The following is a 72,089-nucleotide window of genomic DNA, read 5'->3' as shown; positions in this document are numbered from 1 at the left end:
ACAGCCTACAAAACTCCAATTGGAACCACACCTTTTAGACTTGTTTATGGAAAAGCATGTCATCTTCCAGTAGAAATTGAACACAAAGCATTTTGGGCTTTGAAGACATGTAATCTTGATTTACATGAAGCCGGACGTCTACGATTAAGTCAACTAAATGAATTAGAAGAATTAAGACATGAAGCATACGAAAATTCGTTAATCTATAAAGAAAGAACGAAGAAATGGCATGATAAAAGAATCAGAAGTTCAAAAGAATTTAAAGAAGGAGACAGAGTTCTTCTTTTCAATTCACGATTCAAGCTATTTCCTGGAAAATTGAAATCAAGATGGTCTGGACCATTCATAGTCAAAAGAGTTTTCCCATACGGAACGATAGAATTAATAAATTCAAATGGGATTAAATTTAAAGTTAATGGTCACAGAGTTAAACATTACATACATGGTCCGATGGAAGTCGACAACGAAGTTAATCACAATTTCGACACCACAGCTAACTAAGTGTGGGGAGAATCAAGTCTTTAAAGGATAATATGTATTTCTGTTAGAGTTAGATTGTCTGTTTTCGTGTAGTTCTCGAAAATGGAACCCGAATGGTCTTTCCCTAGCAGACCCTAAAGAACTAGTCTTCTCCCCCCATTCTGAATTTTTATTTTTTTAGGTTTTTACAAAACGAAGACTGCCTGTGAGCTAAACCATGGTCTAATGCTACACGCTTTGATCACTAAACGTAATAATGACATACTCCCGAGTGAAATAGTATCAGTAATCAGAGAAAGAATGGACGGAGTTAGAAAAGAATCCAGATGCGAAGATAATAAGTTACAATTTGGTAAAGGAAAATCAAAATCCGCAGCGAAAAGAAGAGCACGACACTTAGAACGATGTCACAAATGCGGAAAATGGTCACATGGAGGTAAATGTTCAAATAATCAAACCTATTCAAATACCGAATTTGTTACTTTATGCAGAGACGGACCGTTCATATGTTTAGAAGAAAAGACACTGAATGCTCGAGGTTACGCCTATGTAGCCATGGAAAATCAATTAAACCGACTATCTTATGAATGGGATAGATCATATAACTAAGAAATCTATTTCACAGGTATGTCTGTACAGTTTTTATTTTTATTTTTATTTTTAACCTTTTGATAATAAACGCTAATTTGTTCGCTAAAAAGTATTAAATTGGTATTGAATAAAATTAGGTTTGGCGACCGAAATTATTGATATCATTCAAAAATTTATTACATCACTGCGAAATTTAACGTTTATTCTTAAGGTATAAATATCTTTAATCAATCAAACCAAAATATTTCAAAAATTCGTCATGAGTTAAATTAGGTCTTGGAACCGAAATTACTTTACCGAAAAGAGGGGCGCATATTTTTGATAATATTTGATTGATTAAAGTGGGATAAAAAAAGAAAAAAAAAAATTTAATTTTATTTTTACCATATTTTTAAAATTAATATTTAAATCTTAAATTAATATTGTAAACTTTGTAAAAACAATATATTTAAAATTGTAAATATTTGAAAAATTAATATAAGTTTGATATGAATTTATAAATTTTTAAATTAAGTTTGGTGTGAATTTTTAATTTTTAAAATATAAATTTTTAATTTTATGCATTTCAAATTTTAAGTTTGATGTGAATTTTTAATATTAATTTTGAATTTCATATTTAAGTTGTGTGAATTTAAAAACAAAAATTTACTTTATCTCATTAAGTTAAAAATATGATTTTTAAAATTCGTCGTAAGTTGAAGACTAGGTCTTTGAACCGAAATTGCTTTACCCAAGGGAGGGACGAGAACTTTATTATCATTATTTTTAATCTTATTGATTTAAAGTATGCCAAAAACATTGAAAAAACCCAAAAATCTTAGCTTTTAAAACAATCGCTACAAAAGGACAAATTTTAAAATTTTGTCGAAGGACGGACTAGGACATCGATCCGAAACGACCTCGTCCTAAATAACAAGGGAAACAAAATTTTAAAATTAATTACTTAATTGTTTTAATAAGTTAATGATTATAAAAAAAAATATATATATATATATATACCAAACTCCGCGAGTCGCGGAGTTTGGAGGGTAAATCCCCGCGACTCGCGGAGGGACCAATTCCCAGAAAAAAAATAAAACGTAAAAAACAGAGCACTTCACTCCCCCACCCAAAAACACTGCGAAGAACAGCGAACAAAAACCCGAAAAATACACCCCAAAATCCCAATTTTTAACCGTTAATCACCAAATTTTTTGCTAAAATCATGTTGAGAAGGATGCTATCTAAGAATTACTCAAGAAAAACGGTAAATTTCTACACCTAAACACCATTTAATTCGAAATTTGATGTTCTTGAGCAATTTTGTCCCCAATTTGATTTTGATGCTTTTTAGTGTAATTAGGCTTAAATTGTTTATGTATTATGCTTGTATAACCTAGATTAATGCTGTTTAACATGATTAGAAGCCTTAAACTTCAAATTTTGAATAATCTAGGGTTTGTGTTCTTGAGCAATTTGAGGCTTTTTGATATAAACGGGTTATGGCCGATTTTTGTCATGAATTGTTGCTAAATTGAGTAGTGTAACATGTCTAGGTAGTTAAATGATCCAAACTTTGAGCCTAAACATGATTTTGAGAATTAAAGTGGACTTTTTCAAGTCTAAAATTCATGAACTTGATTTTTGAAAGATAATGCCATTTGAGACTTGTTTAATTGCTAGTAATGATTATTTTGACATGTTATTTGAGTTGAATGCTTATGAACTTGGCGAACATTTTCGTATATGCTTATTTGAAAAAGTGTAGATTTGATAAAAATATGAAAATAAGCTTAAGTTTAATATAAATTGATAATGTCATTGTAATTATTTTGATTGATGATTTTGCTGACACTAATGCATATTTGGATGCACAAAAATTGTGTTTGATATGTTTTGCAGAATGAAAGGGGTGAATCTTCATCCCAAGCCCGCAATGCTCCTGCTGAGAATTTAGAACAACAGGAGGTGGATAACTACTACAAGCAGGATGTACCTCATCCAGTCATGACCTTTTCCGATATGCACTTGGAAGAGTTGCACCCGAACCTGAGATTTGACAGACTTTGGATAGATTATCCAAAATATCAACGGGGTTTGCATACTCTTCATTCCAAGGTTGTTGAGGTACCAAGGGTCATAGAATGGGGACCCTTAGAAGCTGTAGAATTGGCCGGGCCAATTAGGGAATTACTTGTACAGAGGTATGGTAATTCTTCTTTTAATGACTGGATATGTTTATTCACCATACGTAGACCTGTATATAAAGTATGGTGTGAAGAATTGTTATGTAGTATAGAGTTGAATGATCGGGTAGCTAGTTTAACCGATCGTTCTTTTATTAGATTTTTGTTAGGCGGTTCGATGCGCCACATGTCTTTACTGGACATGGCTCAGGCTTTACGTATATATACGCCTGAGGAGTTAGCGTCTGCCGATTGTAGAGGATTGATACTAAACGGTAGAAAGATAGATGAGAATTTTGATACACACGGTGTGTGGAGTCAAATGACAAGCCATCACCGTTTCAAAGGGGGAAATTACTCTTATTTGGATATAGATAGAGCCGAATTAAGAGTGATACATAGATTTTTAGCTAATTCGATTACACAAAGGGGTAAGAACAAAGAAAAAGTAAATGAACAGGATTTGTTTTACCATATGTGTATTCGAGACCCACAAAGCGTTGTAAGTATACCATATTGTGTGGGTTATTATTTATCAGCTATGGTTCGGGGGATGCGACCACATAGCATAATAGGAGGTGGAATTTTTATTACTTTGATTGGTGAATATCTCGGTGTGGATATAAGTCGGGGGGGATTATTACTAGAAGAGCCGGAACCCCGCGATACTATAGGTTTAAATGTATACCATGGTGCGAAAGTTTTGAAGAGGCGAAATAACGCCGCAGTACGATACCATGGTAGACATCCACAGGTGGAGAGAAACCAGCAACAAGGTAATGTAGGAGGGGGGAATGAGATGCAAGAAATGCATAGGTTTATAGCTTCTCAGGAATACGAAAATGCTAGACAGAGAGCATTTGAAGATTGGCAAGTTCATCAGAACCAGATCATAGCTCATTGCCAACATATAGGTAGAAACTATATTCCTACACCGAAACCCATCTTCCCTCCTTGGTCTATAGAGATGCAGCCACCATATCCTACGTATGACCCTACCGAAGCATTCTATAGCACTTATGGTTATGCCTGGAACCCCTATTGGTACCAATATCATCCTTAGTTTACTTGTTATTTTTTTTTATTTTGTAATTTGTAATTATTGATACGTTTAATACTTTTGTTAATATTGTAATCATTTTTATAATTTTCTAACTTTTATTCTTAGATTTTAATAATTTTTGAATGTGGGGTAATATACCAAACTTCAAAAATATGTATATATGTTTGCAGTTTATCTTATGTACACAACAGGGTAAAACAACGCATTTTCAAAGACTGGCATTAAGTTCAGCAAAAGCAACTAATTTTGACGACAAGATGCAAAATATATGTGAAATAACAACAAGACGGAATGAACAAATGATGTGCACCATTTATCATTCAGCAAACAAACGCCAATATATTTGGAAACTTTGGTAAAATTTAATCATTTTCACACTAATCACCCTCAATAATTTAAATTGTTACTGATTTCTTGCAAATGAGGGCATTGCAAGATCTTAAGTGTGGGAAGGGGTTAAATTCTTTCGGATTTTAAAAATTTTTACTTTATACACTTGGTTACCATTAAAAATACTAGTAAAGCAGTAGTTGTATTAGAATCTAGTGCTCTCTGATAAAAAAGAACAGCCCTAGTCTTATATACTGACTACCCAATTCTAGTAAAATTTTTCAAAATTTTCAATTAAATGAATTCAAAATCATGTTTATACATATTTATGAACGATAAAACTAGGTTTTAACACCGAAATTATTGTTACCTCGGAAAGGACATAAATTGAGAAACAAACTAAAATGTTAAAATTCATTTAAAATGGAATAGAGGACGATAAAAAGGAAAATAAAAGCCAAGTGTGGAAAAATTTACCAAGTTATCTTAACATATGTCACATATATCTGTAACAAATAAAAATACTTTTGCTTTGAACTAAAATAAACTGTTTTTACCCGATGAAAGAAAAGAAGAGATGGATCTACACGATGAATCAATTCCATCATTAAAAGGAAGTAAAGTCTTCCGAAAAAGACACGCGCTTCTTGATTTAGGTCATGAAGTTGTCGTCCAGACCAGCTGTAGGTTGACGAAAAATCTAGAAAAGTCATCACTAAAATCAGCAGGAAATCCACGGACCTCAGCATTAAACAGGGTCGCCAAGTGGTCAGATTTATCCTAACCATGAGAAGGATTTATCTCGTACAATGGGGGGGCACCGTGCAAATTAGCTTGATAAGACTAATGAATCAGATCCCCAGAAAGGATAATCTCCTTAAAGATTAAAAATCAGCTTTTAAGACTGATATTACTCAATCCTAGAGATTGACCTTAAAGATTGAGAATTACAAACTCATGGAATTCGATGATATCTAAACTCGAGCTTAAACGAGAAAATATTTTGATCAAAATTACAAACCGATTTGTTTTCTGAAAACCCTATTTTCAATGCGTTCATTACCATTGAACGTAAAATCCTAGGAATTCACCTGGAATTCATTAGGTCACCTGAACTAAATCGGGTGTCAACCGTAAGAACGGTGGTTGCATAGTGGTCAAAGACAGGACCTTGTGCCAGACCGAAAAATTATAAGGGTGAGCTTTACTATTGCTCCTACCAAGGATAGTAATTGCGTCCGACACGTTATAGACCATAATCAAAAGCATGTCACGGGACATTGCCTTAACAGTTGCTTGTTCAACGCTTTCCTTTGCAACCGGACGGTAGTTTGCCGAAAGGTAATATACGGAACAAGTAAACTGGACGTGTTGCTTTCCTAATACAAGGTTAGCAAGTGGGTGACACAAAACCATAAGTTTTGAGCTAAAATTTTCAAATCTGAAACCCACCAAATCCACAAAAATATTTTGCAAACACCGGTAAAGGGTTATCCCGGAAAACTTATCTAGGGTAAAAACTAGATTTAATTTTCAAAAGATCAAATGTTTTCATAAAGATCCAATTTCCTTAATGGATCTAAATTTTTATAGTCATGTGGGACTGTAAACCATATCGTTACTACCATTGTTTATACCGCCGTATAGAAATCACTGATGTACAAAGTGTGAAGAATAAAGAAGTGATTCTTGTATTTCAAGACGATATTGCTTGAGGACAAGCAACGCTCAAGTGTGGGAATATTTGATAATGCTAAAAATGAACATATATTTCATAGCATTATTCCTCAAGAAAGACAAGCTTTTAGTTGCAATTGTTCTATTTACAAGTGATATTCGTTTAAATAATAAAAGGTGAAGACAAAAGACAGATTCGACGAATTGAAGACGCAAACGACCAAAAAGCTCAAAAGTACAAAAGACAATCAAAAAGGTTCCAATTATTGATAAGAAACGTCTCGAAATTACAAGAGTACAAGATTCAAAACGCAAAGTACAAAATATAAAATTGTACGCAAGGACGTTCAAAAATCCGGAACCGGGACCAGAGACAACTCTTAACGCTCGACGCAACGGACTAAAAATTACAAGTTAACTATGTATATAAATATAATATAATATATAATTAATTATATTAATTATATATATATTATAAAACCGTCGGCAGAGAAAGACTCCAAGGGTGTGAGCTGTAAATTCATTCTCCGCGACTCGCGGAGTTTGAAGAGGATTTTACCGCGAGTCGCGGAGCCCCAAAAAACGAAAATCCCTATAAAGCCAACCGAATTCTGATCACAATTCAAAAAATCTATATTCTCTCTTCTCTCATATATACGTAAAATATATATATATAATTTATATTTTAATTTTAATTTTAATTATAATTCTAATAATAAGGGTATGTTAGCGAATGTTGTAAGGGTGTAAGTCGAAATTCTGTCCGTGTAACGCTACGCTATTTTTAATCATTGTAAGTTATGTTCAACCTTTTTATATTAATGTCTCGTAGCTAAGTTATTATTATGCTTATTTAAAACGAAGTAATCATGATGTTGGGCTAATTACTAAAATTGGGTAATTGGGCTTTGTACCATAATTGGGGTTTGGACAAAAGAACGACACTTGTGGAAATTAGACTATGGGCTATTAATGGGCTTTATATTTGTTTAACTAAATGATAGTTTGTTAATGTTAATATAAAGATTTACAATTGGGCGTCCCTATAAATTACCATATACACTCGATCGGACACGATGGGCGGGGTATTTATATGTACGAATAATCGTTCATTTAACCGGACACGGGAATGGATTAATAGCCACTAGAATAATTAAAACAGGGGTGAAATTACATTCAAGGGTAATTGGTGTAATTGTTAACAAAGTAGTAAAACCTTGGTTTACACGCAGTCGATAACCTGGTGTATTCATTAAACAAAGTATTAAAACCTTGTTACAATTCGAATCCCCAATTAGTTGGAATATTTAACTTCGGGTATAATAATAATTTGACGAGGACACTCGCACTTTATATTTATGACTGATGGACTGTTATGGACAAAAACCAGACGGACATATTAAATAATCCAGGACAAAGGACAATTAACCCATGGGCATAAAACTAAAATCAACAGGTCAAACATCATGATTACGGAAGTTTAAATAAGCATAATTCTTTTATTTCATATTTAATTTCCTTTATTTTATATTTAATTGCACTTCTAATTATCGCATTTTTTATTATTATTATATTTAATTGCATTTTTAATTATCGTACTTTTTAATTATCGCAAGTTTATTTTATCGCACTTTTATTATTCGCAATTTCATTATCGTTATTTACTTTACGCTTTAAATTAAGTCTTTTATTTATTTAATATTTTACATTAGGTTTTAACTGCGACTAAAGTTTTAAAATCGACAAACCGGTCATTAAACGGTAAAAACCCCCCTTTATAATAATAATATTACTTATATATATGTTTGTATTTTTATAAAAGTAAACCAATATAGCGTTACGCTTTGTTTAAAGATTCCCTGTGGAACGAACCGGACTTACTAAAAACTACACTACTGTACGATTAGGTACACTGCCTATAAGTGTTGTAGCAAGGTTTAAGTATATCCATTCTATAAATAAATAAATATCTTGTGTAAAATTGTATCGTATTTAATAGTTTTTCCTTGTAAAAATTAATAGTATTTTATACCCCTCTGCTTTGACATCAATGACGTTTGACGTTTTGATTTTAATTAATTGTTACCCGGGTTAATTGTCCTTTGTCCTGGTTTATTTGATACCTATCTGGTTATTGTCCATAATAGTTCATCGGTCATAATTATAAAATGCTCGTCAAATTAACCTTATTCTCGAAGTCAAATATTACAACTAATTAGGGATTCGAACTGTAACAAGGTTCTAATACTTTATTTAATAATTACACCAGGTTATCGATTGCGTGCAATTCAAGGTTTTAATACTTTGTTAACAATTACACCAATTATCCTTGTATGTAATCCACTCCTGTTTTAATTAGTCCATGATACATTAATTTATTCACTTTCGCCATAATGAATAATCAATTACTCAATCCAATTGATTAATTAAATGATTGTAAACGATGTCGTATAAACGTCACTAAATAGGACATTCGTAATCATTTAATAATTATTAGATTAACTAATTTGAAGATAGGTTTGACAGGTTCCAATGAATTGTCATTCAATTAGACAATACCCCCCACCTATTAATAGTCAATAGTCCAATGTTCACAAGTGTCGGTCTTTTGTCCAAACCCGAATTATGGTACAAAATCCAATAACCCTATCTTTAATATTTAGCCCAACATCACAATTACTTCGGCTCAAATAAGCATAAAAATAACTTAGTTACGAGATATTAATTTAAAAGGGAAGAACATAGCTTACAGTGATTATTTATCGCGTAGCATTACCCGGACAGAGTTCCGACTTTAAAACCCGTAAAACATTTCTTACAATAACTCAACTAAACCATAACTTTATTATTAAAATTAACTTAAATTATAATATATATATATATATATATATATATATATATATATATATATATATATATATATATATATATATATATATATTAAGTTTACAGAGGAAGAAAGAAAAAATGGTGTACATAATTCGCTGAAAACGTCGCCTTTTATAGCACTTGGCCAGGTTCTGATCTCCATGCGATCGCATGGATTTTGTGCCTTATGGCCATGGGATCGCATGGCCCTCTGATCCAGCTCATATGCTTTTGTTTTCTAGTTTGCCGACGTTTTATTTAAATATATATATAATAAATATAATTTATATTAATTATATATATATTATATTATATTCTTGTGCATAGTTGACTTGTAATTTTAGCTTCGTTGACTCGCGCATTGATTCTCGGTTCATGTCTCGGTTCCGGATTTTCGAACGTCCTTTCGTACGCGTAGATATCGTGTACTTTGCGTTCTGCGGCTCGTACTCTTGTCATTTTTAGATGTTTCTTATCAATAAATGGAACCACTTGAATTATATCTTGTTCATTTGAGCTTTTTGGTCATTTGCATCTTTAAATCGTTGTTTTCTTCTTTTGTCTTCGCACTTATTTATTTAAACGAATATTACATAAAAATAGAACAATTGCAACTAAAAGCTTTACATATTGGAAGGATATTGTGCATAAATATATGTTCATTTGGAGCACTATCAACAAGCTTTTAGTTGCAATTGTTCTAGTTACAAGTGATATTCGTTTAAATAATAAAAGGTGAAGACAAAAGACAGATTCGACGATTTGAAGATGCAAACGACCAAAAAGCTAAAAAGTACAAAGTACAATCCAAGTGGTTCAATTTATTGATGAGAAACGTCTCAAAATTACAAGAGTACAAGCCGCAAAATGCAAAGTACAAGATATTAAATCGTACGAAAGGACGTTCGAAAATCCAAAACCGGGACATGAACCAATTATCAACGCGCAACGCAACGGGCCTAAAATTACAAGTCAACTATGCACATGAATATAATATAATATATATATAATTATATAAAATTATATATATTATATTATATTATTAAAAACCGTCGGCAAACAAGAAGACAAGTGATTATGAGCTGGATCAGGAGGCCATGCGATCGCATGGCCTGGCTGCCTTATCTCCATGCAATCGCATGGCAGTGAAATGGTGGTCAGGTACTATATATAGCCAACGAAATGGACGAGTTCAACACACCATATTTCTCAATTACTCTCTATCTCTCAATATATATTTATATTTATAATTATAATTTTAATATTAACTTAATAATAATAAGGTTATAGTGGCGAATGTTTTAAGTTTGTAAGTCAAAATTCTGTCCGTGTAACACTACGCAATTAATACTCATTGCAAGTTATGTTCAACCTTTTTAAATTAATGTCTCGTAGCTACGTTATTATTATGCTTATTTAAACCGAAGTAATTGTGATGTTGGACTAAATATTAAAGACGGGGTTATTGGGCTTTGCACCATAATTGGGGTTTGGACAAAAGACCGACACTTGTGGAAATTGGACTATGGGCTATTAATGGGCTTTATATTAATTAAATGATATCTCATTGATTTAATATAGAGATTTATAATTTGACATGTTTATATATAACCACATACGCTTGACTGGGTACGGTGGGCGGGATATCTATAAATACTAATAATTATTCATTTGACCGGACACGGGGATGAATTAATAGTCACTGGACTCATTAAAACAGGGGTGGATTACATTCAAGGGTAATTGGTGTAATTGTTGACAAAGTATTAAAACCTTAGATTACACGCAGTCGATAACCTGGTGTATTCATTAAACAAAGTATTAAGACCTTATTACAGTTTGAATCCCCAATTAGTTAGAATATTTGACTTCGGGTATAAGGTTAATTTGGCGAAGACTCTCGCACTTTATAATTATGACCGATGGACTATTATGGACAAAACCAGATGGACATATCGAATAATCCAGGACAAAGGACAATTAACCCATGGTAATAAATTAAAATCAACACGTCAAACATCATGATTACGGAAGTTTAAATAAGCATAATTCCTTTAATTTATATCTCATCGTACTTTTATTTACCGTCATTTTATTTATCGTTATTTTATTTATCATACTTTAAATTATTGCACTTTTATTTATCGCACTTTTATTTATCGTCATTTACTTTACGCTTTAAATTAAGTCATTTTTATATTTAATATTTTACATTAGGTTTTAATTGTGATTTAAGTTTTAAAATTGACAAACCGGTCATTAAACGGTAAAACCCCCCTTTATAATAATAATACTACTTATATATATATTTATATACAAATATAGTTTAAAATATAATATAGCGTTAAACTTAGCTAGATCACTGTGGAACGAACCGGACTTACTAAAAACTACACTACTCTACGATTAGGTACACTGCCTATAAGTGTTGTAGCAAGGTTTAGGTATATTCCATTCAATAAATAAATAAATAACTTGTGTAAAATTGTAGCGTATTTAATAGTATTTCGTAGTAAAATATAATCTATTTCGTACTACACCTCGCACATCAGTTACTAGTTAGACATGAATCTGTACTAACAAGACTCACTTAATAATTGAACATAAATATGTTATCAAATTTGAAAGAATGCAAGAATAAGCCTCAAAGTCCAAAGTACGAAAATGACCGATCAATTTGGCTAACATGAATCGAAGGGTTTATAATCTAACGGTATTCGATAAATTTTTATTATTATTATTATTATTATTATTATTATTATTATTATTATTATTATTATTATTATTATTATTATTATTATTATTATTATTATCGAAAGTGATTAGGAGTTCAAGCTCTTTGTGGACATATTGATGGATTAATAAAAGTGTTGAGTGTGTGAGTTGTTATTCTTTATTTTCCCTAACATGACGAATTTAATTAAAGCTAATAGAGAATAAATAAATTAATATTAAAAATGATTTTGTTGATCCTTATGAAAGGAGGCATTTGAGTTGCTGGTGAAACGTAAAAAGAAAGCTCAAATTGTTCATCATGTGTTTAAATCAAATTGAGATTTCATTATAATGCTTGGCGTGCCAATTCTTTATTTAAATATGTGAAATTTGTGTTTAGCATGTTTGGTAAACCATTTGTTTAATTGTTTTCTGTTTTTAATCTTTAAGAAAAATAAAAGTAAAAGAAAGGAATGTGAAACGTTTTCTGATACGGAGGGAGTAACATATATTTTGAAGAAAAATTGTACGGAATAATATCTAAACTTTCAAAGAATAGTGCATTAGTACTCCATTCATTCTTATTTTATTATTCAGTATTTCATTTCATGATATTCTAATTTAATTGTTTACTTTGTGAATAGAAAACAATAATAAAATATAATTCAATTACACATTTAATGTACGTAGATAAGATTAAATGAAAGAAAAAGTAATGGTAAAACTAAAAAGTAAATCACTAATAAATCAATCAAATAATAATGTATCTATATTCGTTTCAAAAAAATGATGTATATATATGTCTGATTTTGTTTTTTTTAATGACAATTTTAAATTAAATTGGAACAAGTACTATGCCAACATTGCAAAATGAAATAGTTAAAAAAAGAGATTATTAATTATTACGGAGTATTAGATTAAAAGAATAGGGGTGCATTTGATTCGTGGAATTTTGAAGGACTTCGAGAGATTTGCATTTTAAATCTCGTAAATATCTATGTTTGGTTGGAGAATTTCAAATGACCAGAGATTTTAAAATCCCATGGGTATGGAATCTCAAAATCCTTTGCATATATGAGAGATTTCGAAATCATATGTCTCTCATCTTTCACATTTACGTTTTACGATTTACGTTCAAATCTCATGCGCTTTACGTTTATGGTTTAAACGTGCTACTTTTTACATTTTACGTTAATGTTTTATAAATCCCGGTAATTCAAAAGCCCGTACCAAACACATTTAGGATTTCAAAAAGTAAGTTTATAACGTTTTGTTCCTTGTCAAACTTTTAAGCTTTTTTAAACGATATTTTTCTAGTTGTCGTTAATATGTTTAAAAGTATTGTAGATCGCACTCTAACAATAATAGTTACTCATAACGGTTGTGTATACCACTTTATAATGACGATTTAGAAAATTTCAAATTTTAATAGCGACACTCCTTGTAGAGATTATATTAAGATTCTAATAATAATAATAATAATAATAATAATAATAATAATAATAATAATAATAATAATAATAATAATAATAATAATAATAATAATAATAATAATAATAGATTAACGATAAATTTAGAATACAATGAGTCGTGATACTGGGTTCGGTGTTTAATTTCAGTGTTTAGGTAGATACTGAAATTTAACGCTGAAGACAAAATGAGATAATGATTCAGTGTCTAATTTAGTAGGGAGTGACCAGTGGGTAAGTAGTGGTGCAAATTCAAAGCCGTAGAGACGATATTGATGGGCGACGGGTAGCGATGGTTGTTTAATGCCAGAAGAGGTGGTTGTTTAACGTCGGAAGGGAGTCGCTAACGCTGATGGCTTGACATCAGATTTGAAAAACGGCGAAAAAAAGTTATCGATTTCGTGTGCTCTTAAACAACATATCTTCTAATCTACCTTTTTTCTTTTAAGGGAATTATCATGGAAGAAAGAACATAAAACAAAAGTACACGTGGCTACAGTTCCATAATGGCAATAATGTGGTCCAGCGTGTAAGAAAGCGATATACACTTTTGTTTGCCAATCTACGTGTAAATATTGCAATTATTTATGTCATGCCAAAACCCCATAACTCTATTAATTATCATATGATTTATTATTTATTTATATATATTATAACATACTAATATAAATTATATATTTACATATTCAAACCGGGCCCATCCCCGTCATGCACATGTTCGCCCCATGTGCATCAACTCATGTGACAACTTCATTAATATTTTTGTGTAATTTAGAGATTTTGTTAAAGTTACATACTTACATGCGGTCGCGGAGCTTGAACGTTGCGGTTGGAAGGGCTAAATTTTATCTAATATGTGATATGTTTTTAGCAAGAAAAAACGCATATTTTATACTCATTTTATGTGACAATACCGATTCTAATTGTACATTATCTAAGTTAACTTCTTAAACTTTAGCTTTAGAATTTATATCAAGGTAAAAATGCTCAAGAGATATGAAAGAATGAAGTAGATTGTTGATAAAAACAAACTGCGCGCCTTCACCATTTTCGTCATATCTTTTTCATATGGACTCCGATTTAGTTGATTCAAAAGCTCAAACGTTCGTATCTCAAAGGGCTACAAAATACCATTACTTACTGAAACTTTTAGAGGGGCGAGGGCCCCCTCTTGCCCCTAGTAAGCTCCGCCCCTACTTACATGGTATATTTTGGTTAATGAATTTTTCTAACCAGTGCATTTAGGGTTATCGATGTACATATGATGATTTAAAATTGCAGTTGTTAAACTATACAAATTATTTATTCACGTTAATGTCAATTTTAAAAGTATCATTAGAAAAATTCGTAATTCACGTATACTTCTGACACCAATAATCATAATTATTCACATAGAAAAAGATAAATACTAAGTAGATTAGAGTAAATAATATCAAGTGTAAACACTTAAACACGTATAAGAAATATTTTGACTTATATAAATATACCTTTGATGTGTGTCACATGACCAAACATTTAGTAATTTAGTAAAGGATGTTGATAAATTCAACATTAGAATTTGATAGATCCATCATCTTTATGCATTTATAAGTTGTATCGTATAACCTATCAAAATTTAAAGACAGTGTATTTATCAATTTTAATATTGAATTTATTATTATCCTTTAGTTTGTAACTAGTTGTGGCGCCTCGCGATGCGGCGGAAGAACGTTAGCTAAATTCGATTATGAAAAGTAAAAATAAAAATAAAAATAGAAGCAAATGACATAAACTGAAACGGGTAAAAAAACTCAAAGTAAAAAAAAATCAAATAATAACAATAACAATTATATTAATAGTAACAACATTAACGATTTGTAATAAGTGAAAAATTATGTGGTTGATTCTTAGTAAATGGAATGTTATGTGTTTGATTTCTAATAAACGTAAAGTTAAACTATAATAATGGTTGTGGTTGAATTACGGAAGATTGAGAGTTTGTTGTAAAATTATAGAAACCATAAAGTTCACTATTTATAAGGTCTTACATTTTAGTATATAGGTATAATTATGTGGTCGATTTATAATGAATGAGAGGTTTATGATTAAATTACAAAATGTGAAAATTTTGTGGTAAGTTTATAAAAGCTATAAAGTTAACTATTATAAAGGGTGTGGTTGAATTAAAAAAAAAATTGTTGTAAGTTTGTGAACCTTATGAAGTTCACTATTCATTTCTCTTATGTTTTTTAGTTATATAGAGTAATAATAATAATAATAATAATAATAATAATAATAATAATAATAATAATAATAATAATAATAATAATAATGAATGGTTATTAGATAGGAAAAATTATGTGGTCGATTTATAATGAATAAGAAGTTTAATGGTTAACATATAAAATGAGAAAAGTTTGTGGTAAGTTTATAAAACTATAAAGTTAAATATTAGAAAGAGTGTGTATGAGTTATAAAAAAGTAAAAAGTTTGGGGTAGGTTTGTGAAAATTTTAAAAGCAACTATTCATTTCCAAGATGTCTTTTAGATATATAGATATAATTAAAATAACACGGCCGCATTAAACTTTTTTTACTAGAAAACATGTTGAAAAAGGTAGCAATGTAGTTTGAAATTATTATGAAATATGAATACGTCTTTAAATCTATACTATACATTAAAAGAAAAAAAAATTGAGATATACTTTTTTAGCATTATTGAATCTGGACCCTTAGATTAAAAAAATGACCTCCATTGCCCTTGCTTGATAACCATTGGATCAACCTATAACCTTATAATTATTTGCATTCTCACAATACGTACCGTAATACCCTTGATTATTTAAAATTACGGGAGAAAATCATCTGAATAGGGGTCACGCTATTATCATTTACTTAAGCCATACATCCCATTTTCAGGAACCCTAATCTTTTCCTACAAGAACATAGATTAATCGTTTCCTAATCCGATAATGCTAAAAACGAACATATATTTCATAGCATTATTCCTCAAGAAAGACAAGCTTTTAGTTGCAATTGTTCTATTTACAAGTGATATTCGTTTAAATAATAAAAGGTGAAGACAAAAGACAGATTCGACGAATTGAAGACGCAAACGACCAAAAAGCTCAAAAGTACAAAATACAATCAAAGAGGTTCCAATTATTGATAAGAAACGTCTCGAAATTACAAGAGTACAAGATTCAAAATGCAAAGTACAAGATATTAAATTATACGCAAGGGCGTTCGAAAATCCGGAACCGGGACCAGAGTCAACTCTCAACGCTCGACGCAACGGACTAAAAATTACAAGTCAACTATGCACATAAATATAATATAATATTTAAATAATTCTTATAATTATTTAATATATTATATTATTTATAAAACCGTCGGCAGAAGAAAACAACCAAAAATGAGCCTCCCCAGCTGGCCATGCGATCGCATGGCCTGGAAGGCATAAATCCATGCGATCGCATGAGCCCCAGTTCCAGCCCACATGCCTATAAAAATCGAGCTTTGGTGAACCAAAAAAATCCATCTCTCCTTCTCTTCTCTCATATATACGTAAAATATATATATATATATATTTATAATTTATATTTTAATTTTAATTATAATTCTAATAATAAGGGTATGTTAGCGAATATTGTAAGGGTGTAAGTCGAAATTCTGTCCGTGTAACGCTACGCTATTTTTAATCATTGTAAGTTATGTTCAACCTTTTTACATTAATGTCTCGTAGCTAAGTTATTATTATGCTTATTTAATCCGAAGTAATCATGATGTTGGGCTAATTACTAAAGTTGGGTAATTGGGCTTTGTACCATAATTGGGGTTTGGACAAAAGAACGACACTTGTGAAAATTAGACTATGGGCTATTAATGGGCTTTATATTTGTTTAACTAAATGATAGTTTGTTAATGTTAATATAAAGATTTACAATTGGGCGTCCCTATAAATTACCATATACACTCAATCGGACACGATGGGCGGGGTATTTATATGTACGAATAATCGTTCATTTAACCGGACACGGGAATGGATTAATAGCCACTAGAATAATTAAAACAGGGGTGAAATTATGTAAAAGGACACTTGGTATAATTGATAACAAAATATTAAAACCTTGGGTTACACTCAGTCGACATCCTGGTGTAATTATTAAATAAAGTATTAAAATCTTGTTACAGTTTAAGTCCTCAATTAGTTGGAATATTTAACTTCGGGTATAAGGATAATTTGACGAGGACACTCGCACTTTATATTTATGACTGATGGACTGTTATGGACAAAAACCAGACGGACATATTAAATAATCCAGGACAAAGGACAATTAACCATGGGCATAAAACTAAAATCAACACGTCAAACATCATGATTACGGAAGTTTAAATAAGCATAATTCTTTTATTTCATATTTAATTTCCTTTATTTTATATTTAATTGCACTTCTAATTATCGCATTTTTATTGTTATTTTATTTAAATTGCACTTTTAATTATCGTACTCTTTAATTATCGCAAGTTTATTTTATCGCACTTTTATTATTCGCAATTTCATTATCGTTATTTACTTTACGCTTTAATTTAAGTCTTGTATTTATTTTTAATATTTTACATTTGGTTTTAACTGCGACTAAAGTTTTAAAATCGACAAACCGGTCATTAAACGGTAAAAACCCCCCTTTATAATAATAATATTACTTATATATATATTTGTATTTTTATAAAAGTAAACTAATATAGCGTTAAGCTTTGTTTAAAGATTTCCCTGTGGAACGAACCGGACTTACTAAAAACTACACTACTGTACGATTAGGTACACTGCCTATAAGTGTTGTAGCAAGGTTTAAGTATATCCATTCTCTAAATAAATAAATATCTTGTGTAAAATTGTATCGTATTTAATAGTATTTCCTGCTAAAATTAATAACTATTTTATATACACCCCGCTGAACATCAAGTATTTTTGGCGCCGCTGCCGGGGAAAGTCTTAAAAGCCGGAAGCGCAACGCTAATATAAAAAAAAAAGATTTTTAGTTTACTTTTATTAAAATTCATTTTTGTAAAAATACGTTTTAAATATTCGAAAATATAAAAAGAAAAACAAAAATATAAATATTTTTAGGAGTTTGATAAATATTTAAGTTTTATAAAGTTTCTTTATTTCCATATTTTTTTAGTTTGTAAAAATATAAGTTTTATTTAATTAATAAATATATTTTATATTTTACAGCAAAAAAAAAAAAAATTAATTCGGCCCGAACACTGTAGCAGCCCAGCTTTTGGCCCGAAACCCTAGCCCATGCGATCGCATGGCTGGGAAACTGAGGACTCATGCGATCGCATGAGCCCTGCTGACACGCCAACTGTAGCCCTGAATCAGCATTAATTACGGGTATTATTTATTATTATAATTATAAAACCCTATTTAGTTTTATATTTAATATTAATTAAGTTTAGTTTTATTATTTAATTTATATATTTAGTTTATTTAGTTTAATTAAATTATAAAATTAATATTTTTATAAAATAAATAATATAAAAATAATATTTTTATAAAAATTATACTTTTTACAATTTTTAGTATATTTTTATATTTTGTACACTTTTAGCGTAATTTTTGTATTTTTCGCTCGTATTTAGTTTTAAGTCATAGTTTTTGCCATATTTATTTTTATTTCTAGATTTTTAGGATTTGCCGTAAAATCCCTTAAGTGCTTTTTCTTTAGACTAAGATTTAAGTGCTTTAGAATTTTGCGACGCCTTTTTAAGTTTTAGTTTCTTTTTAAGTTAATTCCATTTGGGATTTAATTTTTCCTGTAAGCTTTAATATTTTTAGGCACCTTTTACTATGTATCAATTATCATTCCAATTAGTAATCTCAATTTGCGATTATAATTTTAAGTTGGTTGTAGTAATAAGGTTAGGTTAGTCAAGTATTTTTAAGTTTTTATAAGTTTCTTTTATTTTTCCGTCACCTTTTATTTTTCAACCATATTTTTTTTTTTCGACCTTTTTTGACGAACTCTTTTTCTTTCTTATTTCTCGCTATTCTAGTTTTTAGGACATAGATTTTTATTCTACTTCTTATCTAAATTTCTTAAAATTACGAAAATTTATTTTGAGTGGTTAAATTAATAGACATCAAAATTTTCTGGTTCGTAGTAATAGTTGGATTTGTACGTGGACCGGGTTATTGGAGCCAAACAGTCCTCAATTATATTGAGACCAAACGAATCCTGCCCCTCTGCTGCATCTTTTAGCTATTCGAAACGTGGGCAAAATCAGAAAAGTCTATTGATTGGATAACTTATTATAATTTTTCTTTCCTTTTTAAAACTAATAGGATATTCAGTGAATGCACCGAGCAAGACGTTCACCACCTTTTGTACGTTCACCACCTGTAACTAGATCAAGACATTTAGCAAATATAACCGCCGTTGATTTTTCTTTAGAATCGTCATCCAGTCGACCAAGTACTTCAGTTCAAATTTCCGATAATCCATTTTTTGAACCCGACCTCACAATTGAGAATCCGGAGAATATTCAGGAACGGTTCGTAGATCCTGAACCACTAAACTTTCCTCCGGAGCCACCAATCATTCAAACAGAGATTGTTGAGGAACGAACCATTAAATCAGAATCATCTAGTGATACCGATTCAACAAATTCAATTATGGAGAATCTGGAACCTTTAAGTATGGAAGACCGAATGAGAGCTAAACGCACTGGCCAAGGTCACGCAATTACTCATCCAGACATTAATGCGCCAGATTATGAAATCAAAGGACAAATTCTACACATGGTGACTAATCAATGCCAATTTAGTGGTGCGCCGAAGGAAGATCCAAATGAACATCTACGTACCTTTAATAGGATCTGCACACTATTTAAAATCCGAGAAGTGGAGGATGAACAGATATATCTCATGTTATTTCCCTGGACTTTAAAGGGAGAAGCCAAAGATTGGTTGGAATCGTTACCTGAAGGGGCGATTGATACATGGGACGTTTTAGTTGAAAAATTTCTTAAACAATTCTTTCCTGCATCTAAAGCCGTAAGACTTCAAGCAGAAATTGTTACGTTCACACAGAAACCGAATGAAACTCTATATGAGGCGTGGACAAGATATGGAAAGTTGTTAAGAGGATGTCCGCAACATGGTTTAGACACCTGTCAAATAGTACAAATATTCTACCAAGGATGCGACATCACTACAAGAAAAGACATAGATATAGCAGCTGGTGGTTCTATTATGAAGAAAACCGAAACTGATGCTTATAAAATCATTGATAACACTGCTTCCCACTCACATGAGTGGCATCAAGAAAAAGATATCGTTAGATCATCTAAAGCAGCTAGAGCCGATTCTAGTCATGACTTAGATTCCATTTCCGCAAAGATAGATGCTTTCGAAAGACGAATGGAAAAGATGACTAAAGATATTCACGCTATACGAATTAGTTGTGAGCAGTGTGGAGGACCACATTTGACAAAAGATTGTCTCAGTATTGAATTAACAATGGAACAAAGAGAGAATATTTCATACATAAACCAAAGGCCTGGAAATAATTATCAGAATAATTATCAACCGCCAAGACCGATTTACAATCAAAACCAGAATTATAACCGAAATATTCCATACAACAACCAACAAGGTCCTACCAATCAACAAGTATCCAATAATACTTACAATCAGCAACGACCTAATTTTCAAAACAAACCATCACAACAAACTGATGATAAAAAGCCAAATTTAGAAGATATGATGACAAAGCTAGTTGAAACTCAAACGCAGTTTTTCACATCTCAAAAACAAACCAATGAACAAAATGCTCAAGCATTTAGAAATCAACAAGCTTCTATTCAAAATCTGGAACAAGAAGTAAGTAACCTAGCAAGATTAATAGGTGAAAGAAAACCGGGAAGTCTACCTAGTAATACAAATGCTAATCCCCGAAATGAAACAGCTAAAGCCATTACCACAAGAAGTGGTACAACACTTAAACCACCTGAAATACCTGTAACTTCTGATGAAGCTATTCCTACTCCACAAGAACCACAACCTGATCAAGATAAGGAAAAAGAACCGGTAGTTGAGAAGGTTAATGAAGATAACAAAGTTAAGGATAAACCTTATGTTAAACCATACCAACCACCACTTCCTTATCCGAGTAAAATGAAGAAAGAGAAACTTGAAGCCTAGCAATCCAAATTCTTGGATATGTTTAAACAGATAAATGTAAATCTTCCTTTCATTGATGTGATTTCAGGAATGCCTAGATATGCTAAATTCTTGAAAGATCTGATCACGAATAGAAAGAAAATGGAAGAACTCTCGGCTGTTACTATGAATGCTAATTGTTCAGCAGTACTGTTGAATAAGATACTAGTAAAACTATCTGATCCAGGAAGTTTCACAATTCCATGTTTTCTGGGTAGTCTTAGTTCAATAGAAGCATTAGCAGATTTAGGTGCTAGTATAAATTTAATGCCGTATTCACTATACGCTAAACTAGACCTTGGAGAATTGAAACCAACAAGAATAAGCATACAACTAGCCGATCGATCAATAAAATATCCTAGAGGGATAATGGAGAACATGCTAGTTAAAGTTGGTACTTTAGTATTTCCAGTAGATTTTGTTGTTTTGGACATGGAAGAAGATTCTCAAGTTCCTCTCATATTAGGAAGACCATTCTTAAACACGGCTAAAGCAATGATAGACGTGTTCGGTAAGAAATTGACCCTAAGTATAGAGGATGAGAGTGTAACCTTTTCAGTTGATAGAGCAATGCAACAATCACAATCTGCAGATGATACATGTTATTATATTCAAACTATAGATGCACATGCAGAATTATTAGAAGAATTTCCAGAATTACAAGGAACAGGAGAATGTTCTTTAGGAGAAGGTAATGAACCAATTGATGAAGCTGAAATGTTAGCTACACTTATAGCTAATGGATATGAACCAACAACAGAAGAAATTCAAATGCTAAAAGAAGAAGACAGATATCGATACAAATCATCGATAGAAGAACCTCCGAAATTAGAGTTAAAGCCACTTCCAAACCATTTGGAATACGCTTATTTACATGGTGAATCTGAATTACCTGTAATAATATCGTCTTCTCTTACTGAAAATGAGAAATCACAACTCATTTCTGTGTTGAAAGCTCATAAACCAGCCATTGCATGGAAGATTCATGATATTAAAGGAATAAGTCCTTTGTATTGCACACATAAAATCCTTATGGAAGAAGGTCATAAAACGTATGTGCAACGCCAACGAAGACTAAATCCTAATATGCAAGATGTAGTTAAGAAAGAGATTATTAAACTGCTAGATGCAGGTCTAATTTATCCAATTTCTGATAGTCCATGGGTAAGCCCAGTTCAATGCGTACCTAAGAAGGGTGGCATGACTGTCATTACAAATGAGAAAAATGAGCTTATTCCTACTAGGACTGTAACAGGATGGCGTGTATGTATTGATTATAGAAAATTAAATGACGCCACCAGAAAAGATCACTTTCCCTTACCTTTCATAGATCAAATGTTGAAAAGATTAGCCGGAAATAGTTACTATTGTTTTCTAGATGGATTTTCCGGATATTTTCAAATTCCAATAGCACCCGAGGACCAAGAGAAAACCACATTCACGTGCCCTTATGGTACTTTTGCTTACAAACGCATGCCATTTGGACTTTGTAACGCCCCTGCAACCTTTCAAAGGTGTATGATGGCGATTTTTCATGACATGATAGAAGAATGCATGGAAGTTTTCATGGATGACTTTTCAGTCTTCGGTGATACATTTGAATCATGTCTAGTTAATCTGGAACGAATGCTTCTTAGATGCGAACAATCAAATCTAGTACTTAATTGGGAGAAATGCCATTTCATGGTTAAAGAAGGCATCGTTCTTGGACATAAAATTTCAAAAGAAGGAATTGAAGTGGATAGAGCTAAAGTAGATGTAATTGCTAAACTTCCACATCCCACCAATGTTAGAGGAGTTAGGAGTTTTCTAGGGCATGCCGGTTTTTACCGACGTTTCATAAAAGATTTTTCTAAAATTGCCACTCCTATGAATAAACTCCTAGAAAAGGATGCTCCATTCATCTTTTCAGATGAGTGTATCAAATCTTTTAATATTCTTAAAGAGAAACTCACTAATGCACCGATCATGATAACACCAAATTGGAATCTACCATTTGAACTAATGTGCGATGCAAGTGATTTTGCAATGGGAGCCGTTTTAGGACAAAGGATTGAAAAACGATTTCAACCTATATATTATGCTAGTAATACGTTACAAGGAGCACAAACGAACTATACAACTACTGAAAAAGAACTCCTTGCTATTGTCTTTGCTTTTGACAAATTTCGATCATATCTCGTTCTAGCAAAAACAATAGTCTATACCGATCATTCTGCTCTTAGATACCTATTTTCGAAACAAGATGCCAAACCACGATTAATTCGTTGGATCTTACTCTTACAAGAGTTTGATATTGAAATCCGAGATAAAAGAGGAGCAGAAAATCTCGCCGCTGATCATCTTTCTCGTCTTGAAAATCCTGAATTAGAAGTTCTAAATGAATCGGCCATACAAGACAACTTTCCTGATGAATATCTATTGAAGATAGATTATAAAGAAATTCCATGGTTTGCAGACTATGCAAACTACTTAGTTTGTGGATTCCTTGAAAAAGGATTATCGTACCAAAGACGAAAGAAATTCTTCAGTGATATAAAACACTATTTCTGGGAAGATCCACATCTGTTTAAAAGTTGTCCCGATGGAATAATACGCCGATGTGTATTTGGAGATGAAGCTAGTAAAATTTTAAACCATTGTCACACAGGACCAACAGGAGGGCATTATGGGCTTCAACTAATAGCAAGAAAAGTTTATGAAGCTGGATTCTATTGGCCTACAATTTACAAAGACGCACACCTTCTTTGCAAATCCTGTGATGCTTGTCAAAGGGCCGGAAAAATAAGTCAACGTGATGAAATGCCACAAAATGTCATCCAAGTATGTGAAGTATTTGACATTTGGGGTATTGACTTTATGGGTCCATTTCCAAAATCTCATAATAATCTATATATACTCGTAGCCATTGATTATGTATCTAAATGGGCGGAAGCACAAGCTCTCCCAACTAACGATGCACGAGTTGTAGTCAACTTTTTAAAACGTCTTTTTGCAAGGTTTGAAACACTGAAAGCTTTAATAAGTGATCGGGGTACTCATTTCTGTAATAATCAACTTGAGAAAGTTCTTAAAAGATATGGAGTAACTCATAAAATCTCCACCGCATATCATCCACAAACAAGTGGACAAGTTGAAAATACCAACCGAGCTTTAAAACGTATTCTAGAGAAAACCGTAGGATCAAATCCGAAGGAATGGTCCATTAAATTGGAGGATGCACTCTGGGCTTTTAGAACATCCTACAAAACTCCAATTGGAACCACACCTTTTAGACTTGTTTATGGAAAAGCATGTCATCTTCCAGTAGAAATTGAACACAAAGCATTTTGGGCTTTGAAAACATGTAATCTTGATTTACATGAAGCCGGACGTCTACGATTAAGTCAACTAAACGAATTAGAAGAATTAAGACATGAAGCATACGAAAATTCGTTAATCTATAAAGAAAGAACGAAGAATTGGCATGATAAAAGAATCAGAAGTTCAAAAGAATTTAAAGAAGGAGACAGAGTTCTTCTTTTCAATTCACGATTCAAGCTATTTCCAGGAAAATTGAAATCAAGATGGTCTGGACCATTCATAATCAAAAGAGTTTTCCCATACGGAACGATAGAATTAATAAATTCAAATGGGATTGAATTTAAAGTTAATGGTCACAGAGTTAAACATTACATACATGGTCCGATGGAAGTCGACAACGAAGTTAATCACAATTTCGACACAACAGCTAACTAAGTGTGGGGAGAATCAAGTCTTTAAAGGATAATATGTATTTCTGTTAGAGTTAGATTGTCTGTTTTCGTGTAGTTCTCGAAAATGGAACCCGAATGGTCTTTCCCTAGCAGACCCTAAAGAACTAGTCTTCTCCCCCCATTCTGAATTTTTATTTTTTTTAGGTTTTTACAAAATGAAGACTGCCTGTGAACTAAACCATGGTCTAATGCTACACGCTTTGATCACTAAACGTAATAATGACATACTACCTAGTGAAATAGTATCAGTAATCAGAGAAAGAATGGACGGAGTTAGAAAAGAATCCAGATGCGAAGATAATAAGTTACAATTTGGTAAAGGAAAATCAAAATCCGCAGCGAAAAGAAGAGCACGACACCTAGAAAGATGTCACAAATGCGGAAAATGGTCACATGGAGGTAAATGTTCAAATAATCAAACCTATTCAAACACTGAATTTGTTACTTTATGCAGAGATGGACCGTTCATATGTTTAGAAGAAAAGACACTGAATGCTCGAGGTTACGCCTATGTAGCCATGGAAAACCAATTAAACCGACTATCTTATGAATGGGATAGATCATATAACTAAGAAATCTATTTCACAGGTATGTCTGTACAGTTTTTATTTTTATTTTTATTTTTAACCTTTTGATAATAAACGCTAATTTGTTCGCTAAAAAGTATTAAATTGGTATTGAATAAAATTAGGTTTGGCGACCGAAATTATTGATATCATTCAAAAATTTATTACATCACTGCGAAATTTAACGTTTATTCTTAAGGTATAAATATCTTTAATCAATCAACCCAAAATATTTCAAAAATTCGTCATGAGTTAAATTAGGTTTTGGAACCGAAATTACTTTACCGAAAAGAGGGGCGCATATTTTTGATAATATTTGATTGATTAAAGTGGGATAAAAAGACAAAAAGATTTTAAATTTTATTTTTACCATGTTTTTAAAATTAATATTTAAATCTTAAATTAATATTGTAAACTTTGTAAAAACAATATATTTAAAATTGTAAATATTTGAAAAATTAATATAAGTTTGGTGTGAATTTATAATATGAATTTTTAAATTAAGTTTGGTGTGAATTTATAATATGAATTTTTAAATTAAGTTTGGTGTGAATTTTTAAAATATAAATTTTTAATTTTATGCATTTTAAATTTTAAGTTTAGTGTGAATTTTTAATAAAAATTTTGAATTTCATATTTAAGTTGTGTGAATTTAAAAACAAAAATTTACTTTATCTCATTAAGTTAAAAATATGATTTTTAAAATTCGTCGTAAGTTGAAGACTAGGTCTTTGAACCGAAATTGCTTTACCCGAGGGAGGGACGAGAACTTTTATTATCATTATTTTTAATCTTATTGAATTAAAGTATACCAAAAATATTAAAAAACCCAAAAATCTTTACTTTTAAAAAAATCGCGCTTTGATTTGACAAATTTTAAAAATTTTGTCGAGAGACAGACTAGGACAACGATCCGAAACGCCCTCGCTCCTAAAGGAAAACAAAATTTTTAAAATTTAATTAATTATAAGTTTTATAAAGCATAAGGTTTCAAAAAAAAAAAAAAAAAAAAAAAAAAAGCTGAAAATACTGTAGCCGGCACCCCATGCGATCGCATGGGGTTTGCACTTGGAACCCATGCGATCGCATGGGGACCAAATGCAGTTCAGAAACAAAAACAGCAGCGGGTATGCTCTTCAACCACAACACACACACATACACCTGAAACTCACCCAAAAATTCACAAATTTTCGCCATTTTTCCACCGTAATTCGTCATTTTTCTTGCTCTAATCATGCCTAGATTCTCATTCCTCAGCAAATTGGTAAAAATTACACCCCTAAACTCTACAAATTCCTAGTTTTTGTGATAATTACCAATTTTTTTACCTAATGCAATTTTGTTAATTTCTAGTGTAATTAGTGCTAAATTGTTAGTATTTTATGCATGTATAACCTAGATTGATGCTATTTAACATGATTTGAAGCCAAAAACTTCAAAAATTTTAGAAATCTAGGGTTTGTGTTCTTGAGCAATTTGGGGCTTTTTGATATAAACAGGTTATGACCGATTTTTGTCATGAATTATTGCTAAATTGAGTAGTGTAACATGTTTAGATAGTTAAATGATCCAAACAATGATCCTAAACATGATTTTTGGAGATTATAGTGGACTTTTTAAGTCCAAAATTCATGAACTTGATTTATTTGATATATTTGACATTTGAGACTTGTTTAATTATTAGTAATGAATATTTTGACATGTTATTTGAGTTAAATGCTTATGAATTTTGTATACATTTTCATATGTGCTTATTTGAAAAGTGTAGAATTGTGAAAAATTGTGAAAATGTGTATAAGTTTAATTTTGATTTAACATGATATAGTGATTGTTTTAAGTTGTTATTTTACTAACACTAATGCATATTTGGATGCACAATTTTTGTGTTTAATGTGTTTTACAGAGAGCCGATACTGGAGGTTCAGGAGCATCATCATCTAGACGACCAGCACCAGCACAAGAACCACAGCCAGAAATGCAACACGAACAAGAACCACAACAGGAACAACAACAGCCTGATCAGCACATACCTTATTATGATCCAGTACAGTTTGTTGATGAATTCATAGTATTCCCAATGAGGCCGCCAGTAGAATTCCCAACGATTCCTGAGCACACTCTACATCCTAATCTGAGATTTGATAGAAGATGGAGAGATTACGAGACATATCAAAGGAACAAATTCAAATTGGTAACAAAAAATGTAGAGGTGCCAAGGGTAATTGATTGGGCCCCTTTGGAAACGGTCCATCTAGCTGACCGTGTTAGACAGCTTTTAGTTCAAAGGTATGGCAGTTCTTCTTTTACAGATTGGGAACGTCTTTTCACCATTCGTAGACCTGTATATAAGGAATGGTGTGTTGAGTTGATGAGTACTGTATCACTTGATACAAATATAGTTAGGATAGATGATAGAAGATTTCTTAGGTTTATCCTTGGCGGTAGGATGTACAGAATGTCCATGCTGGACATGGCCAGGGCCTTACAGATATATACTCCTGGTGAGTTGCTATTACCCGATTGTACAAACCTGATTCATTATGGTGAACGGGTAGATAGTAACTTTGACGCTGACGCCATTTGGAGGCGTATGTCACATTTTGATGTTTTTACACGAGCAGGAGGACACTCCTATACACATATTGACAGAGCCGAGCTTCGTATTATTCATAGATTTTTGGCTAACTCGATTACACAAAGAGGTCATAATAAAGAAAAAATTACCTTATATGATTTATTCTACCTAAAGTGTATTCGGGATCCTAGAAGCTTTGTCAATATCCCTTACTGTGTTGCTTTTTATTTATCTAAAATGGTAGAGGGATTGCAGGACGGGAGTATAATATGAGGAGGTATTTTTGTTACTCTCATTGGAGAGTATTTAGGTGTTGATAGGAACCAAGGGGGTCCATTACAGATTTGTAGAGAACAGGTTGAGCCCTTAGGATTGAAAGTTTATGTGGGTGCTAAGGTATTGAAAAGTAGACGTAACCAGGCAGTACCCTATGAGGGATCTCATCCTCAGGTAGAGAGAGGCTCAGACGAGGAAATGGAGGAGGCGGAAGACATTAGGGATGTCTTTCGAGATGCTATTCTTGACGTCCACGTTCGTATAGATGAGGAAGCAATGACGAACTCGGCAAGACATAGTATGTATGAGCAGTGGAACTCCGAGCGAGTATACGAGGATTATAGGCGACGCCAACACGATAGCTGGTTAGTTCATCAGCACCAAATCATGAGCCAGCTATCATATCAGGTACCAAATAACTATGTACCTACTCGACCTGCTCATTTTCCGCCATATAGCCCCGATATCCGACCACCCTTTAACCGGTATGACTATGACCAAGCCTATCAGAACACCTATAACCAACAATGGAACCCACCCGATGAGATGAACTGGAACCCCTATCCAGACTGATTTAGTTCCATTTGGTTATTTTTATGATTTTTATGTTTTTATCTTTTGACTTTTTCATGTTTAAACTTATGTTATTGGATATATTTGTGTAATTTTTATTATTATTGTGTACTAATATTTCATATTTAGAATTTGAAAGTGGGATATTAAGTCCCATTTCAAATTGCCATGCATGATTATACTTGTATGTATGTATATTGTCGATTGTTCAAAACAGGGTAAAACAGCGCATTTTCAAAGACTGGCATTAAGTTCAGCAAAAGCTACTAATTTTGACGACAAGATGACAAATAAATGTGATGTAACAATAAACGAAATGAACAAATGCTATGCACCATTTATCATTCAGCAAACAAACGCCAATATATTTAGAAACTTTGGTAAAATTTAATCATTTCTACGCTAATCACCCTCAATAATTTAAATTGTACTGATTTCTTGCAAATGAGGGCATTGCAAGATCTTAAGTGTGGGAAGGGGTTAAATTCTTTCAGATTTTTAAAATTTTTATCTTTATACACTTGGTTACCATTAAAAATACTAGTAACGTAGTAGTTGTATTAGAATCTAGTGCTCTCTGATAATAAAGAACAGCCCTAGTCTTATATACTGACTACCCAATTCTAGTAAAAAAAATTTAAAATTTTCAATTAAATGAACTCAAAATCATGTTTATACATATTTATGAACGATAAAACTAGGTTTTAACACCGAAATTATTGTTACCTCGGAAAGGACATAAATTGAGAAACAAACCAAAATGTTGAAATTCATTTAAAATGGAATAGAGGACGATAAAAAGGAAAATAAAAGCCAAGTGTGGGAAAATTTACCAAGTTATCTTAAACATATGTCACATATATCTGTAACAAATAACTGAAAATACTTTTGCTCTGGACTAAACTAAACCATTTTACCCGATGAAAGAAAAGAAGAGATGGATCTACACGATGAATCAATTCCATCATTAAAAGGAAGTAAAGTCTTCCGAAAAAGACACGCGCTTCTTGATTTAGGTCAAGAAGTTGTCGTCCAGACCAGCTGTAGGTTGACAAAAAATCTAGAAAAGTCATCTCTAAAATCAGCAGGAAATCCACGGACCTCAGCATCAAACAGGGTCGCCAAGTGGTCAGATTTATCCTAACCATGAGAAGGATTTATCTCGTACAATGGGGGGGCACCATGCAAATTAGCTGGATAAGACTAATGAATCAGATCCCCAGAAAGGATAATCTCCTTAAAGATTAAAAATCAGCTTTTAAGACTGATATTACTCAATCCTAGAGATTGACCTTAAAGATTGAGAATTACAAACTCATGGAATTCAATGATATCTAAACTCGAGCTTGAACGAGAAAATATTTTGATCAAAATTACAAACCGATTTGTTTTCTGAAAACCCTATTCTTAATGCGTTCATTACCATTGAACGTAAAATCCTAGAAATTCACCTGGAATTCATTAGGTCACCTGAACTAAATCGGGTGTCAACCGTAAGAACGGTGGTTGCATAGCATGGTCAAAGACAGGACCTTGTGCCAGACCGAAAAATCATAAGGGTGAGCTTTACTATTGCTCCTACCAAGGATAGTAATTGCATCCGACATGTTATAGACCATAATTAAAAGCATGTCAGGGGGCATTGCCTTAACAGTTGCTTGTTCAACGCTTTCCTTTACAACCGGACGGTAGTTTATCGAAAGGTAATATACGGGACAAGTAAACTGGACGTGTTGCTTTTCAAATACAAGGTTAGCAAGTGGGTGACACAAAACCGCAAGTTTTGAGCTAAAATTTTCAAATCTGAAACCCACCAAAACCACAAAAATATTTTGCAAACACCGGTGAAGGGTTATTCCGGAAAACTTATCTAGGGTAAAAGCTAGATTGAATTTTTAAAAGATCAAATATTTTCATAAAGATCCAATTTCCTTAAGGATCTACATTTTCATAGTCATGTGGGACTGTAAACCGCCTTTCAAATGTGCACTTTGCTTTGAAAACCGAAAGTAAATCGGCTATTTGATTGCAAGTGTCGTTGACCTAAACCCGAGGCAACTGTGGATGACACACCCACCTTTAACCATGGTTCTATCGTTACTATCATTGTTTATACCGCCGTATAGAAATCACTGATGTACAAAGTGTGAAGAATAAAGAAGTGATTCTAGTATTTCAAGACGATATTGCTTGAGGACAAGCAACGCTCAAGTGTGGGAATATTTGATAATGCTAAAAATGAACATATATTTCATAGCATTATTCCTCAAGAAAGAAAAGCTTTTAGTTGCAATTGTTCTATTTACAAGTGATATTCGTTTAAATAATAAAAGGTGAAGACAAAAGACAGATTCGACGAATTGAAGACGCAAACGACCAAAAAGCTCAAAAGTACAAAATACAATCAAAGAGGTTCCAATTATTGATAAGAAACGTCTCGAAATTACAAGAGTACAAGATTCAAAACGCAAAGTACAAGATATTAAATTATACGCAAGGACGTTCGAAAATCCGGAACCGGGACCAGAGTCAACTCTCAACGCTCGACGCAACGGACTAAAAATTACAAGTCAACTATGCACATAAATATAATATAATATTTAAATAATTCTTATAATTATTTAATATATTATATTATTTATAAAACCGTCGGCAGAAGAAAACAACCAAAAATGAGCCTCCCCAGCTGGCCATGCGATCATATGGCCTAGAAGGCATAAATCCATGCGATCGCATGAGCCCCAGTTCCAGCCCACATGCCTATAAAAATCGAGCTTTGGTGAACCAAAAAAATCCATCTCTCCTTCTCTTCTCTCATATATACGTAAAATATATATATATATATATATATATATTTATAATTTATATTTTAATTTTAATTATAATTCTAATAATAAGGGTATGTTAGCGAATATTGTAAGGGTGTAAGTCGAAATTCTGTCCGTGTAACGCTACGCTATTTTTAATCATTGTAAGTTATGTTCAACCTTTTTACATTAATGTCTCGTAGCTAAGTTATTATTATGCTTATTTAATCCGAAGTAATCATGATGTTGGGCTAATTACTAAAATTAGGTAATTGGGCTTTGTACCATAATTGGGGTTTGGACAAAAGAACGACACTTGTGGAAATTAGACTATGGGCTATTAATGGGCTTTATATTTGTTTAACTAAATGATAGTTTGTTAATGTTAATATAAAGATTTACAATTGGGCGTCCCTATAAATTACCATATACACTCAATCGGACACGATGGGCGGGGTATTTATATGTACGAATAATCGTTCATTTAACCGGACACTAGAATGGATTAATAGCCACTAGAATAATTAAAACAGGGGTGAAATTATGTAAAAGGACACTTGGTATAATTGATAACAAAATATTAAAACCTTGGGTTACACTCAGTCGACATCCTGGTGTAATTATTAAACAAAGTATTAAAATCTTGTTACAGTTTAAGTCCTCAATTAGTTGGAATATTTAACTTCGGGTATAAGGATAATTTGACGAGGACACTCGCACTTTATATTTATGACTGATGGACTGTTATGGACAAAAACCAGACGGACATATTAAATAATCCAGGACAAAGGACAATTAACCATGGGCATAAAACTAAAATCAACACGTCAAACATCATGATTACGGAAGTTTAAATAAGCATAATTCTTTTATTTCATATTTAATTTCCTTTATTTTATATTTAATTGCACTTCTAATTATCGCATTTTTATTGTTATTTTATTTAAATTGCACTTTTAATTATCGTACTCTTTAATTATCGCAAGTTTATTTTATCGCACTTTTATTATTCGCAATTTCATTATCGTTATTTACTTTACGCTTTAATTTAAGTCTTGTATTTATTTTTAATATTTTACATTTGGTTTTAACTGCGACTAAAGTTTTAAAATCGACAAACCGGTCATTAAACGGTAAAAACCCCCCTTTATAATAATAATATTACTTATATATATATTTGTATTTTTATAAAAGTAAACTAATATAGCGTTAAGCTTTGTTTAAAGATTTCCCTGTGGAACGAATCGAACTTACTAAAAACTACACTACTGTACGATTAGGTACACTGCCTATAAGTGTTGTAGCAAGGTTTAAGTATATCCATTCTCTAAATAAATAAATATCTTGTGTAAAATTGTATCGTATTTAATAGTATTTCCTGCTAAAATTAATAACTATTTTATATACACTCCGCTGAACATCATAATCTCAGTTTTTTTCTCTCTTCAAATTGCTAAAGAACGAATATTGCAGATCATGTGCTTGTCGTTTAAGTCCAATCAATTGAGAACGGAGATCTATTAAAGAAGAAACACCATTAAAGGCGGCCTTCAATTGGATCCAAATAAAACCATCGCGGGTGAGTTATCCTGACTTTATGCTTCGATCAATAGCGTTTTAGTGTATCAGATGTTTTGTTTTTTGTTTCAAAGATCAATTTCATGTACTTAGGTTTAAAATTGAAGTTTAAAATCGTTAAATTTTATGTCCGGATATTGTTGTTATGATTTGTTGATTAATTTTGTATGTATTATCGTTGTGAGTTTCTAATTAATTTTGCAGGTATTATCAATTCATGTTATTCAAGAATTCAACATGTATTGTTACAATTATGAATATAAATGATTTATCAGTTCTTTTACATTAGGGTTCGTAATAGTCTGGGAATGATACAATAATGAAGGCATTAGGGTTAATCAGTTAGAGCACAGGTTGGTTCGATGCAGCACTAAATGATATGATACAATAATAACCGATTCATTCTCTAATGAAGGCATCTCAATTTAGGTAATTACATGAATATCCCCAATATTGCGATTTCTGTTTTATTGCTACTGAAAAAATCATGTATATAATCACAATATTGTGATTGCTATTTTATTGCTACGAAAGTAAGAAAAATGCATGTATATAATCTCATAAAACATGTAAATTGTTTTATATACAATTTGATTAAATTTGTGTCCTTATACAATTTCATTTGCTGATCGTGTTTTATTAATTGATGAATCAACAGGAAGCATCAAATTGTATGTTACCAATTGGATCAAATCTTTATTTGCTTAAAAGCTAGGTATTTGCTGAAACTTTTATCTTTTAAATTAACAATAAAGATTGAATTGTTTTTACCGTATAGTGCAAGAAATTAAGGTCATCATGAAGATGAATTATTGTTTACAGCTGATAACACTAGCAACAATCATATGCAATATGGAGGTTCCATTATGTTCATGGGAGATGAACACAATATGAGATCTATTGAAGTTGGTTGTGCCGATGAACAGCTCGGAAATGGTCGGATAGTTAAGAATTTAAGATGGGTTGGCATGTCTAACAGAGATCTTGATATGGCAACTACCATTTTTTTTTATTAAAATACTAGCTCTTAATAATTGAAGTTGTAATCTATAAAGCACACATGTTCATCATGGTTATTCTCACAATGTCCTGAAAAAAGTATTTGAGAATGGCACTTTTTAAGTTGCTAAACTTTGGATATGTGTTATATTAAGCAGAAAAAAACGATGAAGGTTTGTGTTCAATGATCAGTGGGAGAAGGAGCACTTGCAGGCATGCCATGGGGAACTTCATAAACATAAGTTTTATAGGTACTCTTAAAAGGTTGATTGTTAGTGCCTTAAATAGTTAAGTACGAAGTATTAATGTGGAACTGTATGTTAGTGGCTCCTCAAAATGCTATGGGAAATTGTATCATTGACATAAAAATCTTACGAAAAATTGACTAGAGGGACAAAATGGGTGGGTTGGGCTGTGGATCAAATGAGTAATTTCTATACCTGTTTTAGCGGATTGAGTGAGGCCGGCTTGTCACAAAACACTTTTGTCCAAGTTAAATTATTTTGTTAGTGTAAAGTATGATCACAAAACTTATATTTTATAAGTAATAAAATGATTTAGGAGGTGTTATAAAAATCTATCCGTTTGATATGTTTGACAGAAAACATAGATCAAATTGAACCATTTATAAAACGACTATGAAATAACCTCTACGAATATTGAATAAATGTGCGAATAAATTACTAATTGATGGGTCACCATGTATGTTGGATGATGCAGGATCTAAGTGCGATGACTGATGCTAATGACAAGGTTAGAATTTTATCTTTTTTTTTCTTTACCCATGTACATTTTAGATTGTAACAACCAGGTGTTATTTTTTTCAATGAACTTCATTTACTGCAATGCTAAAGAGTTCGACTGCGGGTATAAGCATACCCTACTTATATATCTGGTCCAACCGAAATCATAAATTTACGGCTAGATTCTCTTATTGGTATAAAACCATCAAATGGGTTGCTTAAGCGATATTATTAGTGTTCTAAATGGTATTTGGGTCATGACCTTTTTTGGCTGGTTTCAAAAAGATTTGAATGAGTATCCGACATGTCTGAATTACAATTTGGTAATACATAATGACCAATTATAAATGACCTTTTATTTATAACTTCTTTAAATAAGGATTAGATAAGGTAGTCAAATGGTTAGTCTTTTAGTGGGGTTAAATAAGGTGTCATAATGGGTAGTCTATTAGGTAGGGTTAAATAAGGTGTCAAAATGAGTAGTCTTTTAGGTAGGATTAAATAAGGTGTCAAAATGGATGGTCTTTTAGTAGGGTTAAATTAGGTGGTCAGTGTAGTCTTTTAGTAGGGTTAAATAAAGTGACATACTGGGTAGTCATTTGTTGTTTATGTGTTAAATAAGCTAGACAAATTAAGATATTCAAATAAGGTGGTTTGTGGTTTATGGCTTGTTGTTTTAATTATCCTTTAACACGATGTGGTGTATACTCCGTTAAGGTCTTACTTTACGTCATTAGTTGACCTGTTCAGTCAACGGTCAAACTTGAGTTTGACCACATCCATTTATGGGCTGCCATTTTTTTTTGACAGAAGGGAAGTTCTGGTGTAATGTAAGATATTTTGAGGGCGGGGTTTGTTGTTTTTATCTATATAAATTAGATCATTTAAAATCTGCTAAAATATATCGAAAATGCATCAGATCTTCACTTCATTGACTTGACTACGGATTATTAGCTCCTATATTGGGCTAATGGTATGGTATCCTTTATAAGGTACTTCACATGCTCTACTGTTCCACATATTTGAACCATTGAAAGATCTAATTGTATGGTAACCTTTAAATGGTGCAAGACAACAATTAAACATCTAATTCAAAAGTTAATTTATTATATTTAATCTTATGTTTAATCAGATTGTTACTTGTGCAGACCGATAACCAAAATACAGCAAGAAGCAACCTTCGAAAGATCGTGCCAAACTTTTGCACAATTGACCGTTATAAAGTTCGTACGGCACTGCATCTAAAGGTTTCTCATGCGTGAATCTATCTGATGCTGGTATGTATTAGGTAAATGTTTTAACTTCTCTGTATATGTTATATTGATTTCTGTGGGTCTTATATTAATATATTATTTTATGTTCTACTGATTTCTAATGATTGTAGGGATTGCAGCCGAAAGAGACGGGACTCTATACGTGCTACCTGGATGCCACAAGGTACAGGTCAAATTCGTGTGAGATTGGGTTGACCCGGAAGTAGTTCTTTCGAGATTTTCTACAAATAATTAGTTTGTTAAATATGATGACATAGTTAAATATTATTTTCAATTCTAATATATCTTTATAGTTGTGTGACGATCGCTCCAAATCCATATGGACGAACACGTCATTCATCGATTTCATTGCGAGGTATTTGACCTCTATATGATACGTTTTGTAAACATTGCATTCTTTTGAAAAGGCACACCATAAATGAATATTTAAATCAAAGGTTTTCGACATCTGATGATTTTTACATATAGACAATCACCGTAAATAAGTTTACAATAGTACTTCCATTGACAATGCAGTTAAAATAAGATACATGGTGATGATTTGGTGAATGCAACGTTTTCTTGATAAATATGCCATGTAAGACTCCATGCACATAGCTTGTCTAACATATAAGCAAACAGCGGAAGACTTCTAGGAAACCTGAGAATAAACATGCTAACAAGTGTTAACACAAAGGTTGGTGAGTTCATAGTTTTAATGTTTCGTATAATCTGTATATAAAGGTGGATCACAAGATTTCAGTTGTTTCATCCAGAAACGTTTATCAAAATATTCTACAAGATTGAGCACCCTGGTAACTAAACTTTAACGTTATAATAAGTACCCCTGTTTTAACATACATGCAACCAACATGTACAATACACGCAAACCAACGTGTACTAAACTCAAATAGCATACGTCTGTTTAATAGTTCAGGCTAGGATTTCTAAACCTGGAACAGACGGGGATGTCAAGCCCTATGGATCCATATACTACTACTCGCGCCCACCAGTTCTTATAACCAACAGTTACTAGTTACCAAAGCTAAGGGATTTTCAGTTCAAACTCAGTATAGAATTTAGTATGTACTTGTGTCCATTGTGTTTAAAATAAAGTGCATGTATTCTCAGCCCAAAAATATATATTGTAAAAGCAATTAAAAAGGGAGCAAATGAAACTCACCTTATCAGCATATAAAGTCGTTCATCGTAATGTGATCGAAACTCAGAGTATCAAATAACCATAGATCTCAACGTATCAATATTGAGATTTAATATTGTAAAAAAGTACGTAGACGTAATGGAGATGATAAATACTAGGTTTGATTCACAAATATACCCCCGAACATTACCCATAACCTCCTTGGCAATATCCCATAATTTCCTTAACTCTAGCTTGCTCGTAAACTTGTTTTGAAATCGTTTGGACATAACCTCGTCGTAGTATTTTATGTATAATACTAATAATATTACTAATAAAAATAATAAGATTAATAATAATAATAATATTAATCTTAATAATATATATATATATATATATATATATATATATATATATATATATATATATATATATATATATATATATATATATATATATATTTGAGAGACAGAGAGATTTTGAGAAAAAAAGTAAATATATTCGAACAAAACTTGCGAGCTTTATAGACCTGGCCTGATTTCCACTGCCATGCGATCGCATGGCTGGGCAGTGTAATTCCCATGCGATCGCATGGGAAACTTTTCCAGCTCACAATGTTTTGGCAACTAGCTCGTCGACATATTTTTATAATATATGTAATATATAATTTAAATTAATTAATTATATATTATATTTTATTCTCGTGCATAGTTGATTTGTAATTTTTGTTTCGATAAGTCGTACGTCGTCACTCGACTTATGTCCCGGTTCCGGTTTTTCGAATGTCCCTTCGTGCGCTGAGAAAACTTGTACATTACATTTTGGGACACGTACCTTAGTCAAAATATAGCCTTAAATTATCCCTAAATTATATCACTCAAAATATAACTTATACATTTGAGTGTTTTGGTCATTTACATCTATAAATCATCGTCTCGCTATTTGTTAAAATACATTTTAAAATAGTGAGTACTGTAGTGTAGCAAAGTTAGTGTAGCAAAGTCATTTTTTACTGTAGCAATTCACTGTAGCAAAGTCAATTTCACTGTAGCAAGTAGTGATTTTCGAAAACACTGTAGCATTTTGAGTACTGTAGCAATTTGAAAATACTGTAGCAAATTAGTGTTTTACTGGTTCATGTTAAATGCTTTAGTTAACTTATCTAAATATCAATCGAATCAATAAACGAATGTTACTATCGTTTACTAAATAACTTGAAATTATATATATGTATATATCTTTTTAATATACATAAATCAGTTTTTAAATACACATTGGAAGTTATTTATAAATAAATTTTAATAATAAATATTCCAACTTATCATATATTTCAAATAGATATTTAAACCAATAAGTTTAATGTACGGTCTCAAACAATTAATACATTGTTACCTTTTCAAATTATAGTATATGTGTATCTATTTATATATAATTGTTCGCGAATCGTCGAAAACAACCGAAGGGTATTTAAATATATAAAAGTAGTTCAAAAATTTTGAGATTCAGTTTTACAGACTTTGCTTATCGTGTCGGAAATGTTAATCATACAAAGATTAAGTTTAATTTGGTCAGAAATTTCCGGGTCATCACAAGTTGCTAAAGTTTTATGCGTTAAAAATAGACATACCCCGAATCGACCCGTTTGTAACTGGGTCAAAATCACCACTTTCATGTTTTCTAATTCTTTAATGTCTACCAGATGTGTGATATGTATGAAAACGATTCAATATTTAACGAGTCTGTATGTGATCTGAATGGAGATGGACAACAGGTTACAAGCGGGCTCATACAGATCTGACTCAAAAGTGGTTTATTTTTTTTTCATGTGCCGGGCAAGGCGGGTGACGGGTCAATAATAAGAGTAACATGCATGATTTGTTTTGGAGGTATTAGGTGAATGAACATTATATAAAAATTTTATGCATGGGAATTAATTTCTTTGAATTTGACCTTTTTTTTTTTAATTAGGTCAGTCCCTCACAATTCAAAGCTCTTGCGGGTTGGGCTTCATGGTGCAAGCCGTAAGTGCCCTTGAGTCGCCAATTATGGGTTGTTGCATGAGTTACGGTTTCTTTAAACAATCAGACATTATTTGTATGCACTTTTGTAAAAGTACCGGTTAATCCCCGATGAATCCCTGATTTAATCGCTTTTTAGAAACACACCGATTAGTTTTTAAATGGGTCAAAATTGCCTCTTTAACTAATATTGGTTTATGTGTGATTAATATATTTGGTTTAGATGCAAAAAAACCCCGAGTTAGATTGAACAAAGGACAATCAAGAAATATATGTTGTACAGAGTATAACACAATTTTTATCGATTACATTGATGTGCTCACACATAATATATTACATTTGTAATTTTTGTTGTCGATAATATAATCAATTGAAATTGAATAGTCAAGTACTAAATTTTATTATGTTGCTTATGTAGGCAGATAAGTTGCAAGAGAAGAGTTTAACGAAATTGCGAATAATATTGAAAGAAAATCAACAAGTTGCTTCAGTCTTGACCATAAATGACTACTTCAAATGCTTTTTGTATTTAAGAATGTTTGGGAAAGTCTTCAGATACATACTTAGCTCCAAATATAATTTCTGCTACAGTAAAATAATTGGTCAAAAATATTTCCAACTAGGTGTTAACAATTGATAAAAAAAATTTTTAGCCATTTCAACTATGTTTATGTTTCATTTAATGTTTGCATATTTCTTATTTACATATAATATTTTGTTTAACTACATTATTGTTCTTCATTTGTTTTTTTATAAATCATTGGTGGTTTATCTCTTAAATAAATAACATATAAGCAATTTTTTTTATAAATTTAATTGTCGAAACCCGCGAATCCGCGGGTCTTAAGCTAGTGGGGAAGAAAAAGAAAAAAAGAACTACAAATTCTCGTGGCCATATCTTCAGCACATATTCACATTTAACAATCAGAGTTGATTATCTGACTACATTTGGGCTCACATACTATAACAAAAGTAAGGCCCAATATGACAGGAGAAGCCCTGCCCAGGATCATGATATGTGCCAACTATAACCAATCACCCTGTGTATGTATCATCCGAGGTTAAGTAGCCTGTAGCTACGTAGTAGTAGCTACCAAAAAGTCTGAACTATTAGTAGAACGCATAAGTCTATTCAATACCTTGTATACTTTGTGCACTTTTCAGCTTATTCTTGTTGAAGAGATGATACCTGTTATCTCTAAACACAAGTGTGAATGAGAAGGGTAAATGAGAGTGATTTATATTCTTGTTGGCGATTCTCCGAAGGTAACAAGATAACTTGCTTTACGCCACGAAGATATGATAGGACATTTGTGATGTGTGTGTGCTTGTTAGCGATTCCCCGAAGGTAGTAAGAATGTATCTTACTTTACGCTACAAAAATACGAATGTACAACATAGAGAGTTGTATAATGACTTGAGAGTATGAGTGATGGATAGTATGAGAGCCTCCCCTTCCAGGGGTTATGCCTCCTTATTTATAGATGGAGAATGACTGCTTTTAGTGTCTGGTCAATTTAGTATCTCTGTCATCAGAACCCAAGGCAATCCTAGAAAGATGCTCTGTATTCAGTTCCCAAGGCAGTCAAAGATGCTTTGTATTCAATTCTCAATGCTCTGTAGCATCAGTTCCTAAAGCTCTGTAAAAAGAGCATTGACTTTTGAAAAATGTCTATTACACTTTTGAAAAACAATAATGTTTCTTTCCTTTGAATCAAGTCGTGACTGAGGTTATCGAGGCACTAGATTACTTCGTTGCTGGACTTAGCTTCTTTGATGGACTTAGTTTCGTTGTTGGAGTTAGCTTCGTTGTTGGACTTAGCTTCGTTGATGGACTTAGCTTCGTTGCTGGACCTTAGCTTTGTAACCCCCATGTTCGATATTTTCTTCATAAGTGATCGTGAACGAAACGGGATTAAAATCTCGAAGGCGGGGTACACTATCATTATACATGGCTAATCTATTTTACCAAGAATCTCACTAGGCGTAATAGCTTATTTTTCGGTGTTTGTAACTTTGTATCAGAAAAAACAATAAAATTTGTGAAAGAAATAAGAAGGAAAATGATACATGTTTGCCGGCGAAAGTTATCATTGTGGTAATGTTCGTCTTTTCTTATTTTTTGGCTAAAATAACGATAACATTAAAAAAAAGTCTTTTCATCAATAGATGAAAAGGACGAATAATGATACAAATGAACTCAAAAGCACTTCAAAGCTCGGAAGCAGTAAACGAGCCTTATCACTAACCGAACCCTATCAGTAGACTAATGTTCGCCTTTTTTTTTTTTTTTTTTTTTTTTGCAAAAATATTAATATGTATACATATATAATAGAACCAAGGTTCTGGTGGAGCTACAATAACTAGATCATAACGATATGTAAACTAGAGTACTTGATCACAAACTACCAAAATTCCATGACACTCACTCTATTCGCTTTAAACACACTGAACGACAACATTAAATACATAGTGAGTACTATATGAATTACAAATGAAATGCCAAACAACAACGACAATCACCTTACCTAAGCCTAATAAAGACACATAAATTCGGCCCCGATCCAACACCACATCATCATCCTCAGAAACCGCCAATCCAAACCATTCACCGGGCAACCAAAGAACACCTAACCTGAGGCCTATTTACCGAAGTCAACAAAGTCGACATCGCCGACAATTACATCAAGACCACTAAAGACCCGACGACGGGGAAAATTGAATGAATGAATCGAACCAGCCGCAACAAATCAGAAATAAATGAAGAACCAGACCATAAAGGAGCCAGTCATCTTCGCCAAATTCTCTAACCACATTTACAAACCGGCAAACACCGACCGCCAATTAGCAGCAACCAACCGCCACCAGTAGCACCGTAGGCTATCGACTACCACGATCAGGCCTCCAACAACAACATCAGTAGCAAACAACCACCATCTACCATCGGCCGCCACTAGCAGCCACCAGACAGCCACCGATCAGTCTTTAGGCCACCAACTGCACTAGCAGCAGCAATCGCTAACCATCCTAGGTTGCCGTGGGCAGCTGCCAGACTACCGGAATCGGCGGGTTTCAACACACAAGCAACACTATAACCACCATCCCAGCATAACAAGGCCTACCATTCAAAAACCGAATCTCATCCTAAAAGGGTATAGAGCTCCGACGGAGCTTGTCACCTACATCCATCCAGAAGAACAAATTCCGCAAAGAAACCGTAGTCAAATATTTGACAAACATTAAACATCAGTGGTTAATGTAAAATATTTGACAAACATGAGTGACCAATCGCGTAATTTTTTCAAATAATTATGACATCAAGGGTATTTTGGACATTGACTTACAATTGTACCGGATGTATAAAAAAAATGGGTGTGAAAATATTACTTTCTCTTATCCTTATTTTAAGTCAATTAAATTAGGTCATGTAACATGATTGTTTGACTAGATTTATGATTGTGATAATTTTAAACACTAGAATTTTCTTGATATTCTGCAACCTTTGATAATACTACTTTAAGCAAAGCATCAACGATCCAACTCAAAGCATGAAGAAACAAAGGAATGGAAACTGTAATTCAGAAGATTCTGCAACTTTCCCAACATTAAATTTGAATAAAAAAGTCGACAACTTGCCTGAAATTTCCACAATCAGTGACACATGGGCCCACAAAAAAAACCAATCCCCATTCACATTTCTCACTCATAACCTGTACATACACTGCTTACTCAGTTTTCCATGTTACCTTTCTTCAATCATAATTCTAAATTGCAGATCCCCATAATTCTTTAACTGATTTAGTGTGTGCTAATGCAATGCACTCAAAATCTTGGTGGGTTATCTTGATTTCTTTTGTGGGTTTGTTTAATTATGCATTCGCAGGAGACCCTTTTGTTTATTATGACTGGACTGTATCTTACATCACTGCCTCACCACTTGGTGTTAAACAACAGGTTTTATTTCTGCCCTTTTGATGAAAAAGCTTGAAACTTTGATCTCTTTATTGCTTAGATCTTGATGATTATGGATGTATACATGTTTCTGTGATTAGGGTTGTAGGCTTTTTTGCATAAATGATTGTGTTTGGTTGATTGTGAAGATTATGTTCTGTAAAGTTTTTATTTTGGGAATTCCTTAATGATGGCCTGAAACAGGGGATTTAATCAAGTTGAGTCAGTAGTCATTCAAGAAAGTAGGATTCTTTGGTTTAAAAAGTATTTTCTTTTTTTAATATTTGTGTATAAATACATTGGTAATATCAATCTAACATGGTGTAATTTTCAATAACATGATTTTAGAGGCTCTACAAGATAAAATTAGACTCTTGGAGATTGGGAGTGTTTTCCATTTCCTTTTGAAACATATTTTTTTATTTTTTATTGTATCCTTTGATTCATTAGAGATAATACATGACCTGAATTGACACATTCATAAATATATGGGTCGAAATTTCCACGTCTACTTCAAACAAGCAACCAAATACTTATAGATATGAATCCCTTGATATCAAGAAACTTATCAAGATTTGTAAACCATACCCTCTGTAGGTGATTGCAATAAATGGGAAATTTCCAGGACCGGTTCTTGAAGCAACAACGAACTGGAACGTGGTTGTCAACGTAAGAAACAATATTGATGAGCCTGTACTTCTCACATGGTATGTTTTCATGACCATGAAGTGTATTAAAACACAATTTTGAATTTTAAGTAATTATACATATGTTTATTTTAGGAATGGGATCCAACAGAGAAAAAATTCATGGCAGGATGGTGTGTTAGGGACAAATTGTCCAATTCCTGCTGGTTGGAATTGGACATATCAATTTCAAGTTAAGGATCAAATCGGCAGCTTTTCGTATTTTCCTTCGACAAATTTTCAACGGGCCGCAGGTGGGTATGGCGGAATCATTGTAAACAATCGGGATGTTATTGCAGTACCGTTTGGAACGCCAGATGGAGACATTACATTGGCTATCGGTGACTGGTTTGTAAAGAGTCATAAGGTTGGATTTCATTTGATTTTGTATTTGTTATTGGTAAGTGTTAAAGGTGTATTGTAGGTAATTAAATAGTTGTTATTTGGAACAGGATCTTAGGAAGGATATTGAAAATGGCATTGATCTTGGATATCCTGATGGTGTATTGTTTAATGGGCTAGGTCCTTATCGATATGATAGTACCATTGTTCCTGATGGTATTCCGTATCAGGTGATAAACGTTGAACCAGGTGATTATTGATCTTCTTTAAGCATAAAGTTCAAATCTTTAAGCATAAAGTTCAAATCTTTAAGGGGGTGTTTGGATTTCCATTTAAGCTAAAGGTGGTAATGGTAATGTGAACCAATGGGTCAAAATCGGTTCATGTCAAAATGGGTTCGATGTCAAAATGGGTCATCATTAAGTTTGGGTCAAAATTGTTTAAGTTTGGGTTATAATGGGTTTGTGTCAAAATGGTCATCTTTAAGTTCCGTCTCAAAATGGGTTCGATGTTAAAATGGGTAATCATTAAGTTTGGGTTAAAATGGGTTTATGTCAAAATGGTGATCTTTAAGTTTTGGTCAGAATTGGTCCATGTCAAATTGGGTTCGATGTCAAAATGGGTATCATTAAGTTTGGGTCAAAATTATTTAAGTTTGGGTTAAAATGGGTTTGTGTCAAAATGGTCATATTTAAGTTTTGGTCAAAATGGGTTCGTGTCAAAATGGATTCATCCACAATATTTTATTATCTGATATGATTTATTGTTTTACTTGACATCTAACAGGAAAAACATACCGTTTCCGTGTACACAACGTTGGTATCTCAACAAGTTTGAACTTCAGAATTCAAAACCATAACTTGCTTTTAGTAGAAACCGAAGGTTCATACACGGTACAACAGAACTATTCAAACATGGATATTCATGTTGGCCAATCAATTTCTTTCTTGGTGACTATGGATCAAACTGGCAGTAACGATTATTACATTGTTGCCAGTCCTCGGTTTGAAAAATCTACGAAAGCTTCTGGAGTTGCCATTTTGCACTATTCAAATTCCCAAGGGCCCGCATCCGGCCCACTTCCAGATGCTCCCGACGAATCTGACCCATCGTTCTCAATGAGTCAAGCAAGATCCATAAGGTATTAGTTTAGAACAACACCCTTTCATTTTCCTTTTTTTAGAGAGTTTCTTAATGTTACAGATGGCAAAATGAGCGGGTCAAAGAATATTTGATATTAAATATGTAACTTAAATTATTAGAGTAAGATGATATAGGAGGTTTTTTGTATTATATACAGACTATCACATTTGGGCAGTTTTTGACCCGTTTGATTCATTTAACCCATTTGACCCGTTTCCTTTTGATCTATCTATTCCATTAGAGATGAAACACAACCTGAATCTACCCGTTTTAATGGGTCAAAATTTGTCATCCCTAGCTACACCTTATAGTGTTGTTATATTCCAAGATTTTCTGATTCTGTTATATAATTATAATCATTTGAAATGTGTATATAGAATGAATGTTACTGCTGGTGCGGCTCGTCCAAATCCACAAGGGTCATTCAAATATGGAGAAATTACAGTAACCGATGTATATTTGCTGCAAAATAGACCACCCGAGCTTATAAATGGTAAAAGACGTACCACTTTAAATGGTATTTCTTTCTTTGTTCCTTCAACACCATTGAAACTTGCCCAACAATTCAATGTTTTGGGAATCTTCAAGCTTGATTTCCCGAATAGACCAATGAACCGACCCCCAGTAATCGACACATCTGTGATGAATGGTACATACAAAGGATTTATTGAAATTATACTCCAAAACAATGATACTACAGTTCAAAGCTACCATTTGGATGGTTATGCATTCTTTGTTGTCGGGTATGTTTATATATTTTTATGTAATTTGTTATGATTTTATATGATCACAAGCTTAATGATTTTTGTATAAATGTTAGGATGGATTATGGAGTGTGGACAGAAAATAGTAGAAGTGTATATAATAAATGGGATGGGGTGGCTCGCAGTACTACCCAGGTAATACTGGTTTTTACTGATTGATTAATCGCTGAATGGTTCATAATCTGTAGTATTCTGGTTGTTTCTTTTTTTCTTTTTTTTTTTTTTTTTTTTTTTTGGCATATGTTTTTGAAGATTCTTTTATATATTTGAAGGTGTTTCCTGGAGCATGGACCGCGATTTTGGTTTATCTTGACAACGCGGGCCTTTGGAACCTTCGGGCACAAAACTTGGATTCATGGTACCTTGGCCAAGAAGTTTATTTGAGTGTGGTTAACCCTGAAAAAGACGAAGTTTCTTTGCCCGAGAATACCATCTACTGTGGGGTACTTTCGTCCTTGCAAAAGTAAGATATTTACACTAACATTATCTTTCTAGATGATTAAGTATATAGGTAGCAAAATGGTCAGGGGTCAAAACAGGGTCTGGTTGAATTGGGACTATTTTGTACGGGCTGAAACGGGTCGGTTCAGGGTGACCAACAAACTATTTCTTTTGGCAAGTTATTATACCATTCTCCTTTCAGCTGAATGCTTTGAAGCAACCCATTTGAAATAAATTCAACCCAAATCGAACCATATATAAGTAAATGGATCGAAATTGATACCTTTAATTGAACAGGTTTCATGTATATCTCACTTTTTCTATACGTCTAAAACTTGCTATCTCTTCAAAATCTGATCTAATTTTTTATATAATACGAATGCAGGGACCAGGCTCAAAGAGTTCGATTTTCCGGTGCACCTTTAGTTCCTGCAGTAACTACAGGAGTCCTAATCACATTAATCATCACATATTTTGTTACCTTCATAAGATAGCACCATTAGCAACTTTGATCGAGTAGTTGGAACATCATCAAGAGTTAAATTTTGAAATTCTTTTTAGGAAATTTTTAGATCATGCCACTAACTCTGTATTTATTACTTTTAATAGTAATTAGATTGTAAAAGTTCATTCCCTAGTGAAAAGTCAATCATCACATGATGACCTAGTTTTTTTAGCAGCGAGTTAGGAATCACTGACAGGGGTCTGCGTTGGGATGCCACCCACCCTATCATATCCATGGCACGTGTCGGGAAGAAACGGCATTGGGAAAACCACCATCGAGGATCGAACCCTTACCTTTCGCATTCACCGAATACCCGAATAACCGGGGTACCACTTAGGCAATGCACAAGTGGTCACATGATGACCCAGTGGTTGATATCTTGATATTTTCACAAGAGGTCTTAGTTTTAAACATCACTAGACGCACATCTCGTGGTGATCGGGGTAGGTGTTTGATCGGTCACAGAATAATCTGATTAGGTCACGTACATCTAAATAAATATATTCACCCTCTCCATTAGCCTGAATAGGGAATACCTTCTCAGTTTACTTTGAAAATCCATAATTGTATGCTATGTATTGAAATTATTTTGTGATTGGTTTCTTGGTTAGTTGCACATTGTGTATAGTTGTAGGTACAATTGCCTTGTTTGCTTTTCTTAGCAATGTTAACTACACTTAATAGCTTTCCAATTTGAAGATAAGATTAAGAATCAAGAAAACATAGTGCCATAGTCATAAAATGAAAAAGTTCATATCTTTCTGGAAAAGAAAAAATAATTGCATAAGCCACTTGTGCTTTAAGAGAAAAGCAACAGCAAAATTCAAATATCATTTTCTTCTATTAATTGTAGATTATGATTAAAAAAAATCATTTTTTCTTTACATAAAAATGCATAATGAATTATAGTTTTTGATAAGCTTTAATTCATGAGGGGTGAATCATACATAGACCATATGAACAAGTTCCTTAATTCATTTACTTGTATTTGTTAGATTAGTTACGACTTTATATTTCTTCTCTCGGATGGAGCACTATGAAGATATTAGGTTTTACGGGTTTGAATCGTTTTGATGGAGAAAATTTGTATTTAATCGCTATAAACTCGGTTCATAAGCTAAAGAATCTTGGTGATTGAACATATCTCACATTGGGAAAGAGTGCTATTTTTTGTGCCTAAAACATTTGAAGCTATTGCCAGAATGGATTGATCTTTTGACAAGACATGTTCATTTTTGTGCAAAAAGTAAGATTACACATTTGTGGATTGGTAATGTTGTTATTGGATATTAGAAGCACGATTAGTGACATTCTATTCACCTTTACCCACCTTTTAGCTTAAGAAACTTGCATATATAATTAGAAGAGGTATTTTTGAAGATATGGACTTATGAAAGGAAAAGAAACAAAAACACTATCGTCTTTGAGTTAGTGATATAGCGGTACCGAGGTAACACGTGTTGTGGGTTCTATGTGTGAATATATCCGTGAAATATTTGATGTTGGTTGTGTGACATTACGTTCAGAATTTTTTTTTTTTTTTTTTTTTTTTTTTTTTTTTTTTTTTTTTTTTGTGTAAATGTCACATTTCACTAGAAAAATATAAAATATATATTATTACATTTTATGTTGTTTTATATATCCCCATTTTTACTTCAACTACTTTGTTTGACATAATAGCAAGAAAAGGAGATATTAGTGATGATAAAACTTAATAAGCTCTTCTTACTCATTCAAATTATTTGGGAGTAAGATTAATTTTATTCAAGTCTATGTGGTTTAATCAGGAGATTCTTATTACCATATATGATTAATTCTCTAAACACTCTGTAATATGCAACTAGTGGGATCTATTGCGACGATATCAACACGTCAACTCTTGGGTTAGTCATTGAATCTATTCACGGAGAAAGCACGATAGCACAATTTGTAATTTCAACGATATAACTCAGTGGTTAGGGCTCTGATACCCTTACAAGATGTCTCATGTTCGAATTCTTAGGTGATAAGGGAAGGGTTGCAAACACTAAGGGATGGGGTTAAAATTAATCGCTCTCCCGAGTAACCCGAACCTGGAAAGACTTGAACTGTAATTCCAACGAGGGTTGCAGAGGGTTTTCGATCCTTTTAATTCGGTAGGAACAACCTCAAATCTTCAAAGTAAAACTGAGTTGGTTTAAAAGTTAGATAGCACAGTGAGTGGTTTATAGGGCCTGCAATTTAAGTGATTATAAAAGTCTTCCTAGTTGATGGCTCTATTGGAACCCATTCCACACCATTGTTTCCCTTTTTATCCTTCACTTGCCTTGTAAGCTAATACTCCTTGACTGACAAACTTCACTCTGTTCTATGCTCTTATTTATATTCATATTCATTCAACTCAAAACACATTCAAGAATCTATATTTCTTGAAACAAATAAAAAAGTCTTCTTTAAGATGATCAAGATAGTCAACTCAATCCACCTAATTTTTTCAATTTATGTCTCATTGACCTTTTTATTGGCACAATCTGCTCCTCAAAATGCCATTGTTACTCAAATTCCTGGGTTTGATGGTACCACACCCTCCAAACACTATGCTGGGTACTCTAAATCTTTACTTTTTGTATCTTTCAGAAAAGATTTGATTTTTATTTATGGGTTTGTGCTAAATATGTATAATCTTTTACTGGGTACTCTTAACTCTTACTCTCCGTCCCAAAATAATTGTCCTGTTGGACTTTTCAAAGTCAATTTATTAACTCTTAACTCTTATTCACTTATTTGTTGATGAATCCACGAAAATGTTTGATCTTTGGTAATGGGGTTGTGTTTAATATACATGAACTTTGACCGATAAACCGGTAAACATATAAAGTTTTCTAGTCTGACGTGGCCTAATCAAGTTATCCCATTGGGTATTGTAGGGATTGGTTATTGTTGTTGTTGATTTATGGATTTTTTAGTAATTTGTATATTGTTTAATGGGTTTGCAGGTATGTTACAATAGACGAAAATCATGGCAAGAAATTGTTTTATTATTATGTGCTTTCAGAAAGAAATCCTTCTAAGGATCCAGTGGTTCTTTGGCTCAACGGTGGGCCCGGTTGCTCTAGCTTTGATGGATTTGTTTATGAGCATGGTTAGTTTACTTAATTTTCATGTTACTTGACATTATGCAATTTATTTGATAGATAAATCTTTGTTTTAGAATCATAATCCAGTTACAAAAACAATTAATGTACAACGTTGACTAACGCTAACTTGATTTCCAATAAAAACTAGTAGTTGAATCTAAAAAAGGGTGTTTATAGTGTGATTATAAGTATGATTGCTGCATCTAGATATTGCTTATAAACAAAGTTTTTGCTTCTACCATAATTTTGATTATTTTGACTGTTAGACTGTCAACAATAGTGACTCCATATACAGAGTTTAAAATATGGATTTCTTAAACGGGTAAATAGATTATGTTTTTCCCTTTTCAGGCTACACGGGAAAAGGGAGTATTTTTACTCGGATATAAATATGGATGCTTATTTCATTTGTTTATTAACAACGATACGTTGTTTGCAGGTCCATTTAATTTTGAGAAAACAGGAAGCTTTCCTAAGCTTCATCTTAATCCGTATTCATGGAACAAGGTTAGAGATACTTGTATTCGAGCACATTGAAAATAATATGAATTATTACTAATTATTAAATAAATTTGAATATAATCCGTTTAGGTTGCAAACGTTATATATCTGGATTCTCCTGCTGGTGTTGGAATGTCGTACTCTAGAAACACAACCGACTATATCACCATGGATACAAAAACCGCTTCGGACTCGCATAAGTTTCTCCTTGAGGTATTTTTGAAAATGTAAAAATAAAATAAAAATAATAATAAATCACCTCAAAGACTAAATGTTCAGATGTTATCTATCATACATGCTAAATTTGTTTTGATTTTAATGATGTCCGATTTCATTTTTGTCAGTGAATTGTTATATACGTACATTTTAATGAATATTGACGTACTAGATTTCATTTTTGTCTTATTTAGTGGTTCAAGTTATACCCTGAGTACCTTTCGAATCCATTTTTCATTGCCGGCGAGTCGTATGCAGGAGTATACGTCCCTACATTATCTTACGAAGTGGTGAAAGGTAACAATCTTTACTTAAATTGCACCAACACAAGTATGAGAAAATTACCATAATGCCCCTTTCGTTAATATTCAGGACTTGATGCTGGTGATAAACCCACCATCAATTTTAAGGTACATCTTTATTCTAAAACTGCACGATATGTACATATATTAGATGTGAAAGTTTTTTAGCCTAATTGTGAGTGGGTTGGTTTTGGGTTATGTTTAATCTCTAGTAGAGAGTTAAACGTGTAACAAAAATAAGATTAGCTTAAAAGGAACCGTGACAAATGGGTTATGTTTAATCTAAATAGTTAGTGTTTGTAATGTATTGACACAGTATTGTTTAACAAAAACCATAATCAACCCAACTTGACACTACCTGTATAAAGATTGATTTTTTACTATTACCCAACCTGTCGCCCATTTTGACACCATTGGCCTTGATTATAATTTATTAAAACGCAGGGATATATTGTTGGAAATGGAGTTACAGATGACAAGTTTGATGGAAATGCTCTTGTTCCATTTGCACATGGGATGGGTCTCATTTCTGATGAACTGTATCAGGTACACTTTGACTTTTGTGGTCAATTGTATTGCGTCCCCAGATCTGCTTTAATATGTAGTTCAAAATTTGATTTTCATGTTTATTTCTTTGTAGAAAATGGTTTAGAGTTTAATATTAATACACTGTAGAGAAAATATGTAATTTTCATATCAGATTCTAAGTAAATAACTAGTCCGTTTGACTTGAAAAGTCAAACAGTGTAAATGTTCCCTCTTCTGTTGGATGTTTGACTGCAAAGGTCAGATCTTCAAGATTCTATTTCAAAGGGAGTTTCTTACTAATGTTATATTTTACAATGATCGTCGAAATATTAAATAGAATTGAAGAATCTCATAGGGATTGTACTATTTTAGAATGTTTGATACAAAAAAGTCAAACTTCATCTTATGAGCAGGAAGTTAACACGCAGTGTCAGGGGAACTATTACAGTCCTCAAAACGACAATTGTGAAAGCATGCTTTATAAAGTTGATCAGGTGATTCCTTTTTCTTTCTTCGAACTTATATTTTGTCGTACATGTTACGTGTCTTATAAAAATACCCCTGATGAACTTTGATTTGAACTTGTAAATCCAGGTTCTTGATGGTATAAACATATATGACATATTAGAGCCATGCTATCATGCTGATAGTTCAAGTAAAATTAGACTTGGAAAGTCAAACTTGCCAGAAAGCTTTAGAAAATTGGGTGAGACCGAAAGGCCCCTTGCGGTTCGAACCAGAATGTTTGGGCGTGCTTGGCCTTTTAGAGCCCCTGTTAAGGCTGGTTATGTGCCTTCTTGGCCAGAGATTCTAAACAGTGCAGAAAACGTCCCATGTACCGTAAGTCATTATATGGGTAAATTCAAATGTTTTTACTGCAGACTGTTTTAAACATAAGATAAAATAATGTCTTCTTTTGTCTGCAAGTCTGCAGACTAAGAAAGATGCTTCTCAGTGCTGCAGACACAAAAACATACCGTCTTTGATGTTCAGCCTACACATCTTCAGATGGGTTACAGATCTTCAAACAAAAACATCTTAAAAAACTAACACCACCAAAATGTTGTACCTTTTGGAACAAAAAAGTAACATTTTGGAACAAGAAAGTAACATTTTTTGTTTTGTTTTGTGGAATTGAACACAAAACAGTTTTTTTTTTTTTTTGAGGTTTTTGTTATGTAATCCTGTTTGTAACCATTGTAGGATGATGAAGTAGCAACTGAATGGCTAAACAACGAAGCAGTCCGGAAGGCAATTCACGCTGACCCGGTAAGATATAATGCAATACGATTTTATTTTCAAATTTTTAAGTAAGATTACACTAACTTTATATCTGATAAAATGAAACTATAATGATTCTTTAGATTAGTGTGGCTGGCAATTGGGAGCTATGTACCGAAAAGATCAGATATTATCATGATGCAGGAAGCATGATCCCTTACCACAAAAACCTTACTGCTCGTGGTTATCGTGCTCTTATTTTCAGGTATATCCTTGCCTATGTACCTGCTACTTATAATTTCTTACAATGACTACTGATACAACGGATCATCATTGTAAAAATGTTTTATAAATGGGACCCACAAGATAAAAAAAGGTGATAACTTTGTTACGCTTGTCCAGCGGGGATCATGATATGTGCGTTCCTTTTACCGGAAGTGAAGCTTGGACACGATCATTAGGTTACAAAGTTAACGATGAGTGGAGGAAATGGCAGGTCGACGGCCAAGTTTCAGGGTATGTTTTTATATCTTGATTCGAAAGTAAGCGGTATCAAATCAAATATACGTCTAAAAAGGGTTCAATTTTGTAATATCTATGCTTATGTTGAAATGTTTTTTATGTTTGTAGATTCATACAAGGATATGACAACAACCTTACGTTTCTAACTATTAAGGTATGTCATGCATACATGTATTATACACACACATACAAAGAAAAAAACATGTCATGGTCTCAAACTTGTGTAACATTTGAGTAACATGCTAAAAACCGCCTTAGCTATTCTTTTTTGAGTAAGCATGGGTATCCGACTCGCATTGCGATCTGGCTAATCATAGGACGACCACCCGTGTTGCGGGTAGTCTGCAGTCGTCGTGGGTGAACCTCTGTTGCCAAAAATATTGGCATATTTTTTCTCCTGGGACTCAAGGTTTCAAACTTGAGACCTTTAAGTATTTTCACCCTTAGAGACTGAGTTAGCTATTGTTTTATGTTCATAAAGAGATCTCTTATATACTAATGTTGATGTTGATGCAGGGATCGGGGCACACAGTACCTGAGTACAAACCGAAGGAAGCGTTTGCATTTTACAGTCGTTGGTTGGAAGGGAAGAATATATAGGAAACTCTGATTGATCACTACAATATGATGTTTGTAAACGTATTACTGACTTACTGTATAATTTTAAAGAATAATCTGGTGTTAGGGTAAATGACACAGCATTTGTCATAGAAATAATAGTTGCTTTAGAATTATGATATAACATTATTGGATATATACCTTATATAGTACGTAATACATTGAAATTTATATGTTTGATATTCATGTACAAAGCGGCGAATTCAGAATTCAAAATCATGTGTGGCCTACCAATTGAGATGATGAAACATTGTGTTGTAGCTCATATGGTTGTGAAATGTGTCTCTTAATGAGAAGTCAGGACTCTCAGGTACAAGCAAGCTAACACGCGGGCGAGGTTGAAGGGGTCTTGCGCAACCTTCGGATTGTCGCAAGCGCAACCTTTGACCCCTTCGTCGACAACCTCTCATTTGTTCGACTACTCGCGGAGCCTGCTGCGTTTAAAGAAGCTCCACCCGGGAAAAGAGTGGAAAGCAGCTTTGATATGATAACGAAGAGGTCGCATTGAGATCTTCTATCCAAGGATCTCGATCTAGGCGTTCGACTCTCGTGGGGTGCAGCATTGCACACAAAGTTGTTCTTTTATCCTTGAGTTCCACTCAAGGGTACCATCCGCACATTGCGTTGCGGGGGCAGTGGGGGAGGGGGGGTTTATCGTCAATGCCCTCGGACCGGGTTTCCTCCTATACAGTAGTTGGGGGCGGATTATGTAACTGCGGGAGTTGAACACGTGGGTGGTTAAGTCCCCTGAGTGATCCTATACTGCTGTTAAAAAAAAATGAGATAGAAATATACAAGTCAAATGGGTTGAATAACGAGCTGGGTGGGTCTACTAATGGGTCGGGTAGAATTGAATAAACTGGATTATACAATGCTAACATGACAAGTAGTGAAAATACTAGAACTAATATTGCAAATATTTAAAAAATACTTTACTAACATCACTATGTACATAACGGTTAACAATCACTTTTTAACTGACGGTTATCAAATTGTAAAATAATTTAAAGCACGTTAAAAAATGTGTTTTGTATCAACTATTAAAATTCGGTACTCCATTTCATCATATTATAAGTCTACTATTTTGACTTTTTTTTTTATATTTTATAACGACAACTTATACACCCAACACAAATTTATTCACGAATATGCTCATTACGAGGCTTGAACTCCCTACCTCTTTTGTTTAAACTCTTTAATCATTATAGTCGGTAATTTAGTTTCTATTTGTTATAACGTTAGTCTTACATTTTATCTTAGTTTAAATAGGAAGACGGTGAGGGCGGTCGGTGGTAGCAGGGGCGACGATGGTGGAGGAGACGGTAGCAGCAGCGGTTTTGGTAGCATCAGCGGCGACGACAGTGGTTCTAGCAATGTCGACGGTGGTTGTAGAACTGGTAGATGTGGTGATGTCAGCATAATTTTGGCGGTGGCAGTAGCGTAGATGTGGTGATAGGTTTGATGCAGATAATTTTGTTGATAGCTAGTGGGTGTTGGAATGCGTTTTTTTAACAGCGAGTGAGATCACCCGAGGGGGACTAAACCACCCGTTCCGATCATCTCCCGTTTCGACTATGCCGATGCAGCGATAATAACCCCGCCCCCATCGCTGCCCGGGAGGAAACCTTGAAACCGATCCAAGGGCACGGCCAAGTAAAACCCCCTCCGCTTTACCCCAAACGATATGGAAAATGTGTCATGGGTGGATACTTCATGGCAGAGATAAAATTGTGTTTTTAATATGTAGCCATATGGGACTTCGTTTTAAAGAGGAAACAATAGTGTAGTTTTGGAACGTTTGTTTAATCAAACAACACAAATTTGGGTGTGTTTAGTGTGAGGGAAAAATGTGTTTTTTATTCTGTTTGTGAGGGTTTGTTTGTTTATTTTTTTTTACAAAATAAATAAATAAATAATAGAAAAATATCTGAGCACAAAAACTAGGGTTTTGGTTCAAACAAAAACATATAAAAAAATTCTGGCTATTTCATCACATTTTAAGCTTCCTCTTAAAGCTCTCTGTTCGACCCAATAACCGGAACCTGCTAAAAACTTTAATTAATTGTAAAGTTTCAAACTTTAAGAGGTGCAAACAAAATTAAGCAATGATGATGGCAGTTTGCAGATCAAAACAGCTTAAAAATCTCATCTATATCCCCTTTTTATATCGCCAATTTATTCACAAGCCAAGGTACACACTTTCTGTAATCTGAACTCAAATATGCTATAAATTATGAATTTGATGTTAATTAGATGCAAATAGATGAGAATGCCATACCCATATATGTGTATTTAGTAAAAATTGTGTAGGCCTATTTCTCTTATAAACTGTATGTAATAGCTGGGCTTATAATTATAGTAAAAAATGGTAATGTATGAACAAGAAAACATTATAATTAAATATTTTGATAATCTTAATAGCTCGAATTTGGATAAATGATAGATCTTTTTGAGCATGGTGTTTATGTTAATCTCATAGTGTAGTAGTTTTTCTTATGTTATACACAAGGCTATGGATCAAAAAATGGCGGTTATTTCGTCTGGAGCTGAAAAGTACCTTCCTGGAAGTATTCAGTGGTGTCATTTGGGTCCTATTAGCACGGGTCAAAAAGTTCATGAGCCTGCGGTGGGCCCGGGGACTGACCCGATGGTTAATGGTTCGGGTGACGTTAAACCGAAGAGGAAGAAGTTAAAGGGGAAACGAGCGGTTGTTAGGTGGTTGAAGTTTTTTAGGTTCAAGAAGAAGAAAGATTATGAAAGAATGACCGCAGAAGAAAAATTTTTGTTCAAATTGAGAAAGGTAAGTTTTGGTAATTCTTGTAGATTATTGCATAGTTTGATCCTTATTAATTGCGCAATGATATTTACACCATTGTTTTTGATGAATATACCAATATCGTGCATTATGAGGTTGTACTCTACACATAAATTATGCACATTTTTAGCGAATTTATCAGTAATGATGTAGATATCATTACCCTGATGCAAGGTTGTAAAAGTCCTGGGTCAGGGACGAGACGGGGACAACTCGGGCGTTGACTAACGTTGACTTTCAGTAATAAATAAACTAAACATATATATATTACACATAAAATATATCAAACATAAAACATTGATATTTCAAATATAGATATAGGGCACATATAATCTAATTATAAAAAAAATATTAAAATTTTTAGCGTTCCGACTTTTTAGGTTTTTTTGGGTAAGTGTTTTGTGTTTTGAAACTAATTGTGGCAAATCTTAGCAGATGATTATTATAATCATTTTAGTTTAGCTACATATCCTAACACCTCATTAGGCCTAACTAATCATATCTATATAAACATCATTGGTGATTATTTAACCTTATTGTTAGGCTCGAAGAAAAGAGCAACAATTAGTTGAAGCTCTCAACAAGATCGAACCAAAAGAGTTATCGGAAACCACACACGATCCCGAAATACTAACTCCCGAAGAACACTTTTATTTCTTGAAAATGGGCATAAAAAGCAAGAATTATGTACCCGTTGGTAGACGGGGTATATATCAAGGTGTGATTCTTAACATGCATTTGCATTGGAAGAAACACGAGACGTTACAAGTGATTGTGAAAACGTTTACGCCCGACGAGGTTAAAGAAATGGCTGTCGAACTTGCGAAATTAAGTGGAGGAATCGTGCTCGATATTCGGGATAATGATACGATTATTATGTATAGAGGGAAGAATTATTCGCAACCGCCTACTGAGATTATGTCGCCGAGGGTCACTCTCCCTAGGAAAAAGGTATGTTTTTTTCATTGAGCTTAAAGTCAAAAAACGGGTCAAACGGGTCAAAAGTTGTCTGTTGGTGATTCAAATGTTATAGTGTCCTAAATCTTATATTATGTTAATGTTGTTATGTAGTTATGTCACTTTGTTTCATATATCTATTGTTAACGAAGTACAATCATAAAGATTGGACCAGAGTGTGTTGGTGGATTGACCCAATTTGACCCGGTCCGTTTCGAGACTCGCACATATAAACCACCTAGTTTTACCCGTTACGCAATCCGCCCGCATTGACATCTTTGTTTTACATATTTTTTGTTCAAATTTCATTAATTTTACTTTTTGTATGTTGTAGGCATTAGACAAATCGAAATACAGAGACGCTCTTCGTGCTGTTAGAAGATACATTCCTAGACTCGAACAAGATCTCGAGCTTCTTCATGCAAAGGCCGAAAACGAACCCCGCATTAATCTCAACACACAATTATCCGATACCGACATTATCGTTGAACCTGAAGAGTTATCAAACATTCAACTTGAAGCTTCAAAAAAACTTAAAGATTTTGTTGCTAAGAATGATAAATACAACGAAGACGAAGAACAATCTAGTACGAGTTCAGACTTAGTTTCGGATTCAGAAGATTTGTCAGATATATTTGAAACAGATTGCGAAACAGATGAATCGAAAGATGAAAAACCGTTATATTTAGATGTGTTTGACAAGGTACCTGTACAAAATAACGAAGTTGAAGAAGATTTTGAAGATTATTTAAGGCGAATTTCTGCTAGGTCGAAAAAGGATAAGGATTTGGAGCCGGATTTTGATGATGTCGATCGTGCGGTTCTGAAAGCTGCGTCGCTTTTAAAGAAGAGACGATGAGGGGTTTTGGACCGTTAGATTTGGTTGAGTATCGCCTATAAAGTTTTCAACTTTATGTAAAGAACAAATGAATCTTGTGTCGAATGACCATTTTCGGTTACACCCATCAATAAAGATTGAAACTTTATGATATCTTGAAATGCAACTATTGCTTATTTTGTTCTTTGTCTTGTGTTTTGTGTAGATTTATCCTTTGTTTGTACATCTGAAATTAATTATTTGTTCAGAAAGCTATACAGTAAAATGCAAGAATCAAAAGAGAAATGTTTGATGATAGATACAAGAAGTCGTCAAAACCAATCTGGGTCGACCGTCAACGCTTTTGGTCCATTTCTGCTGAGATTTATAAATAATAAACGTGCCGATTATGATTGCAAGAATCATACTATTGCAATAATAACCCAAATTGCTGAGTGATTTAGGAGGTTGTATGCGTTAAAAGTAGACTAGAGAATTTGGATGACATTAACTTGTTTGATCCAATCCCTTTTTAGCTAGATTTTTATTTGCTTTGACCTTTTGTGTGTATATACTGCCCAAATTGACACATTCAAATAAACGGGTCATAAATCCCACCTCTAAAAGAAACGACCAGAAGGTAAGAATGAATAAACGGATGGAATGAGAATATCAGCGTATAAGGAAACAGGTCAAAGTGGCTGAAAGTTGTCCAACATGTAATCATATTGATAAACTAACTATATATACAACAATTTGCTTTACATTTTATCCAAAAAGAACACAATTTGCTTTACATTACCTGTTTCAGGTCAAGTTGACCCGTGTTTATCAGACCCATTCTGACCCGAGCCCGTTTTTAATCGACCCGTGTGATTTGAAACTATCTGTACCCGGTTTCCAAACCCACCTGACCGTCCATTTTGCCACCTATAAGTTCATCAAAATCCACCCACAGTAGGTGAAATTACAAACTTACCCCTTCACAATCATCATTGCATTACATTTACATGTTCATATCAAATCTCACCATTTTTTTAGGATCACTTCCAATATACCATGTTTCCATCACAAAGGGAAAAATGCATATAGATGAACTAATCAAAAGAACTTTAGAACACATTAAAAATCTACACATAACAATAACAACTAATGATTATAACTATACAATAAAGAAGACAATGAATCCACATTCATTAGGATGATCTTAAAAAATCGAATCAGCAATGAATCCAAATATGAGTGAGAAATCAAAAATTAGGGTTTACACGAACATCTTTTTTAGGGAGAAAAAAATTTGGACCATTTCTCGATTTATGCGTGTCATCCTTGCACAGGGGCCATGCTAATCTTCTCTGTATTGTTCCGATTTTATCAGATGTCCCCGAAGGGACAATAGTAACCCTTAGCCTAATGATTATAACTATACAATAAAGAAGACAATGAATCCACATTCATTAGGATGATCTTAAAAAATCGAATCAGCAATGAATCCAAATATGAGTGAGAAATCAAAAATTAGGGTTTACACGAACATCTTTTTTAGGGAGAAAAAAATTTGGACCATTTCTCGATTTATGCGTGTCATCCTTGCACAGGAGCCATCCTAATCTTCTCTGTATTGTTCCGATTTTATCAGATGTTCCCGAAGGGACAATAGTAGCCCTTAGCCTTTACATTATAAACCAGCTGGATATTATTCTTCAAGCAGATGTGGCACTATAATCTGTTTACAATTATTTTATACATTTAAATATAATAATTATTATAATTATAATTATATAAAATGTACAATTTAATTTCACCAACTAAAGGTATTACATAACATAACTTTTATAAAAGTTATTTAATGCAAAAAAGCATAAACAGCAGTGGAAATATAAACCAAAAGTGCAGAAGTAACCAACACAACCATGGAAGAAACCGCATTAATCGTTGATCTACTCCCACAACTCAACAAACCTAACCGAATCTCGATCACATTCACCATCGAAAGCATTAAAAACAAACACCCCATAACTGACCCAACCGCCGATCCAAGCATTCCAAATCGCAACATTTTTAAATTAATATGAGCTCTAAAAACCTCATCAACATCCTTACTGATTAACAAATTAATCGCGAGTTTAAGTCCTTGTGCCACGAGTGACGAAAATAAGAAGAAACTAAATGATATTACTTCGTATACCAAAAGCTTTTTAGCAACTGTAACATCAGCGTCACATGATGATTTGTTCTGTAGACTACGTTGACCTTGGGTGGTCAATGAAAGTCCAACGAAAACTGCAATCGTGAAGAGTGAGTTCACGTTTACAAGACCGTCTAATGCTGTTACGTGTATGCTTGTTGTTGACATTGTTTGTGTTGATGAGAATGTGGTTATAGTTCGAGGTTTTTGATTGTTGTAATCATTTTTTTGTTAAGTATTTGATAATCGAAATAACAGTAATTGAGAACTGAGATAGAACAAAATATAGAGGAATCTTGAAAACTTGGATATTGGTTGTGTTTGGTTAAAGGTTGCTTGGAGTGTAAGGAAACAGATAAGTGTTGCTTGTGAAAACAAAATATTGTGTTTGGTTTGTTGGGAAATTACGGCCTCACTAATTCCCACCACCCAGTCCAACAATAATAGTAAAGAAATAAGAACAATACACAACACAAGATTTAACGTGGAAACTCCAAAACAGGAGAAAAACCATCGGCCCCCAAAGAGAGAGATACACTATATCACAAATTGTTACAATGATATAGACGACTCTCTTAAGCCAACTACACTCTCCAAAATATTTAACTAATACAACTCTCAAACAAGGGTAAGAAAGAAAGAAATAATCAAATACTTAAAGTGTATTGATTTGTGCGATTTGGAATGAAGACTTAGCCCCTCTTATATAACCAAGTCACTCACCCCTCACATCTTCCTCCCACCAATGTGGGATAAACATATCTTCTACTAGCCAAAATAAACCAACAAATCTCCACCTTTTGGAAAGAAGAAGATAACCATGCTTCCACATTGCAAGGATAACCGATGTAGACGCTTCCTCGACGACAACTTCAAGATCCTCATCTTCATGCCGTTGACATTATCTCCCAAGAGACAAAACTTGCATCTTCATCGAACATTGTCTAAACCGACAATCATTGTCATCACAGACAATCATAACTCTTAACAAGAATTATCATACTCCACCATTAAGAGTATAGCACTTAGAATATCACATTCCAAGCATTTCACCTCGGCACATGTTGTTGAACAACCAGCTGAAACTTTATGGTGCAACTTCCTTGTTTGGCTTTCTCGAAAGTCCCATCAGCTACAACATCAGTTTCAACCACACAGCCTGCATCAACGCCAAACCAATGCCCATGTGTAATTGTGGAACCGCTAACGAACATCCCTTTCCACGGTGGCGCGGACACACCATGAGGATGACGTGACTTCAGAGGAATTCGTCACTCTCCGTAACAACGGAGACAATGTTAGCGTCTTTGGAGCCATTTGCCGGATTAGCTCCACCGGGACAATTAACCCTTACATGTCCAGTCTTCCCGCACTTCCAGCATGTCAGATTCTTTCTAGAGTTTCTCTTCTGCCTATCCGAACACAACACTATCGTATCTCCTGATGACGAGACCCCGTTACCTTCCAGTCTTTTCTCCTCGGATAGGAGCTTGCTAGTAACGTCTTCAAACTTCAGAGTTTTCTTCCCATACATCAAAATAGGTTTCATGTGTTCATAAGACGATGATAAAGATAATATCAACCTCAAAGCTTTATCTTCATCATCCGTTTTAACTCCAATAGCCTCCAGTTCTGAAACAATACCGTTAAGAATACTTAGATGATCTGAAATCTTTGAACCCCCATCCATACGCAGAGTATGAAATTGTTCTTTAAGACACAACCGATTTGAGATGCCCTTGCCCTGGTACAACTGCTCTAGTTTAACCCAAAACTCCTTTGCCGTTGATAACCCGTGCACATTTGCAAGCACGTTCTTTGCAAGACACAAACGAATTGCACTTGCTGCCCTCAAATCCATATCATCCCATTCTTCTTCATCGAACTTACTGCTAGAATCACTGCCAGGAACAAGGGTGGGTTTACCCTTCAAAGCCTTGTGTAAACCGGACTGAATCAATACATCCTTGACTTGAACCTGCCATAAGCCAAAATTGATCATCCCATCAAATTTCTCTACATCAAACCTCATTGGACTGAACTTCGACATCGTATCCGTATCCTATAGACAACAACTTTCTCTGATTTTGCTCACGTTTCGAATAGCCAAAAGATGTAGCAGGTAGCCAGGACCCTTTAAATCGGAAATCCACAACTAGGCCACTAACAAATCCAACTATTACTACGAATCAGAAAAAATATTGTCTAACCAGATACCCTATACGATCAATAGAACTCGTTTCTGATGTGGACGATCCACTCACGTAGCAACCACAGAGCATACTCCGACTCCTATAACCGAGACCCCCGTCAAACCTGACGCTCTGATACCAGTTGTTGGGAAATTACGGCCTCACTAATTCCCACCACCCAGCCCAACAATAATAGTAAAGAAATAAGAACAATACACAACACAAGATTTAACGTGGAAACTCCAAAACAGGAGAAAAACCACCGGCCCCCAAAGAGAGAAATACACTATATCACAAATTGTTACAATGATATAGACGACTCTCTTAAGCCAACTACACTCTCCAAAATATTTAACTAATACAACTCTCAAACAAGGTTAAGAAAGAAAGAAATAATCAAATACTTAAAGTGTATTGATTGGTGCGATTTAGAATGAAGACTTAGCCCCTCTTATATAACCAAGTCACTCACCCCTCACATCTTCCTCCCACCAATGTGGGATAAACATATCTTCTACTAGCCAAAATAAACCAACATGGTTATGTCATGTTTTATGTAAACACTCAAATGAAAAACTGCATATTGACTGACTTTATGAAATGTAAACTTGATAAAAGTATTACTCCATTTGAAATTGGTCACAAAAAAAGTTAGAAAAAGTAGAGGGTGTTGGGTTTATTAGTGGGTTTCCAATATGATGAAGCTTTAACCCAAAGTTTAAAGCCCAACAATTTAGGCCCAAATGGTTTGTTGACTTGGTCAAACATTTGAGGGCATTATTTTGAATTGTGTCCAGCTATCTTCAATTGATACGAGAGAGAGAGATCAGATTGAGATCAAGAAAAAGAGTGAAAAAAACTCCATTTCCGTCTACAGTGACAGCAGGACAGAAAAGAGACGATCCCCGGAGATCTAACCGTTAGATCTTCATCAAATTTGGGCTGTGTCTTCCTGACATCAGTGCCAAGGTTTTCAACCGTTGAATTCATCTAAAGATGTCTGTAGCTCAAGTTACAGCAGGTCGAACAGTAGCAGAATTTTGGGTGATGTTATTACTCTTTTGTCTTTAATTTCTTCATATACTTGTTGATTATTGTTGTTCAAGAGTATGATGATGTTGTATACCTCTAGTTGATCTAGAGAAGGATTATTGTATTGCTCTCCTTGTTGATGATAGTGGAATTTAAGTGGCTTACGAATCCCGTGGTTTTTACTCTCGATTTTGAGGGGTTTTCCACGTAAAAAGTCTCGTGTGTATTGTGTGTGCTTTGTTATTTCGTATTTCTGATTTGGGACAGAATTGGGGCTGATTTGTGGTGATTGTGGTATGCCTTATTTGTTAGTTTCCTCACGGGTTCATACGGGTCGGGAAATGCTTGTCAAACGGGTTTGTTTCCGCTTTGTAGTTTGCCCGTTGTGACCATTTTCCCATCAAATTGGTATCAAGAGCTAGGTTATTTGATTTGACTTGTGTGAAAGATGGAAGCTAATACAAGTAAAATGATTAGTTTAAATGGTTCAAATTATCATGTTTGGAAAGGCAAGATGGAGGATCTTCTTTATGTGAAAGATTATTATTTGCCTGTTTTTACTGAGGATAAACCTGAGGAAAAATCTGATGCTCAATGGAAAATTTTGCATAGACAAGTATGTGGGTATATTCGGCAGTGGGTTGATGATAATTTTGTGAATCGTATTACTGGGGAGACTGATGCTAAAGTCTTATGGAAAAAGCTTGAGCAGTTATATGAGCGAAAGACTGGGAATAACAAGTTGTTCTTAATTAAGCAGATGATGGCTTTGAAGTATCATGATGGGACTCCTATTACAGATCACCTAAATGCATATCCGGGTATTATAAATCAGCTTGCAGGTATGGGTATCAAGTTTGAGGATGAGATTCAGGGTCTCTGGTTACTTGGTACATTACCGGACTCTTGGGAGACTTTTAGGACATCTTTGTCCAACTCTGCACCGAATGGTACTATCACCATGGAATTGGCTAAGGGTAGTATTTTGAATGAAGAGATGAGAAGAAAGTCACAAGGTTCCTCTTCACAGTCAGATATCTTGGTCACAGAAACGCGGGGGAGAAGTCATAGTAGAGGTCAGGGTAAAAGAGGCAATCATCGTAGCAGCTCACGCAAAGGCAAATTTGCTAATGTTGAGTGTTATAATTGTCATGAAAAGGGGCACACAAAGTGGTATTGTCCAAAGTTGAAGAATGAGAAGAAAAAGGCATATGACAAGAATAAACAAAAGAAAAGTGATGGTGGTGATGATGATAAGGTTGAAGTTAACGCTATCACAGATGAGTTCTTTGTTTGTATTGATTATGATATGATCAATCTTACTCATGATGACACGAGTTGGATTGTTGATAGTGGTGCTACATGTCATGTTGCAATTTGTAGAGATCACTTCTCATCTTACACTCCAGGTGACTATGGATTTGCTAGGATGGGTAATGCCGGGTTATCAAAGATCGTTGGTATTGGAGATGTTTGTTTGAAATTTGACACGGGAATGGAGTTAGTTTTGCATAATGTAAAACATGTTCCGGATATGAGACTTAATGTTATTTCAACAGGCATTCTTGATGATGATGGTTATTATAACGGTTTTGGTAATGGTATTTGGAAACTAACTCTTGGTTCTATGATAGTGGGAAGAGGCAAGAAAGACTCAAGATTATACATCACACGTCCGAAGATCATCCAGAACATTGTTAACGCAGTGGACAATGTTGATTCTACTGAGTTGTGGCATAAAAGACTTGGCCACATTAGTGAAAAGGGGATGTCTATCTTGTTTAAGAAGAATGTGTTGTCGGGTGTTAGTGATATTAATTTGAGTAAGTGTTCTCACTGTTTGGCAGGGAAACAGACCAGAGTTGCGTTTAAGAGTCATTCTCCTTTTCGAATGGAGAACATACTTGATCTAGTTCATTCGGATGTTTGTGGGCCTATGAAGACTAGGACACTTGGTGGATGTTCCTACTTTGTTACATTCATCGATGATCATTCCAGGAAGGTGTGGGTTTATACCTTAAAGTCAAAGGATCAAGTATTTGAAAAGTTTAAGGAAATTCATACACTAGTTGAAAGGCAAACGGGGAAGAAACTCAAGTGTATTCGGACTGATAATGGCGGTGAATACATTGGCAGATTTGATGCTTATTGTAAGGAGAATGGTATTCGACATCAAAAGACTCCACCAAAGACACCTCAGTTGAATGGCTTAGCAGAGAGGATGAACAGAACTTTGGTTGAGAGAGTTAGATGTTTGCTTTCACATGCAGGGTTGTCCGATTCCTTTTGGGGTGAGGCTTTAAATACGGCAGTTCATATTATTAATCTAACCCCTTGTGTTCCTTTGCATTTTGATGTTCCTAACAGGGTTTGGAGCGGCAAAGATGTTTCTTACTGTCATTTACGAGTTTTTGGATGTAAAGCTTTTGTTCATGTTCCCAAAGATGAGAGGTCAAAGCTTGATATAAAGACTAATCCATGTGTATTCCTCGGCTATGGTGAAGATGATTTTGGGTACAGGTTATATGATCCAGTTCAGAAGAAACTTGTACGAAGTCAAGATGTTGTTTTTACAGAAGATCAGATGTTAAAAGATGTTGAGAAGACAGATTCAATTCCTCAACCTAGTACTGATCTTGTTGATTTGGATCCAGTTACTCCACAACATGTTGGAGATGATGTTCAGAATGATGAACATGGTACTGATGTTGGTGATGCTCCGGAGCAGGTAGAGATTCTAGTACCAGATGTGCCCCCATTTGTCCCACTTAAGCGGTCTACCCGAGACCGTCATCCTTCTGTTATATATTCTGCTGATGAGTATTTATTAGTTACTGATGGGGGAGAGCCAGAATGTTATTCAGAAGCAATGAAAGATGAGCATAAGAAAGAGTGGGGTGAAGCTATGCAAGATGAGATGAATTCTTTGCATGAGAACAATACTTATGAGCTGGTGAAGTTACCTAAAGGCAAGAGAGCTTTGAGAAACAAATGGGTATTCAAAGTGAAGACTGATGAGCTTACTTCACAACCAAGGTACAAAGCTAGGTTAGTTGTTAAAGGATTTAGCCAGAAAAGAGATATTGATTTTGATGAGATTTTCTCTCCGGTCGTGAAGATGGGATCTATTCGAGTGGTTCTTGGGTTAGCTGCTAGTCTTGATCTTGAGGATGAACAGATGGATGTCAAGACTGCTTTTTTTCACGGTGATTTGGATAAGGAAATCTACATGATGCAACCTGAAGATTTTCGGGTTAAAGGTAAAGAAAATTATGTTTGTAGACTTCAGAAAAGTCTATATAGGTTGAAGCAAGCACCGAGACAGTGATATAAGAAGTTTGAGTCGGTTATAGGAAAGCAAGGCTACCGAAAGACAACTTCAGATCATTGTGTTTTCTTTCAGAGGTTTGGTGATGATGATTTCATTATATTGTTGTTATACGTTGATGATGTGTCGCGAGGTGTATATAAAATATAAAATACTATTAAATTTTACAAGGAAATACTATTAAATACGATACAATTTTACACAAGATATTTATTTATTTATAGAATGGATATACTAAAACCTTGCTACAACACTTATAGGCAGTGTACCTAATCGTACAGTAGTGTAGTTTTTAGTAAGTCCGGTTCGGTCCACAGGGAAAATCTTTAAACAAAGCTTAACGCTATATTAGTTTACTTTTATAAAAATACAAATATATATACAAGTAATATTATTATTATAAAGGGGGGTTTTTACCGTTTAATGACCGGTTTATCGATTTTAAAACTTTAGTCGCAGTTAAAACCAAATGTAAAATATTAAAAATAAATACAAGACTTAAATTAAAGTGTAGAGTAAATAACGATAATGAAATTGCGATTAATAAAAATGCGATAAAATAAACTTGCGATAATTAAAAAGTACGATAATTAAAAGTGCAATTAAATAAAATAACAATAAAAATGCGATAATTAGAAGTGCAATTGAATATAAAATAAAGGAAATTAAATATGAAATAAAAGAATTATGCTTATTTAAACTTCCGTAATCATGATGTTTGACGTGTTGATTTTAGTTTTATGCCCATGGGTTAATTGTCCTTTGTCCTGGATTATTTAATATGTCCGTCTGGTTTTTGTCCATAACAGTCCATCAGTCATAAATATAAAGTGCGAGTGTCCTCGTCAAATTATCCTTATACTCGAAGTTAAATATTCCAACTAATTGGGGACTTAAACTGTAACAAGATTTTAATACTTTGTTTAATAATTACACCAGGATGTCGACTGAGTGTAACCCAAGGTTTTAATATTTTGTTATCAATTATACCAAGTGTCCTTGTACATAATTTCACCCATGTTTTAATTATTCTAGTGGCTATTAATCCATTCCCGTGTCCGGTTAAATGAACCATTATTCGTACATATAAATACCCTGCCCATCGTGTCCGATCGAGTGTAAATGGTTATTTATAGGGACGTCCAATTGTAAATCTTTATATTGACATTAACAAACTATCATTTAGTTAAACAAATATAAAGCCCATTAATAGCCCATAGTCTAATATCCACAAGTGTCGTTCTTTTGTCCAAACCCCAATTATGGTACAAAGCCCAATTACCCAATTTTAGTAATTAGCCCAATATCATGATTACTTCGGATTAAATAAGCATAATAATAACTTAGCTACGAGACATTAAATTAAAAAGGTTGAACATAACTTACAATGATTAAAAATAGCGTAGCGTTACACGGACAGAATTTCGACTTACACCCTTACAATATTCGCTAACATACCCTTATTATTAGAATTATAATTAAAATATAAATTATAAATATAAATATTACGTATATAGATAGAGAGATGGATATATGAGTGTGAAAAATGATCAGAATTCGGTTGGCTTTATAGGGAATTGAGTTCAGGTATACTCCGCGACTCGCGGCCCTTTTTGCCTTCAAACTCCGCGAGTCGCGGAGTTTGTGAATACAGCTCACTCCATTTTGGAGTCTTTCTTGCCGACGGTTTATTTTATTTATATAATATATAAATAATTATAAGAATTATTTAAATATTATATTATATTTATGTGCATAGTTGACTTGTAAATTTTAGTCCGTTGTGTCGAGCGTTGAGAGTTGACTCTGGTCCCGGTTCCGGATTTTCGAACGTCCTTGCGTACAATTTAATATCTTGTACTTTGCGTTTTGAATCTTGTACTCTTGTAATTTCGAGACGTTTCTTATCAATAATTGGAACCTCTTTGATTGTCTTTTGTACTTTTGAGCTTTTTGGTCGTTTGTGTCTTCAATTCGTCGAATCTGTCTTTTGTCTTCACCTTTTATTATTTAAACGAATATCACTTGTAAATAGAACAATTGCAACTAAAAGCTTGTCTTTCTTGAGGAATAATGTGTGATGACCCGGAAATTTCGACTAAATTTAAACTTAATCTTAAATGATTAATGACTTCGACACGATAAGCAAAGCCTATGAAGTTGAATCTCAAATTTTTGAACTATTCAATTACCCTTCGGTTGTTCTCAACGATTCGCGAACCATTATATGTAAATAGATACATATATATACTATAACTTGAAAACGTAACAAAGTTTTAATTGCATGATACCGTACATTAAACTTATTGGTTTATATATCTATTTGAATATATATGATTTCAAGTTATTTAGTAAACGATAGTAACATTCGTTTATTGATTCGATTGATATTTAGATAAGTTAACTAAAGCGTTTAAGATGAACCAGTAAAACACTAAATTGCTACAGTGTTTTCAAATTGCCACATTACTCAAAATGTAACAGTGTTTTCGAAAATCACTATTTGCTACAGTGAAATTGCCTTTGCTAAAGTGAATTGCTACAGTGAAATTTGACTTTGCTACAGTAACTTTGCTACAGTAAAACACTATTATAAAAATGTATTTTAACAAATAGCGAGACGATGATTTATAGAAGTAAATGACCAAAACACTCGAAAGTTTAAGATACACTTTGAGTGATATAATTAAGGGATAATTTAAGGCTATTGATAAGGCTAAAAAGGAACATATATTTCATAGCATTATCCCCCAAGAAAGACAGGATTTTAGTTGTAATTGTTCCATATTCAAGTAATATTCGTTTATATTTAATAAGTGCGAAGACAAAAGGCGAAAACGAAGAATTGAAGACGGAAAGGTCCAAAATGCTCAAATGTACAAGATACAATTAAAAAGGTTCAAATTATTGATGAAGAACGTCTAAAAATGACAAGAGTACAAGTTGCGGAACGCAAAGTACACGATATAAAATAGTACGCAAGGACGTCTGAAAATCCGGAACCGGGACCCGAGTCAAGAAGAAACGCCCGACGCAACGGACCAAAAATATCTAGTCTACTATGCACAAGAATAAAATATAATATATAAATAATTATATTAATTATTTATATATTTATATTTATTTTATATTATGTCGACAAGCTAGGAGCCAAAACAATGTGAGCTGTCCCTGGTCCTCATGCGAGTCGCATGGCCAGAAGGCCATTTCCATGCGAGTCGCATGACTCCAGATTTCAGGCCAGGTTCTATAAATTGCAACATTTTCTGCCGAGTAAAGAAAGAAAAAAAAAACACACACAGATATTTATTTTTACTCCGTATTTATTTATTTTATTATTATTATTATTATTATTATTATTATTATTATTATTATTAATAATAAGATTATTATTAATCTTATTATTTTTATTATTAGTATTATTATTTTTGCGATACAAAAATAAAAATGTACCTAAAATATTACGACGGAGTGCTGTCCAAGTAACTTTCAAAATGGTTTCCAAGCGAGCTAGAGCTAAGGAAATTATGGGTTATTGCCAAGGAAATTATGGGTAATGTTCGGGGGTATTTTTGTGAATCAAACCTCGTGTTTATCATCTCCGATGCGTCTACGTGCTTTCCTACAATATTGTATATCAATATTAAACAGTGAGTTTCATTGATCCCTTTTTATACATATTTTTGGACTGAGAATACATGCGCTGTTTTATGAAATGAATACAAAAACTAAAACTGATTTGTGTGAGTTTCATAAGATCCCTTTTACTCTCTACATTTTTGGGCTGAGAATACATGCAAATGCTTTATTAACTGGTTTACAATATTTATATGTGTGAGTTTCATTGCTCCCTTTTTAATTGCTTTTGCAATATATATTTTTGGGCTGAGAATATATGCAATTTATTTTAAACACAATGGATACAAGTACATACTTAATTCTACACCGAGTTTGAACCGAAAATCCCTTAGCTTTGGTAACTAGTAACTGCTGGTTATAAGAACTGGTGGGCGCGAGTAGTAGTATATGGATCCATAGGGCTTGATATCCCCGT

At 33.4% G+C, this 72,089-nt stretch overlaps 4 protein-coding genes and 2 non-coding genes across 8 annotated transcripts; 3 read left to right on the top strand and 3 right to left on the bottom strand.

Annotated features, from left to right (window-relative positions):
- The first annotated feature begins 43,341 nt into the window (after positions 1-43,341).
- On the top strand, positions 43,342-47,814 carry LOC139876432 (monocopper oxidase-like protein SKU5). The gene is made up of 9 exons (XM_071863740.1): positions 43,342-43,804; positions 44,399-44,508; positions 44,584-44,854; positions 44,940-45,078; positions 45,616-45,970; positions 46,350-46,715; positions 46,793-46,871; positions 47,009-47,199; positions 47,563-47,814. The coding sequence occupies exons 1-9, from the start codon at positions 43,667-43,669 to the stop codon at positions 47,669-47,671; spliced, it is 1,758 nt and encodes a 585-aa protein (XP_071719841.1). The 5' UTR covers positions 43,342-43,666; the 3' UTR covers positions 47,672-47,814.
- Positions 47,815-49,865: 2,051 nt separating this feature from the next.
- LOC139876258 (serine carboxypeptidase 1-like) lies at positions 49,866-54,860 on the top strand. 2 transcript variants are annotated; one of them, XM_071863559.1, is made up of 14 exons: positions 49,866-49,990; positions 50,658-50,803; positions 51,238-51,305; positions 51,390-51,512; positions 51,710-51,812; positions 51,888-51,925; positions 52,262-52,363; positions 52,759-52,839; positions 52,940-53,185; positions 53,549-53,614; positions 53,710-53,831; positions 53,969-54,082; positions 54,197-54,242; positions 54,605-54,860. In XM_071863559.1, the coding sequence occupies exons 1-14, from the start codon at positions 49,932-49,934 to the stop codon at positions 54,686-54,688; spliced, it is 1,398 nt and encodes a 465-aa protein (XP_071719660.1). In that variant the 5' UTR covers positions 49,866-49,931; the 3' UTR covers positions 54,689-54,860. The 2 variants fall into 2 exon arrangements, with proteins under 2 accessions (XP_071719660.1, XP_071719659.1); XM_071863558.1 differs by lacking the exon at positions 49,866-49,990 and adding an exon at positions 50,002-50,265.
- Positions 54,861-56,703: 1,843 nt separating this feature from the next.
- On the top strand, positions 56,704-59,479 carry LOC139877348 (uncharacterized CRM domain-containing protein At3g25440, chloroplastic). 2 transcript variants are annotated; one of them, XM_071864773.1, is made up of 4 exons: positions 56,704-56,897; positions 57,216-57,506; positions 58,065-58,472; positions 58,813-59,479. In XM_071864773.1, exons 2-4 carry the CDS (start codon positions 57,219-57,221, stop codon positions 59,335-59,337), a joined length of 1,221 nt encoding a protein of 406 aa, XP_071720874.1. In that variant the 5' UTR covers positions 56,704-56,897; positions 57,216-57,218; the 3' UTR covers positions 59,338-59,479. The 2 variants fall into 2 exon arrangements, with proteins under 2 accessions (XP_071720874.1, XP_071720873.1); XM_071864772.1 differs by having other exon boundaries at positions 57,194-57,506.
- Positions 59,480-60,586: 1,107 nt separating this feature from the next.
- Positions 60,587-60,689, bottom strand: LOC139878856 (U6 spliceosomal RNA). The gene has a single exon (XR_011769716.1). It is a non-coding gene; the product is annotated as a U6 spliceosomal RNA (small nuclear RNA).
- A 158-nt stretch (positions 60,690-60,847) lies between these two features.
- LOC139878858 (U6 spliceosomal RNA) lies at positions 60,848-60,950 on the bottom strand. The gene has a single exon (XR_011769717.1). It is a non-coding gene; the product is annotated as a U6 spliceosomal RNA (small nuclear RNA).
- A 186-nt stretch (positions 60,951-61,136) lies between these two features.
- On the bottom strand, positions 61,137-61,687 carry LOC139876330 (uncharacterized). Its single transcript, XM_071863639.1, has one exon. It carries the CDS (start codon positions 61,649-61,651, stop codon positions 61,142-61,144), a length of 510 nt encoding a protein of 169 aa, XP_071719740.1. The 5' UTR covers positions 61,652-61,687; the 3' UTR covers positions 61,137-61,141.
- Between the last annotated feature and the right edge of the window lie 10,402 nt (positions 61,688-72,089).

The sequence above is a fragment of the Rutidosis leptorrhynchoides genome, chromosome 11, assembly GCF_046630445.1.
Source record: "Rutidosis leptorrhynchoides isolate AG116_Rl617_1_P2 chromosome 11, CSIRO_AGI_Rlap_v1, whole genome shotgun sequence".
NCBI classification, from domain to species: domain Eukaryota; kingdom Viridiplantae; phylum Streptophyta; class Magnoliopsida; order Asterales; family Asteraceae; genus Rutidosis; species Rutidosis leptorrhynchoides.
Note: the sequence above shows the minus strand (reverse complement) of the source record. Positions and strands in the feature narration are given on the sequence as shown.

What these genes read in the sequence shown, in the direction of transcription:
- LOC139876258 (XM_071863558.1), top strand. Translation starts at nt 50,120, where the DNA reads ATGATCAAGATAGTCAACTCAATCCACCTAATTTTTTCAATTTATGTC. An exon ending in CGCATAAGTTTCTCCTTGAG is followed by an intron (nt 51,513 to 51,709) that starts GTATTTTTGAAA and finishes TGTCTTATTTAG; the next exon opens with TGGTTCAAGTTATACCCTGA. An exon ending in AGGCAATTCACGCTGACCCG is followed by an intron (nt 53,615 to 53,709) that starts GTAAGATATAAT and finishes ATGATTCTTTAG; the next exon opens with ATTAGTGTGGCTGGCAATTG.
- LOC139876330 (XM_071863639.1), bottom strand. Translation starts at nt 61,651, where the DNA reads ATGTCAACAACAAGCATACACGTAACAGCATTAGACGGTCTTGTAAAC.
- LOC139876432 (XM_071863740.1), top strand. Translation starts at nt 43,667, where the DNA reads ATGCACTCAAAATCTTGGTGGGTTATCTTGATTTCTTTTGTGGGTTTG. An exon ending in TATGCATTCTTTGTTGTCGG is followed by an intron (nt 46,716 to 46,792) that starts GTATGTTTATAT and finishes TATAAATGTTAG; the next exon opens with GATGGATTATGGAGTGTGGA. An exon ending in TGGCTCGCAGTACTACCCAG is followed by an intron (nt 46,872 to 47,008) that starts GTAATACTGGTT and finishes ATATATTTGAAG; the next exon opens with GTGTTTCCTGGAGCATGGAC.
- LOC139877348 (XM_071864772.1), top strand. Translation starts at nt 56,812, where the DNA reads ATGATGATGGCAGTTTGCAGATCAAAACAGCTTAAAAATCTCATCTAT. An exon ending in TTTTGTTCAAATTGAGAAAG is followed by an intron (nt 57,507 to 58,064) that starts GTAAGTTTTGGT and finishes CCTTATTGTTAG; the next exon opens with GCTCGAAGAAAAGAGCAACA. An exon ending in TCACTCTCCCTAGGAAAAAG is followed by an intron (nt 58,473 to 58,812) that starts GTATGTTTTTTT and finishes TGTATGTTGTAG; the next exon opens with GCATTAGACAAATCGAAATA.